At 40.5% G+C, this 61,764-nt stretch overlaps 3 protein-coding genes across 4 annotated transcripts; 2 read left to right on the top strand and 1 right to left on the bottom strand.

Annotated features, from left to right (window-relative positions):
• Window positions 1-2,437: 2,437 nt before the first annotated feature.
• Window positions 2,438-17,055, top strand: slc24a2b (solute carrier family 24 member 2b). The gene is made up of 9 exons (XM_087785539.1): window positions 2,438-3,343; window positions 9,893-9,925; window positions 11,407-11,518; window positions 11,611-11,694; window positions 13,070-13,149; window positions 13,226-13,357; window positions 13,422-13,511; window positions 15,186-15,352; window positions 16,806-17,055. Exons 1-9 carry the CDS (start codon window positions 2,438-2,440, stop codon window positions 17,053-17,055), a joined length of 1,854 nt encoding a protein of 617 aa, XP_087641665.1.
• Window positions 17,056-20,007: 2,952 nt separating this feature from the next.
• xpa (xeroderma pigmentosum, complementation group A) lies at window positions 20,008-27,680 on the top strand. Its single transcript, XM_087785528.1, has 6 exons — window positions 20,008-20,132; window positions 21,188-21,579; window positions 22,868-22,973; window positions 23,921-24,086; window positions 27,050-27,167; window positions 27,232-27,680. Exons 2-6 carry the CDS (start codon window positions 21,285-21,287, stop codon window positions 27,384-27,386), a joined length of 840 nt encoding a protein of 279 aa, XP_087641654.1. The 5' UTR covers window positions 20,008-20,132; window positions 21,188-21,284; the 3' UTR covers window positions 27,387-27,680.
• A 1,145-nt stretch (window positions 27,681-28,825) lies between these two features.
• kpna7 (karyopherin alpha 7 (importin alpha 8)) lies at window positions 28,826-35,966 on the bottom strand. 2 transcript variants are annotated; one of them, XM_087785510.1, is made up of 12 exons: window positions 35,901-35,966; window positions 35,658-35,825; window positions 35,536-35,615; window positions 34,302-34,470; window positions 33,189-33,288; window positions 32,960-33,042; window positions 32,804-32,890; window positions 30,751-30,927; window positions 30,461-30,694; window positions 30,220-30,402; window positions 28,960-29,106; window positions 28,826-28,906 (listed from the first exon to the last, which is right to left on the bottom strand). In XM_087785510.1, exons 1-12 carry the CDS (start codon window positions 35,964-35,966, stop codon window positions 28,826-28,828), a joined length of 1,575 nt encoding a protein of 524 aa, XP_087641636.1. The 2 variants fall into 2 exon arrangements, with proteins under 2 accessions (XP_087641636.1, XP_087641643.1); XM_087785517.1 differs by having other exon boundaries at window positions 35,694-35,825.
• Between the last annotated feature and the right edge of the window lie 25,798 nt (window positions 35,967-61,764).

Raw genomic sequence — 61,764 nt, 5'->3', positions numbered from 1 at the left:
GCAGATGTTAAATGATCGAAGCCTCCTCAGAAAGTACTTCTACTCTGAACTTTCTTATACACATGGTCTGTGTTGCAGGACCAGTTTACTGTCGGAAATACTTATAGTTGTCAACTATCTCCGTCGCCTCTGACGGACGCTGGACGTGGCTTTGACCTGGACCTCCCGAAGTCCAAGACCAGCTCCTTCGGTCCTCGAGGTGTTCAAGTGGTTCCTCTTTAAAAACTTTAAAAATGCTGAGCAAGGAAAATTGATGGTCTCTACACAACGTAAAAAAAAAAAGAATGAAAACAACATACCATCATTTTTAATGAAGTACACTAAAGTAATATAAAATAAGTTACTCGTTAATTAAAATGGTCTAAAGTGAAACATTAAGATTGTAAAAACTTCTAATTTGACATTAAACACTAAAAACATTAAAAAATATATATAATTTGTTTTTTTTACATAAATAACCTTTAGTTATGGATGCATTTGTTGCAGAATTCTTATAATAAGAACAATATATTTATTATTATATTTTTAATAGTTGCTGAGTAACAGTAGAGATTGATTGTGATAATTAAAGTGAGATGTAAGAATCAATGAAATCATAAAGTATTTATATTTTATTATGATGTAATGAGTGTTTTTATCAATGAATTACATTCAAGAAACAAAAGTATAGTGTGTTATGTATGCGGTGAAAGAGGGGAGGACGGAGGGAGAGAGGATGGAGGGAGGGGAGTCAGAAGAAAGGGGGAGGAGCCTCAGAGGAGCCTCAGACCTGGACTGGCATCTCAGCTCTTCACACGGCTCTCTGAGGATCTACCTGCAGGACTTACAGACCGTCCACCTGGACCAGGAAATATTTGAAAAAGTTTTCTCAATGACTTCCTCTTGAAGCACATGTTTGGAGTTTCCTCTTCTAAACTGGACATTTGTGGTGAGATCTTCGTCACAGTGTGTGTGTACATTTGTTGTGTTGTTTATCTGCATCAAAACAACATGTCGTTGTGTATTAAACAGTCTGTTTTAAAACTCTTGCAAAGTGCAACAGATTTGACTTTTCTCGAGGAAAATCCAACCGATTTTAAAAACTACTTTTGATGGCTTTTGTTTTGACCTCTTGATTTTGTCTCTGCAGCATCAGTGGCCTCTGAGGCTAATCTAAGAATATCTTCTCAGGGATTAAATAACCTCCTAATGAGCTTCCACTAATGCAGGAGCTTCTCGCCACAGGTTCTCAGCACAAAGTCAAGGAGCCACTTCTGCAGAAGCAGACAATTTATAGCTAATGAAGGCAGTTAGAGCAACAGTAAATAATGTGTGGGCGCAAAAAACAACTGGTCGTCCGAAGAAACAATGGACGAATAATAACTCAATACAATCTTCATTGAAAATATTTAATTAAAGTCTCACGCATGAAAAAAAACGTCTCCAGATTATGTTAAACTATAGATTATTTTTCATGCATTTTCATGCATTTTTTAAATAATATTTAAATAATACAAAATAATGAATTAGTCTTTAAATACATTCGTATCTGTGATTCGTGCCTTTTATAGTTTTTCTACTTCTAGTTGTTTTTATCATTTAAATTAATCGTTTTTTATTATTATTATTTTATTCAAAACACAGTCACTTTAACACCGGATTTTGTCTAATAATTTTTTTTTTATGTCGTCATCTGGCTCATTGACAATAATTTTACATTGTATTTGTTGTGCTTTTAAGTGTATCCGTCTCGAAGGTTTGAAAACAAATGTTTGTTTTAAAAACAAATAAAAAAATGTTTTAATACGAGATATGAAGGAGAATCTCGAGGGTAGAACTAAACGTTTGACTCGAAAACGAATGTCTTTACTCCCTGGTTTCGTGTGAAGCCTCAGTCGATTGTTGTGTTTTTAACTCATTATATATTTAATATCACTGTAAACGTTCACGTCATTTAACATTTTATTTGTTGTGCTTTTAAGTTTAGCCGTCTCAAAGGGCTGCACGTTTAAAAAAAACACAAAAAAACACTTTTATACGAGATATGAAGGAGAATCTCGAGGGTAGAACTAAACGTTTGACCCGAAAACTAATGTCTTTACTCCCTGGTTTTGTGTGAACCGTCAGTCGATTTGTTGTGTTATTAATATCATTATATATTTAATATCACTTTAATATCATTAAACTGGAGACGTTTTAGTCAATATTGAATATTTGTGATAGATAGTGAGGTCATCCAGAAGGACAAAGTGAGATAAATGTGCATCAATATTGAATATTTTGTTCAGGAATTGAAAGATTCTGTGACTTCTGCTCCTCCAGGGTGTAATATGGGGAAACCTTTCAACGGACTGGATCCTGGAATCAGACTTCCTTGTAGGGTTTAGCTCGGGGAGCATCATGCAAACCAAGCGGTGAAACCTTCTTCTTGGGATCTGTTGTTCATGAGCTAGCGACCATGGAGTTCCTGCACGCCAGAAGAAGCGCGAGTGACACGGCGTCCTCCGCCGACGCGCCTCTCCTGGGCCCGCACAGCAACAGGCGCCGCTTCCAATGTGCCAGGAGGAAGCTGCGACCGGGTCGGGTCCTGGGCTTCGTGGTCAGCCTGGCGGCGGTCTGCGTGGTCTGCGCCTGGAGTGCCTTGTCCCTGGCGTCCACCGAGGTGGGCGAGGGGTCCACAACGGAGGAGGGCTCGGCGGTGCCCCGGAGAACTCTTTTGCATCACGGCAACGTCTCCAGCGCCGAGGAGACCCCGAGGCCCGCCAAGAAGATCCAGGAGATCGAGATGAACCACGGAGACTACCCGACGGACTACTTCAGCGTGGACGACCGGCGCCAGGGCTACGTCCTGCTCCACATGTTCGGCATGTTGTACATGTTCATCGCCTTAGCCATCGTCTGCGACGAGTTCTTCGTGCCGGCGCTCACCGTCATCACGGAGAAGCTGCAGATCTCCGACGACGTGGCCGGCGCCACCTTCATGGCGGCGGGCGGCTCCGCCCCCGAGCTCTTCACCTCCGTCATCGGGGTCTTCGTGTCGCACAGCAACGTGGGCATCGGCACCATCGTGGGCTCGGCCGTCTTCAACATCCTGTTCGTGATCGGGATGTGCGCCCTCTTCTCCAAGGAGGTGCTGAACCTCACCTGGTGGCCTCTGTTCCGGGACGTCTCCTTCTACATCGTGGGCCTCCTCATGCTCATCTACTTCTTCCTGGACAACGAGATCACCACCGGCGAGAGCCTGAGTCTGCTCATGTGCTACACCTGCTACGTCACCTTCATGAAGTTCAACGCCCGCGTGGAGCTGGTCATCAAGAGCATCCTGGGCAGCAACAGAGTGGACGACCTGGAGAAGGCCCCCAAGGTACCAACAACCTTCTAGACTCCTTTAGGTGTTCTGGCTCAGCTCACTTCTGCGGGTCTCTTAACGGTCTACACCCATGCTAGCTAGAGGCGTAAGATAATATCGATAACACACTTAAATCTTTAAGCGTATTATCGCTATAGGAATTTTACCTTTGCAAATATTCATGGTGTTTGTTCATTTTAGTGTCGCAATTAAACAAACAACCTCTAGATGGCAGCAGCCGATATGTTCTACACAGCCAAAGGGAGCTCCCGGCGACGACTGGGGACGAGAGGATACAGTCGTCGCTTTGGTTTAAGCCAAAGATGAGTGGAACGATCACGAGATGTCGCTTGAATTCATCGTCCCCTCAAATATTTTCAGTGTATCGAAATATATCGTATCGTGGGATTAGTGTTTCGCTGAAGTAAGTTAGTAATACTAGTTACAGGTGAAAAGTCACGATGATACAATAAAAACATGTTAGGAAAGGAGTCAAGAAAAGGCAAAAAAAGTACATTTTACTTTGTGTGTTTCATATTTTTATGAATCCAGAACAATAACTTGACCAGGTTAAGTACTTGTGTACTAAAGTACTCAAATCTCATTTGTAAAGTTAAAAAATTGAAGGGTCTTAAACATCATTGGTCATTTTTTTTCAATTGATTTCAACTTTTATACTTTGGCGAATAAAATAAATAAAGGTAATGTATATGTTTACAACAAGTTACATCTTCAATCCAGTCAGTTTTCATGCAAACGTTCACCTTCTTCGCTGATTAGGAAGAAAAAAAAAAAGATCTAAATCTGTACAATGTTTGGAAACACAAACGATTCTCTCGTTGCCAGGCAACGACCTGATGACAGAAGTGGTTTTGAGGAGAACCTCTTGAGAACCAATCAGCTTTAAGGACCATCGAGCTCTGACTATTTTTTCATGAATTCTTGTTACGTTTGGACTGAATTGATTGTGTCGACAAACATTTAGAGACTTTTCACCGACGGAGATTTGATTTGTGCTCATTAAAGTCAACTCGACGTACGTGGGTTTCTCTGCCTTCGCTCTTGAGCAAAGATGACGACGAATCATCTGATGAAGTTCTGACGGAGCAGACGCTGAGAAAACTACCAACATTTTTTGATTTTTATTTAATTTAAGAATTCATCAGCAATCATTTAAGTAAAATAAACAAAATAATTCAATTATAATGTAATAACATGATAATAATGACGAGATTATACTTTTTTATTTTTACATTTAACTCAAACAAAAAAAAGGCAGTGAGTAGAAATGTTTTATGGCTGTTTTGTGTACATTTAAGTAAAAGATTCATGAGGTCAAATCAGAAAATATTGAGAAAGAAAATCTCAAATCAATTGATCTACGTTCTACGAGGAACTAAAGTCGTGATTCTAGACGATGCATGAATTTAATTTAATTTAATCATTTAAGAAAAATAAACTAAACAATTCTATTAAAATGTAATAACATGATAATAATGATGTCACTTGTAATAATGACGAGGTTATACTTTTTTCTTTTTACATTTAACTTAAACTTAAAAAAAGGGAGTGACTATAAATGTTTTATGGAACATTTAAGATAAAGATTTATGAGGTTGAATCAGAAAATATCGAGAAAGAAAATCTTAAATCAGTTGAGATCATGATGTTCTACGAGGAACTAAAGTCTGTAGAAATAATGTTATATTTTCAAGGATCGGTTCGAGTCGTGATTCTAGACGATGCATGAATTTAATTTAATTTAATCATTTAAGAAAAATAAACAAAACAATTCAGTTAAAATGTAATAACACGATAATAATGACGAGATTATACTTTTTTATTTTTACATTTAACTCAAACAAAAAAAAGGCAGTGACTAGAAATGTTTTATGGCTGTTTTGTGTACATTTAAGTAAAAGATTCATCAGAAAATATCGAGAAAGAAAATCTTAAAATCAATTGAGATCATGATGTTCTACGAGGAACTAAAGTCTGTAGAAATAATGTTATATTTTCAAGGATCGGTTCGAGTCGTGATTCTAGACGATGCATGTTTTGACTTTCGTCAGGCGTGAGGACGACGACGATCTCGTCTGCATCTCGCTCTAATCTCAAGGTTTCGACTCGTGTTGCCCTTCAGGACGTCAGCTGGACCTCATGCTGCCACACCTTCAGAACAGCTTTGCCCTTTTTTCTTCTTCTTCTTGTCGTCCGGCACTTGATGTCCAGCTCCCTTGTCCTCATGTGTCAGTAGCGGTTAAATAATCCGTTAGGTTAATTCTCCTCAATCTCATTAGAGCGGCTAAAATTAGTCGGACACGAGCGAGAATCAGCCCATGACTGAGAGAAATGACTTGAAGAGTTTTTGATGGTTTTTCATTGAAGTAAATGTTTATTGATACTTTTTTTCTTACGGTCGATCCTTTGATCCCACGATCAACTGTTGACGACATCAATCCTGCAGGCACTTCTCCCTCTTCCTACTAAAATGAAGCCAGAATGAAACGACCCTTTGTTAACTGATCACACGACGACCACGTTTATAAATGTATCTTTATTTTCGACACCTTTTCCTGGTGACCATTATAACCCTGGGATTATTTCATGCTGCATGGGTTCTGTCTCCACGGTGACCTCTTACGAGACTTCACACGCAGAAATTAGCATTCCAAAAGTAGCGTTGCTAATCCAAGCTAAGTCCTGCGGTCGCTGCAGCGCGTCGTGATGGACGGAGATGTATTGAAGCTTTTTATTGTTGTTAACACAACTGGAGGAATTAAATGATCACACACACACACACACACACACACACACACACACGAAAAAACACAAAAAAAACATCTTTTTGTTGATTTTTAGAAACTAAACATAGATAAATATTATTCAAGAGCTAAATTAATTTATGGTTTTGTTCAAGTTTGTCATCTGAGTAGAACTTTAAATGATATTGAACTACATAAATACTGATAGTAAATGAGCAGCACAGTACTTCAGATACTCAGGGTCCATATATATATATATGTATATAACAAAAGTTAAAAAATGCTGCTTTTAAATTAAACACATTTTCATGAAACCTGACCATTAAATGCTCATTTCTAAGTAATTATTGATTTTAAAATGATTTATGTGTCAAAGCTAAACTCCTATAATGAACAAATAAAATACTTTTTTATCCAAATGTTGTAACTTAATCTGGTAAATGATTGATATTTTAAATCAATCTCTAGTAGAAAGTCTGAGAAACTTACAGAATCCAACATCAGGTGTGAAACAAACTTTCAATGAAACTCAGCAACATAAAGCCTGTGAGCGGGTTTGAGTCGTCATGACGACGGCAGGTGTCTTGACGACAGTTAAGCTCAAAAGATTATCTTCTCAACTCTGAGGTTTCTTTCATAACAAGATGTCCACGCAAAACCTTTTGACTTTTGTTTGTGTTTACATTGTGTCGGTTGATGATTGTTTCGGTTGATGTTTGTGTTTACATTGTGTCGGTTGATGATTGTTTCGGTTGATGTTTGTGTTTACATTGTGTCGGTTGATGTTTGTGTTTGCATTGAGTCGGTTGATGATTTTGTCAGTTGATGTTTGTGTTTACATTGTGTCGGTTGATGTTTGTGTTTGCATTGTGTCGGTTGATGATTTTGTCAGTTGATGTTTGTGTTTACATTGTGTCGGTTGATGATTGTGTCGGTTGATGTTTGTGTTTGCATTGTGTCGGTTGATGATTGTGTCGGTTGATGTTTGTGTTTACATTGTGTCGGTTGATGTTTGTGTTTACATTGTGTTGGTTGATGATTGTGTCGGTTGATGTTTGTGTTTGCATTGTGTCGGTTGATGATTGTGTCGGTTGATGTTTGTGTTTACATTGAGTCGGTTGATGATTGTGTCGGTTGATGTTTGTGTTTACATTGAGTCGGTTGATGTTTGTGTTTACATTGTGTGGGTTGATGGTTGTGTTTACATTGTGTCGGTTGATGATTGTGTGGGTTGATGTTTGTGTTTACATTGTGTCGGTTGATGATTGTGTCGGTTGATGTTTTTGTTTACATTGTGTTGGTTGATGATTGTGTCGGTTGATGTTTGTATTTACATTGTGTCGGTTGATGATTGTGTCGGTTGATGTTTTTGTTTACATTGTGTTGGTTGATGATTTTGTCAGTTGATGTTTGTGTTTAGATTGAGTCAGTTGATGTTTGTGTTTACATTGTGTCGGTTGATGATTGTGTCGGTTGATGTTTTTGTTTACATTGTGTTGGTTGATGATTGTGTCGGTTGATGTTTGTATTTACATTGTGTCGGTTGATGATTGTGTCGGTTTATGTTTGTATTTACATTGTGTCGGTTGATGATTGTGTCGGTTGATGTTTTTGTTTACATTGTGTTGGTTGATGATTTTGTCAGTTGATGTTTGTGTTTAGATTGAGTCAGTTGATGTTTGTGTTTACATTGTGTCGGTGGATGTTTGTGTTTACATTGTGTTGGTTGATGATTGTGTCGGTTGATGTTTGTATTTACATTGTGTCGGTTGATGATTGTGTCGGTTGATGTTTTTGTTTACATTGTGTTGGTTGATGATTTTGTCAGTTGATGTTTGTGTTTAGATTGAGTCAGTTGATGTTTGTGTTTACATTGTGTCGGTGGATGTTTGTGTTTACATTGTGTCGGTTGATGATTGTGTGGGTTGATGTTTGTGTTTACATTGTGTTGGTTGATGATTGTGTCGGTTGATGTTTTTGTTTACATTGTGTTGGTTGATGATTGTGTCGGTTGATGTTTGTATTTACATTGTGTCGGTTGATGATTGTGTTAGTTGATGTTTGTGTTTACATTGTGTCGGTTGATGATTGTGTCAGTTGATGTTTGTGGTTACATTGTGTCGGTTGATGGTTGTGTCGGTTGATGTTTGTGTTTACATTGTTTCGGTTGAGGATTGTGTTAGTTGATGTTTGTGTTTACATTGTGTCGGTTGATGATTGTGTCAGTTGATGTTTGTGTTTACATTGTGTCGGTTGATGGTTGTGTCGGTTGATGTTTGTGTTTACATTGTTTCGGTTGATGATTGTGTCGGTGGATGTTTGTGTTTAAATTGTGTTGGTTGATGTTTGTGTTTACACTGTGTCGGTTGATGTTTGTGTTTACACTGTGTCGGTTGACGTTTGTGTTTACATTGTGTCGGTTGATATTTGTGTTTACACTTTGTCGGTTGATGTTTGTGTTTACATTGTGTCGGTTGAATTTTGTGTTTACACTGTGTCGGCTGATGTTTGTGTTTACATTGTGTCGGTTGATGTTTGTGTTTGCATTGTGTCGGTTGAATTTTGTGTTTACACTGTGTCGGCTGATGTTTGTGTTTACATTGTGTCGGTTGATGTTTGTGTTTACATTGTGTTGGTTGATGTTTGTGTTTACATTGTTTCGGTTGATGATTGAGTCGGTTGATGTTTGTGTTTACATTGTTTCGGTTGATGATTGAGTCGGTTGATGTTTGTGTTTACATTGTGTTAGTTGATGTTTGTGTTTACATTGCGTGGGTTGATGATTGTGTTTACATTGTGTCGGTTGATGGTTGTGTCGGTTGATGTTTGTGTTAACATTGTTTCGGTTGATGATTGTGTCGGTGGATGTTTGTGTTTAAATTGTGTCGGTTGATGTTTGTGTTTACACTGTGTTGGTTGATGTTTGTGTTTACGTTGTGTCGGTTGATGTTTGTGTTTACATTGTGTCGGTTGATGTTTGTGTTTACACTTTATCGGTTGATGTTTGTGTTTGCATTGTGTAAGTTGATGTTCGTGTTTACATTGTTTCGGTTGATGATTTTGTCGGTTGATGTTTGTGTTTACATTGTGCTGGTTGATGTTTGTGTTTTCATAGTGTCGGTTGATTTTTTTGTATACACTTTTTCGGTTGATGTTTGAGTTTTCATTGTGTCGGTTGATGATTGTGTCCGTTGATGTTTGTATTTAAATTGTGTGGGTTGATGTTTGTGTTTACATTGTGTGGGTTGATGATTGTGTCAGTTGATGTTTGTGTTTACATTGTTTCGGTTGATGATTGTGTCGGTGGATATTTGTGTTTAAATTGTGTTGGTTGATGTCTGTGTTTACACTGTGTTGGTTGATGTTTGTGTTTACATTGTGTCGGTTGATGATTGTGTCAGTTGATGTTTGTGTTTACGTTGTGTCGGTTGATGATTGTGTCGGTTGACGTTTGTGTTTACATTGTGTCGGTTGATGTTTGTATATACACTTTGTCAGTTGATGTTTGTGTTTACATTGTGTCGGTTGATGATTGTGTCGGTTGATGTTTGTGTTTACGTTGTGTCGGTTGATGATTTTGTCGGTTGATGTTTGTGTTTACATTGTGTCGGTTGATGTTTTTGTTTACACTTTTTCGGTTGATGTTTGTGTTTACATTGTGTCGGTTAATGTTTGTGTTTACATTGTGTCGGTTGATGTTTGTGTTTACGTTGTGTCGGTTGATGTTTGTGTTTACAAACACACGTCGATCATGTGTCACTTCTCTCTCTGATTTAAACTTGTGTTCATCTTCCCACAGCTCAACACACCTGGAGACGAGAACAAACTGATGGTGAGTTTGTTTTTGTTTTGATTTTGACTCAAACACACCATGGATGAGATGATGATCATCAATGGTGAAAGAAAATATCGCAATATTATTTTTCATGATTCAACAGCAATTTTGTGGAGTTACAACCCTTTGTATGAACAAAGTTGTTTTAAGTATATAATTTGATTTTGTTTATTTACAATTAACGAGAATGATTACTGAGGACGAGAGGATACAGTGAGTCCAGCAGCTTCTGAAGCTGATGTTTGGACATATTTGGGTTTGAAAACAAATTAAAGAAGTTACGACTTCGTCAAGAGTCATGTGGTCTGTAAATACTACAACACCAGAGTCAAGTACTGGACAATACTACACATATATACTTGTTACTACAGTATCACAACACCAGAGTCAAGTACTGGACAATACTACACATATATACTTGTTACTACAGTATCACAACACCAGAGTCAAGTACTAGACAATACTACACATATATACTTCTTACTACACTATCACAACACCAGAGTCAAGTACTGGACAATACTACAATACTACATATATATATATATACTTGTTACTACAGTATCACAACACCAGAGTCATGTACTGGACAACACTACAATACTACATATATATATACTTGTTACTACAGTATCACAACACCAGAGTCAAGTACTCGACAATACTACACATATATACTTCTTACTACACTATCACAACACCAGAGTCATGTACTGGACAATACTACAATACTACATATATATATATACTTGTTACTACAGTATCACAACACCAGAGTCAAGTACTCGACAATACTACACATATATACTTCTTACTACACTATCACAACACCAGAGTCATGTACTGGACAATACTACAATACTACATATATATATATACTTGTTACTACAGTATCACAACACCAGAGTCAAGTACTGGACAATACTACACATATATACTTGTTACTACACTATCACAACACCAGAGTCAAGTACTGGACAATACTACACATATATACTTGTTACTACACTATCACAACACCAGAGTCAAGTACTGGACAATACTACACATATATACTTGTTACTACACTATCACAACACCAGAGTCAAGTACTGGACAATACTACACATATATACTTGTTACTACACTATCACAACACCAGAGTCAAGTACTGGACAATACTACACATATATACTCGTTACTACACTATCACAACACCAGAGTCAAGTACTGGACAATACTACACATATATACTTGTTACTACACTATCACAACACCAGAGTCAAGTACTGGACAATACTACACATATATACTTGTTACTACACTATCACAACACCAGAGTCAAGTACTGGACAATACTACACATATATACTTGTTACTACACTATCACAACACCAGAGTCAAGTACTGGACAATACTACACATATATACTTGTTACTACACTATCACTATATATCCTTGTATGGTGATACTTATGGATACACTCTTGAATCTTTCAGGCCAAACCCCGTCTGCAGCGAGAAGGCAGTTGTGCGTCGCTTCACAACTCTCTGATGAGGAACAGCATCTTCCAGCTCATGATCCACACCCTGGACCCGATGAGCGGTGAAGGTACAGACAAGCAACGAGAGCCGGAGACCAGATCCTTCTGGTTCCAGGTTTTTTATGCGGAGTGTGTTTTTGTGTGTGCGCATGTGCTGCAGGACAATTCAAAGAGAAGGCTTCCATCCTGCACAAGATGGCGAAGAAGAAGTGTAAGGAAGAGGCCGTCACTGCCAACGGTGCTGGTACTACTCCATACGTCTGAAGCATTTCGTTTTACTGTGTGTGGCTCGACGTTGTAGAAGTGGATCAGTGTTGTCACCATATTGAATGGTTGATTTCAAAGGTTTTTTTGTATTGAAAAGTTGTTTTTACAACACAATTGTTTGTTAGTTTGTGTCGTGAATGGTTTTTATCTTAATCTTTCATTGAATGTTTCAATTCAATCATTTCTGCATTAAAACGTTATATATATATTTATCATTGAAACGTTTTTTTCTGTACACATAACATTTGACTTTCTAATTCCAATAATACAAAATATTTTTTTCTTAATTCAATATTTTTTATTCATAGTGTTTTGAATTCATGTTGCTATATTAGAGCCGACAGACTATACCAACAGAGCACCGAGCTCTATTGTGAGAACAGACACACACATGATAGAACAGACACACACATGATAGAACAGACACACACATGATAGAACAGACACTCACACGATAGAACAGACACACACATGATAGAACAGACACACACATGATAGAACAGACACACACATGATAGAACAGACATAGACAGATGATAGAACAGACACACACATGATAGAACAGACACACACATGATAGAACAGACACACACATGATAGAACAGACACACACATGATAGAACAGACACACACATGATAGAACAGACACACACATGATAGAACAGACATAGACAGATGATAGAACAGACACACACATGATAGAACAGACACACACATGATAGAACAGACACACACATGTGAGAACAGACACTCACACGATAGAACAGACACTCACACGATAGAACAGACACTCACACATGATAGAACAGACACACACATGATAGAACAGACACACACATGATAGATGCTCAGTAGTTTAGTGTTCTGTTAGTAATGTCTGGCGACACTTTTATACCAAAATTTTGAAAATAAATTGGACTTAGTTTTTTAAAGCAAAAGAAAAATGTTTAAATTTTACGTTATTTGTTGTATTTATATAATTAATCAATAGAATCTAAATTCAATATTTCAATACAGAAATTATTGAATTAAATTATTTTTGAACGTATTAAGTTCTTGAAAAAACATTTCATAAAAGAAAATTCAAATGTTAAATCCAACCATTCAATATTCTGATTAAAACTAGATTTAAAAGTATTTTTTGTTTCATATCAGGATCTTTTTGTACGTTTTTTATGTTTTTCTTTTGTTTTGTTTTTTTGTGTTTTCCACCTAAAATGAACCTCAACGATTTGTGTCTCGATCCAGGGACCAACGTGATGACTCCAAGAAACGGTAAACGTTTAATGTTGAATTTTCCTTGTTAATAAAAACGCTCAAAAGTGTCTCACTTCCTGTCTGGTTGTGTGCAGCGGACAAAAAGATCCCCAACAGTTCCAACGTGGCCGTGGAAGTCACTCCGCCCATGAACGGCGTCATCGAGGGCGAGGAGGTGAGAGACTCTCCGATGGTCGTGGAGACCACAGGGTTCTGAGCAGAACGTTGTCGTTCCTCAGATGATCATGGAGGAGGAGGAGGAGGAGGAGGACCAGCCCCTCAGCCTGGCCTGGCCCGACACCAACAGGAAGAGGATCACCTACCTGGTCATCCTGCCCATCATCATCCCGCTCTGGCTCACTCTGCCGGACGTCAGGAGAGAGGTGAGCCACGGTCAGAACCTGTGGATCCACGAGGACGAGAACCCTAACCATTGTTTCCGTTCAGACCTCGGAGAGATTCTTTCCCGTCACCTTCCTCGGATCCATCTCCTGGATCGCTTTCTTCTCCTACCTGATGGTGTGGTGGGCGCACCAGGTACTGCAAGTTCACCAGTCAATGATCCTCAGAAAGTTCACCTCACAAATGATCTGGTCCCTCTGGACCGTCTATGAAAGTGAATCAGAATATTGAATATTGACCATTGAATATTGAATGATGAAAATTGAAAACCGAATATTGAATACTAAATATTGAATACTTAACACTGAATATGGAATACTGAATATAGATAACCGAATATTTAATACAGAATATTGAATGCTGAATACTAAATATGTAATTCTGAATATTGAATATTGAATACCGAATATTTAATACCAGATATTGAATACTGAATGTTTAATATTGAATACTTAATATTGAATACTGAATGTTAAATATTGAATACTTAATATTGAATACGAATGTTTAATGTTGAATATTGAATACCAAATACTGAATAATAAATATTTAATACTGAATGTTGAATATCGAATGCTAAATATTGAATATTGGATACTGAATACCGGATATCTAATATTGAATACCAAATACTGAATAATAAATATTTAATACTGAATGTTGAATATCGAATACTAAATATTGAATATTGGATACTGAATACCGGATATCTAATATTGAATACCAAATACTGAATAATAAATATTTAATACTGAATGTTGTATATCGAATACTAAATATTGAATATTGGACACTGAATACCGGATATCTAATATTGAATACCAAATACTGAATATTAAATACCCAATATTGAATATTGAATACTGAACAGTTATAACATTATTAGTTATAACACACTATTGTTTTTAATTGTTATAATAAAAGGTTGATACTGTCACCAGACAATACTGTCACTTTAGAACATGATGCCATGATCGTGTGATTTTGTGACGACGTAGATTGAAGTGGCTGAAAATTTTGATCCGTGCTCTGTTGGTGATATTTTATACTGAATTTTAAAGACTGCGATTGGAAAAATATTGAATTTATAACGATCATTTTGGAATTATTGGAATTAGAAAATCAAACTCTATGTGTAAAAGTAAATGTATTAAAAAAAACAACCTGTTATTATTTCAATTATTAAAATAAACAAATTAAACATATTTAACATTTTGACTCAATTATTAAAAAAAAAAAATGAATTCAATGTTTAGGCTGGAGTCTAGCCCAGTTTCTTGGGACGGGTGGTAGAGGACACCCTGGACAGAATCCTGTGCAGGTGGACGTTGGTTCCTCGGCAGAAGTCCGGGTGTTAAATATGTGACTACAGAAGCTAATCCATGTTAATCTGCTCTGATCCACTTGCCAACACACTCGTAATACTCTATTTTAGCGTCGCACACACTCATGAAACACAAGGTGAACGCACACAAACGTTCGTTCCACTTCTGTGACATACCTCTGCCAAGGAGCTCAGTTCGCATGCTTTAAAAAGAGAATAAATCGATTCATTAAATATCATAATCCAAGATCACAGCAAAAGAAGGTTTCCAGGCTGGGAATTGAACCCGCAACTCAAGTGGGGTCTAACCGCTCAGCGTGGATTCCACAAGGGCAGCAGCAGCAGTTCGAGGCCATACAAGTGAAGCACACATTAAATCAAAGTTGTTTGAAAACTAAACAACACGCAGCAGTGATGAGTCGATGAAGTGTGTGATGCTTGTGTGAGGTTTCGAAGGTGATTAATTTACCCATAATTCCTCTCAGGTGGGCGAGACCTTCTGGATCACGGAGGAGATCATGGGACTCACCATCCTTGCAGCAGGAACCTCCATCCCAGACCTGATCACCAGCGTGATCGTGGCACGAAAAGGTCTCGGAGACATGGCTGTGTCCAGCTCTGTGGGCTCCAACATCTTCGACATCACTGTGGGGTCAGTACATACATGATAGAACAGACACACATGATAGAACAGACACACATGATAGAACAGACACACACATGATAGAACAGACACACACATGATAGAACAGACACACACATGATAGAACAGACACACATGATAGAACAGACACACACACATGATAGAACAGTCACACTCATGAGAGAACAGACACACACATGATAGAACAGTCACACTCATGAGAGAACAGACACGCACACATGATAGAACAGACACACACATGGTAGAACAGACACACATGATAGAACAGACACACATGATAGAACAGACACACATGATAGAACAGACACACACACACATGATAGAACAGACACACACATGATAGAACAGTCACACTCATGAGAGAACAGACACGCACACATGATAGAACAGACACACACATGATAGAACAGACACACATGATAGGACACACACATGATAGAACAGAAACACACATAAGAGAACAGACACACACATGAGAGAACAGACACACATGATAGAACAGAAACACACATGATAGAACAGACACACACGTGAGAACAGACACACACACGATAGAACAGACACACTGATGATAGAACAGATACACTCATGATAGAACAGACACACTTATGATAGAACAGACACACACATACACACATGTGAGAACAGTGACACACGTGAGAACAGACACACACACATGATAGAACAGACACACACATGATAGAACAGACACACACACATGATAGAACAGAAACACATGATAGAACAGAAACACACATGATAGAACAGAAACACATGATAGAACAGAAACACATGATAGAACAGACACACACATGATAGAACAGAAACACATGATAGAACAGACACACACATGATAGAACAGACACACACATGATAGAACAGAAACACATGATAGAACAGACACACACATGATAGAACAGACACACACACATGATAGAACAGAAACACGTGATAGAACACACACACACATGATAGAACAGAAACACATGATAGAACAGACACACACATGATAGAACAGACACACACACATGATAGAACAGAAACACGTGATAGAACACACACACACATGATAGAACAGAAACACATGATAGAACAGACACACACATGATAGAACAGACACACACACATGATAGAACAGAAACACGTGATAGAACACACACACACATGATAGAACAGAAACACATGATAGAACAGACACACACATGATAGAACAGACACACACACATGATAGAACAGAAACACGTGATAGAACACACACACACATGATAGAACAGAAACACATGATAGAACAGACACACACATGATAGAACAGACACACACACATGATAGAACAGAAACACGTGATAGAACACACACACACATGATAGAACAGAAACACATGATAGAACACACACACACATGATAGAACACACTAACCCTAAGTCTCCTCCGTGTACTCCAGGCTTCCGTTCCCGTGGCTGGTCTACCACATCCTCAACGACTTCAAGCCGGTGCAGGTGAGCAGCAACGGCCTCTTCTGCGCCATCGTGCTGCTGTTCCTGATGCTGCTGTTCGTCATCATCTCCATCGGCGCCTGCAAGTGGAAGATGAGCAAACTTCTGGGCTTCTTCATGTTCCTGCTCTACTTCGTCTTCCTCATCGTCAGCGTCATGCTGGAGGACAAGATCATCGTGTGTCCCGTCTCAGTATGAGAAGGCCCGGCTCGGACCCGTGTGCTCCACCCTTGGCCTTCGCCACGGCTTCTCTTTCAAAACCACGTGACTCAGCGGGAGAAGAGAGGGATTGTGGGAAACAGAAGCATGAGCGACGAGACTTTGGTCTTCTCTCACGAGGACAGTGTTAGAAGTTAGTTCCGAACTGTGTCCATCAAACTGTTTGTATTCTTGTCCGAGATGTTTTGGGTTTTTAAAAACTGCACCCGCGAGCGACGACAGGAAGTTCCTTATATGGAGGACCCTGATCACATGGTCGTCCACATCCTGTTTTTGTTTTTTTTGTGATGATCCTTTCAAAATAAGAGTACGGAAGTAAATCAGAGTCGTGGGAATGTTTGGTTTGACATTTTAAATGTTGGAACGTGTTATTGAGATTATTATTTTTTTTTAATAACATTGAATTTAAAACTAGAAAATTAGGAAATAATTATTTACATTTTTACACAGTTTGATGTTCTAATGCACATAATAAAAAAAAAAAAAAAAGATTTTTCTAAATTCAATATGATTTAATTATTCGTCTCTTAAATTCAATATACACATTTTGGTACGATAGTGTCTCAAGACATTAGCAACAGAGCACCGATCTGCCTGATCATCTGCTTCTGCATCATCACGTGACCGTCCTATGATTGGCTGAAAGTTTGATGCAGTAGCTCGGTGCTCTATTGGTAATGTCTGACGCTATTATACCATTGTTTATATATTGAATTTAAAAGACTCCAATTTTGAAAAATATTGAATTCAAAACAGGTATTTTTGAATCAGAATAGCAAACTTTATGTGTAAAAATAAAGTACATTCATTTTGAAAATAATCAAATTTTCAGATTCAATTAAAAAAAAAAAACAACCATAGAAATAATTGAATTAATTCAATCCAGTGGTTTTAAAAAAAAACAATCTCAATAAAAATTCAAAAGTTTCAACATTTAAAATCTTCAACCACACGATCCTTACGACGCGGATTTAGTTCCGTACAAGAGAAGCTTCTTCTCCGACGGCGCTCGTCTTCCAGGGGTCGCGTCTTTGCTCAAGGGCAGGGTTTTGTTCCAGAGAATCGTCCTCACGACTCTGTACGACTGTACTGTATGTTCGCTTCGCTCGTCGAGAGGATCTCGCTGGGAAACGAGGACGAAGGATTCTCCGTCGAACCAAGAGATTATAACCAGGACTTGTTTCTTTCTTTAAGCCACAGATGAAGTAGAAATCCTGCCGTAGGAAGTGCAGGCGTGTTTTTAGGCTCTAGAACAATGAATGAATCGAACGGTTTCATGTTCATTTTGACTTCTTGGCCTAATAATATTACCCCCCCCTCCCCCCTATATATATATAATCCATCCATCGCTCCCGTCCACAGGTGAGTCCAGTGATAAACGAGATTTTTATTTTTCTTCTTTGTACATTATTGTTGTTTCACTATGTTGGATCAGGATGAAGAAATGATCAATAAAAAACCCTGTAGATACTTTTTCCTTCTTTTCTTTTTTTTCTGATCGATTCTTGGAATATTTCAAATGATGTTATTGGTCCAACATACTGTGCTTGTTTTAATATGGTCAATAAAGGTATAATCTGTAGGGTTTTAAACGTGTTTTTGGCTCCCCCTAGTGTCCGAATAGTGCAACAGCAACGACGGTTGTGTTCTATGGCAAACGTTTCCTTCTGATATTTTTCCTTTTTATCTTGTGGTCAGTGTCAAAAGTATCCCAGTACTTCAGTACTATGTAAATAGTTTGGTCGTCACATGACACTCAGACTTTTTTTTTCTTCATTTGTTACAATGTAATTACTTTTTTTTATTATATATTATCATTTTGAAGGTTGAATTGTATGAAGAAAGTTTCTTCATTATTCCATTTTTTAAACAGTTGCCTCAACTTAAAAAAAGATTTTATATATATATATATATATATATATATATATATATATATATAGCAGTGAGGTGAGTCAGGTTCATGGTCGTTGAGGCGCCGACTCCTTTAGATTTACAAGTATATAAACACAAAAAGAGAAACTTATTCAATTGGCTTCTGGTTATTTAATATCTCGTAAACATTTAATGAATCATTTCTCAACAAGTCTATGTTGAATTGTTGTGATATGTTGTGGGATGTTAGTCTACGTCCTCTAGATCTATGGCAGACATCGACTGTGGATCAATATTGATCGAGCGACGGCGTTAGACAAGTGACGCCATAAAGACGGATTTAGTTGCTTCTGATATTGATAATATTGCGTCAGGCCTTCTGTGATTGGCTAGAATCAAGCAATGGGACGAAAGCTTTATATTCATGAAAAGATAAATATTCAGTATTAAATGGGTCGTTATAAATGTGAGAAAAACAAAGAATATTTTAACATGAAGCCATAATGTAATATTTAAATATGCTATTTTTTTTTCTTAGTCTTATCTCTTTTTTATACGTTTAAAATAAAAAAAACATTTCTTAATTCTATCTGCAGATAAAGTCCTTCACCTCACAAACCTCTGTTACTTTGTTGTAAAACTTTTATTGCTTTATTTTTAAAAGTCTCTCCGCCTCAGTGGAGATGTGACGTAGTTTGATGAGGCACATTAGTTTGTGCCTCAATCTTTGTCTTTTCACTGCGGTTGAATTTACGATCAGCGAAACGATGTAAGACCCGTTCAAACATTAAACTTTGATGCTTAAAAACATGAGCCAGACTGTGGAAAATCAAATAAACGTATCTTTGAGGATTATATTGTCATTCAGAGATACAGCAACAGGCGCTCGTCAATTGCATGTTTGTGATGGACTGCGCATTGAGAGGTGAGGCACTGCCTCACCTGCCTCCCCCGGCCGCACGTTTCTTTGCCACTTCCAGCTGTATATATCCCAGCATGCACCGGGGCAGCAGATCTGCAGTGTCATGGGTCACATATGTTGTGTTCGAGCGTCTCAAGCCTCTTAAGAGCCACAGAACTGGACCAGAGCCACTGCTGCTGTGATGCAACATCTCAGAGGACACGCTCACCTGGAGGTTTATTTACGGCCAACAGTTTAATTTAATCCTGATGTTGAAGATCAGGTGAGAAACTAAACCACCAGATAAACTGAATCATTTATAACTGACCTTTTTGGATCAAAATAAGACTTGCATTCATTTTTTTTATTAACTAATATTAATATACATTTTATTTATTTATGTCTTTGATTTGACATTTTTATAAAACTACAATGGCACAAATATCAACATGTATCTTGAACACAAAGTAACATAATAATGTATATTTAAAGTCATTAAATGTAATTAGAAACACCTTCGTGTCATCTTTGCTACAAAGACTTATTTATACTTATGTTGTGGAAGTAAATGTGAGACGTCGTACTTCAAACGTTTATTAAAATCAGACTTTAGTGTTTTTAAAAAACACTCGTTTTTTGTTGTTTTTAAAAGTGTAAAAAAATTACACTTTCAAAATGAGACGTACTTACATTCAGTTTTAAACTAAATGAAAATTAAATGTGTAAAAATAAATAAGGAAAAAAAAGTATTCAGTCAAAAAGAAAAGATTCTGTGTTGACCTCCAGGCAACCAGGGAGAAGCAATCAATCCCTGATGAACTGATATTTTTACATTGAAATGTATAAATAGATTTTATTTATATTTTTTTCAATAAATTGTTTACGTTGATTGTTTATCACGATAAATAGTTTACACTGAATTTTTTTTTGAATTTACACTGAATGTATTAATTGAAGGAAAATAAATAAATGGCAAACACATATATATTTTAAAAAAAATTAGAAGTGTGTAAAGAATGTTTAGAAACGAATACTCCAAGTATAATGGCACACATTTACATATTATATACAGTATATAATATGTATTTTATTATGATGTGATACATAATCCTCACTGAATTTAGTTATTATTATATTATTCATTTTCCAACAGAAATATATAAATATTTAGGATTAACAACATCATCAAAGCCAACACAAATTAATAAAATACAATAAATATTTAACTCAATTATCAAATTTTACTTTGTAATACGTTATTATGTCGTTTAATAAGTGTAAACATCATTGTTTTTAAACTGGGTTATTTTTCTGGCTGTGATTATTTCTCACCACTAGATGGTGCTAAACAAACCGCTCACGAAGAAGAGACCCCGGAAGTGTCGCTCGTCTAACAAACAACAACAAAAGAGACTCTTTCTCTCCGGATCCACTGATGGGTCCTTCAGAGTCAGACCCGGGAGACCCTGGAGCTCCGGGCGCAGATGGATCCTCCGAACCCGAACCAGAACCCGAACCCGAACTGTCCGCCGCCATGCGGGCGAAGATCGAGCGGAACCGGCAGCAGGCGCTGATGCTGCGTCAGGCCCGCCTGGCGAGCCGCTCCGGGTCCCTGCAGAGCTGCTGCTCCAACAAGACCCTCAAGACCCTGGACTCTGGAGCAGGATTCTTCATCGAGGAGGAGGAGGACGAGGAGGAGCAGAGGAGCAGACCCGTGGTGCAGCAGCCAGGTGTGTTTGATGTGTATAAATATAGGAATAAACTGTACTTATGTGACAATAAATCTATATAAATACTAATAAATGTATGAAAAATACATGTTAGATCTTTTGAAAATGAAGATAAAGTCAGATTTGTGTCGATTATTAAGTTTTTCTTTTTACATGTATATTAAAAAATAATTTGCAATATTAACAGTAACATTAATACAATGTACTTGTATGACAATAAATCTATATAAACACAGTAAAAATACACAAAACTTCGTTCACGTGTAGTTTTAAAACTGCTGAACATGAAGATAAAGTCAGATTTCTGTGAATTGTTAAGGTTTGTTATCTGTGAATTAAAATGTATTTTTTAAATATTAACATCAATACAATGAACAATAAAATAATATCTTCACCGGAAAAATGCAAAACAAACCTTTTCTCACATAAATGTGTGAAAAAATACACATAAATGTATGAAAATACATGTTAGACCTTCTGAACATGAAGATAAAGTCAGATTTGTATCGATTATTCCTTTTTTTATGAATTAAAATAGAATTTGCAATATTAACAGAAACATTAATACAATGTACTTGTATTACAATAAATCTATATAAACACAGTAAAAATACATGAAACTTTGTTCACTTGTAGTTTTAAAACCTACTGAACATGAAGATAAAGTTAGATTTCTTTCAATTATTAAGGGTTTTTATCTGTGAATAAAATGTATTTTTGCAATATTAAAATGACATAAATACAACGAGCAATAAAATAATATCTTCACCTGAAAAAATGCTAAACAAAAACTTTATTCTCTATTATATTAAAAAGATATTAAGATTGACATCAATAAACTGTACTTATATGACAATAAATCTATATAAACACAGTAAAAATACATGAAACGTCGTTCACTTATAGTTTTAAAACCTACTGAACATGAAGATAAAGTCAGATTTCTATCAATTATTAAGTTATTTGTTGCTTTATTAATAGTGACACTAATAAACCGGACAATAAATCAATATTCTAGATCAAGATCATTATAAATGAAATAATACAATATTGAAGTTTTATAGCAAATAAAAATGTATATTTTAATACGTTATTCATGTCAATAAAAGAATGATGTGTGTGTGTGTGTGTGTGTGTGTGTGTGTGTGCGCGCGTGTGTGTGTGTGTGTGCGTGTGTGTGCGTGTGTGTGCGTGTGTGCGTGTGTGTGCGTGCGTGCGTGTGTGTGTGTGTGCGCGCGTGTGCGCGCGTGTGTGTGTGTGTGTGTGTGTGTGTGTGTGTGTGTGTCAGCTCCTGTCATCGAACAAGACTACCTGGTGTGTGACGACTGTCAGAAGACGTTCATGGACTCGTACCTGAGCAACAGCTTCGACCTCTCAGTCTGTGACGCCTGCAGGTGAATATGAGAGGGTTTGACCTTTGACCCACTTTGATGCTAATTGTGTCGTTAATGTTTTTAAACATTTGACTAATATTTCCACATCAACACAGATGTAACAAGTTACATCACATCAGTATATTTAATCTTTTTGTTTTTTAAATATAACGTATTAGATTAAATTAAGTATAATTAAGTCTTATAGGAAACATTTTTAAATATTTTATTTATTTTATGAAGCAATTTTATTTTTGATTAAAGCAAGTTTTTTTTGACGAAAACATTTGGATTTAAAATATTTTTTGTCATTTTTTTTTTCTTCATTTAAGCGTTTTTTGGATTTAATTTTTTATTTTTATTTTAAATGGTTTTTTTTATTTTAAATTATTAAAAACAACAAAAAAACATTTTAGTGTTTCATTTCATTTTTTTTTTTTTTATGTAATTTAATTTTTTATTTAAAATGTTTTTTTTTAGTTTATTTTAATTTAAGTGTTTTTTTAATTTAATGCTTTTTTAATTTTAAATGATTAAAAACAACAAAAATGTAAGTTTCATTTAATTTATTTTTTTTAATTTTTTTTAATTTTTTTTTTGGATTTAATTTAATTTTTTATTTAAAATGTTTTTTTGTTTTTTTAATTTAAAAAAAGAAATTAAATAAAACACTTAAATAAACAAAATAAAGAACATTTTAAATAGAAGATAAAATTAAATCCAAAAAACATTTAATTATTATTATTTTTATTTAAGTGTTTTATTTAATTAATACAAATTGTATTTAAAATGATTTTTTTCATTTGAAATAAACACAACACGTACGAAAAGTAACATCACACACTTTCCCCCAAAAGAAACGTATGAAACAACAAAACAATAAATTAATAATGAATAATAAAAAATAAATGACGAGGCAAAAACAAAATATTACAATAAGATCATAAATAAAACACTTTGACCTCCAGAGACAACGCGGACAAACACAAGCTGATCTCCAGAACCGAAGCCAAGAACACTTTCCTGCTGAAGGACTGTGACCTTGACCTGAGAGAACCTGAGCTCAAGTTCGTCTTGAGGAAGAATCCTCACAACGCTCGCTGGGGCGACATGAAGCTCTACCTCCGACTGCAGGTTCAATGATTTACGTTCATGATTCACATCCGTACGTTGGTAACTTTCTCAAGGACATGTCGTCCACGTCACTAGTTCCATATTTATTTATCGACTGGTTTTTAACGTTTTTTTCCTTCAGGAAATCAAAAGTATGTTTATATTTTCCCCTGATTTCCTTCAGAGAAAAGACACTCAAAGTGAAGTTGACACGTTTTCAAAGTTGTAGTTTTAAACTCAATGTCAATTTTAATGATTAGATTTAAACATTTCATAAGTTAAAACTTTGATTTTCGTGATTATAATGATTGAATTCAGTTATTTTTATATCAGTTTTTGTTGGATTCGTGCGAGTGAATCGAGTCATTGATCTAAAGATTGACATTTTTATACTTAATTTAAAAGACTATGAATAAAAAACTATTGAATTTTGAAAGTTTACATTGGAATTTGAAAATCAAACTGTTTAAAGAAAGATTCATTTTGTTGTTTTTTTTAGATTTTTATCATTTTTAATTATTTTGTAAATAATTTAATCCAAAAAGCCCCCTACAAATAAGATTAATCTTTTAATATAGTAATAATAGTGTTTAATTTTAACGAGTAATTAAATGATTAAAGTGCAACATTTTAATAAAAGGAAAGTATCTTGTTCTCAGTCATTACTGTATCCTCTTGTCCTCAGTCATTACTGTATCCTCTCGTCCTCAGTCATCACTGTATCCTCTCATCCTCAGTCATCACTGTATCCTCTCGTCCTCAGTCATCGCTGTATCCTCTCGTCCTCAATCATCACTGTATCCTCTCGTCCTCAATCATCACTGTATCCTCTCGTCCTCAATCATCACTGTATCCTCTCGTCCTCAGTCATCACTGTATCGTCTCGTCCTCAGTCATCAATGTATCCTCTCGTCCTCAGTCATCAATGTATCCTCTCGTCCTCAGTCATCACTGTATCCTCTCGTCCTCTGTCATCAATGTATCCTCTCGTCCTCAATCATCACTGTATCCTCTCGTCCTCAGTCATCACTGTATCGTCTCGTCCTCAGTCATCACTGTATCCTCTCGTCCTCAGTCATCACTGTATCCTCTCGTCCTCAGTCATCACTGTATCCTCTCGTCCTCAGTCATCACTGTATCCTCTCGTCCTCAGTCATCACTGTATCCTCTCGTCCTCAGTCATCACTGTATCCTCTTGTCCTCAGTCATCACTGTATCCTCTCGTCCTCAGTCATCACTGTATCCTCTCGTCCTCAGTCATCACTGTATCCTCTCGTCCTCAGTCATCACTGTATCCTCTCGTCCTCAGTCATCACTGTATCCTCTCGTCCTCAGTCATCACTGTATCCTCTCGTCCTCAGTCATCACTGTATCCTCTCGTCCTCAGTCATCACTGTATCGTCTCGTCCTCAGTCATCACTGTATCGTCTCGTCCTCAGTCATCACTGTATCCTCTCGTCCTCAGTCATCACTGTATCCTCTCGTCCTCCATCATCACTGTATCCTCTCGTCCTCAGTCATCACTGTATCCTCTCGTCCTCAGTCATCACTGTATCCTCTCGTCCTCCATCATCACTGTATCCTCTCGTCCTCAGTCATCACTGTATCCTCTCGTCCTCAGTCATCACTGTATCCTCTCGTCCTCAATCATCACTGTATCCTCTCGTCCTCAGTCATCACTGTATCCTCTCGTCCTCCATCATCACTGTATCCTCTCGTCCTCAGTCATCACTGTATCCTCTCGTCCTCAGTCATCACTGTATCCTCTCGTCCTCAATCATCACTGTATCCTCTCGTCCTCAGTCATCACTGTATCGTCTCGTCCTCAGTCATCACTGTATCCTCTCGTCCTCAGTCATCACTGTATCCTCTCGTCCTCCATCATCACTGTATCCTCTCGTCCTCAGTCATCACTGTATCCTCTCGTCCTCAGTCATCACTGTATCCTCTCGTCCTCCATCATCGCTGTATCCTCTCATTTTCAGTCATCACTGTATCCTCTCATCCTCAGTCATCACTGTATCCTCTCGTCCTCAGTCATCACTGTATCCTCTCGCCCTCAGTCATCACTGTATCCTCTCATCCTCAGTCATCACTGTATCCTCTCGTTTTCAGTCATCACTGTATCCTCTCATCCTCAGTCATCACTGTATCCTCTCGTCCTCCATCATCGCTGTATCCTCTCGTCCTCAGTCATCACTGTATCGTCTCGTCCTCAGTCATCGCTGTATCCTCTCGTCCTCAGTCATCGCTGTATCCTCTCGTCCTCAGTCATCGTTGTATCCTCTCGTCCTCAGTCATCACTGTATCCTCTCGTCCTCAGTCATCACTGTATCCTCTCGTCCTCAGTCATCGCTGTATCCTCTCGTCCTCAGTCATCGCTGTATCCTCTCGTCCTCAGTCATCGCTGTATCCTCTCGTCCTCAGTCATCGCTGTATCCTCTCGTCCTCAGTCATCGCTGTATCCTCTCGTCCTCAGTCATCGTTGTATCCTCTCGTCCTCAGTCATCACTGTATCCTCTCGTCCTCAGTCATCACTGTATCCTCTCATCCTCAGTGTATCATCTCGTCCTCAGTCATCACTGTATCCTCTCATCCTCAGTGTATCATCTCGTCCTCAGTCATTGCTGTATCCTCTTAATTTTGAATTATTTTGTAAATCATTTAATCCAAAAAAAAAACAAATAAGATGAATCTTTTAATATAGAAATAATACTATTTAATTGTTACGAGTAATTAAATGATTAAAATGCTACATTTTAATAAAAAAGATGAAAACATTGAAAATATAAAATTCATTCATTAAATATTCTGATGACACAGATTTACTTCCATTAATGTGTGTTTTTAGAGAAAATAAGAGCTTGTACTTGATTCCTGGAGGAAAGTTGTGTAACATTTAAGTTTGTGATTAAATATGATTGTTTTCTTGAGATTTATGGGGGAAAAAAGATGATTTAAATAAAGATTTATCATTAATTCAGGTGGAGAAGAGGAGTCTGGAGGTGTGGGGTTCGGAGGAGGCTCTGGAGGAGGCCAAGGACACGAGGGAGGAGAACAAGGAGGTGCAGAAACAAAAGCGCTTCAACAAGAAGGTCAAAGGTTAGTTTCAAGAGAGTTTGGCGCCCTCTGGCGACGGTTCGTTAACATTACACGTGCGCGTCAGAGCTGCGCAAGACCGTGAGGAGCAGTTTGTGGACCAGAACCTCCAGCGCTCACCAGCACCAGTACGGCGCCGAGGAACTGGTCGACCCGGACGAGGACCTGTTCAAGAAGACCTGCGGCACCTGCGGACACGAGCTGACGTACGAGAAGATGTGATGACGACGAGTGACTTCCCTTCGTGGACCTGGATTTACTTGAACACGTTTGATTTAAGAGATTATTTGTGTCGACTGTCGTTTCATGAACTCACCTCATCATTTTATACGACCCTCTGCCTCGTTCATGAACGCATCGTCGAGAAACTGTCATATCTTTATTTAAAAGAATTTATTGCATCACTTTTGTCAAGATACTTGTGTAATGTTGTGTACTTTACAAATGACCCAGTACTTTTTTTCCACGAGACTCCATGTAAAATATCGTCTTTAAGAGCTTTTGAGCGTCGCTTTTGTCAACATACTTTCAAAATAAAGTTGATAAATAACATCGGTTCCTGTTGAAAAATATTTTGCCATTTTTAAAAGAGCGATGATTTTCAAAAGTGTGTAGTATTTTACTCGTTGTGTACTTTCCAAAGAGTTAATTTGAATGAAGACAGAACTTTTACAACCGGTTTGGTTTTCTTAAAATTAGAAAAGAAACGGTGTATCCTCTTGTCCTCAGTCGTCGCTGTAGCCTCTTCACGGTATCCTCTCGTCCTCAGTCATCACTGTATCCTCTCCTCACTGTAGCCTCTTTTTACGGTATCCTCTTTTTACGGTATCCTCTCCTGATTCGTCGCTGTATCCTCTCGTCCTCAGTAATCACTGTATCCTTTTTACGGTATCCTCTCGTCCTCAGTCATCACTGTATCCTCTTTTTACGGTTAACTCTCGTCCTGATTCGTCGCTGTATCCTCTCGTCCTCAGTAATCACTGTATCCTCTTTTTACGGTATCCTCTCGTCCTCAGTAATCACTGTATCCTCTCCTCACTGTATCCTCTTTTTACGGTATCCTCTTGTCCTCAGTCGTCGCTGTAGCCTCTTCACGGTATCCTCTCGTCCTCAGTCATCACTGTATCCTCTCCTCACTGTATCCTCTTTTTACGGTATCCTCTCCTGATTCGTCGCTGTATCCTCTCGTCCTCAGTAATCACTGTATCCTCGTCCTCACTGTATCCTTTTTACGGTATCCTCTCGTCCTCAGTCATCACTGTATCCTCTTTTTACGGTATCCTCTCGTCCTCAGTCGAGGATACAGCGATGACCGAGTCGTCACAATCGAGTTCTGAATCGCCTCATTGAGAAAACGATGCGTTCACAGACACTTTTCAAATGTTTAAACAGTTGAGGATCATTTAACTTTTGATCATCAGGACCTGATTCTAAACTCAAAGGTTCACATTATGATAATCTGGTGAAACTAAATCTATTCAATATTTTGTCTTTTTTTCTTAAAACGAGTCACGCCAATGTTGTCAGTACACGCGCGCGGCCTCTGGAGGGCGCAAGAGAGCCGCAGCATTATATTAAAATGATGGTAAATAAAACTACAACTAAAGTGAAGTCAGTTTGTTAGATTCTGAAGTTTATTATCCAATAATATCCACATTTATTTAAAATTCAAACGTCTGAGTCTCCGGCGTCTTGAACACAAAGGCGTCTTTCGTGGCCTCGACCTCCAGACCCTCGTTGTCCTGCAGAGACAAACGTCGTCATTCTAAGTTTAAAAACATCATAAAATACTTACTTCGCTGAAGTACTTCTCGATGAGGCTGTGGGCCGCCTGGTACACCAGCTCGTTGTCGTGGCTCTGGAGCAGCTCGATCCGGTCCAGACCCCCGAGCTCCTCCACCAGCAGACTCAGCTTCTCCAGCTCGCCCAACTTCTCCGCCGCCTGGTGGCGAGGTGTGGAAGTGTCAGAAGATTAAGAAAAATGTAACGTCTCCAACGTTACAAACCTTAAGCTTTGACATGCATTTAAAGAATCTTATTCAAAGAAATACAAATTTAATCTCATGAAAATATTCCTTTAATATGAAAACATTTGTTAAACATAAATAATTAAAAAGTATATTTTCTAAGCTATTTGATCGTGTTTTTCCACGTCGTCGCATGATTGTCTGAAAGTTGATCCAGTAGCTCGGTGCTCTGTTGGTAATGTCTGGTGACTCTTTCGCTTTTAAAGTGAATATAATATTGGTGTAAGAATCATCGTTGAATTCAAAAATAAATAAATAGTTAAGGAAACGTAGTTGTGTATATTGAAAGGTTGACATCCAGAGGCTGAATAAATAAGATTAATTTCTAATATTCTTCAAACACTTTTTGACTTTTTAATTTGTCTAATATTTATGATGGAATAAGAAAATCGTACTATGTAAAGAAATTAATCGTTTTTCCTTTTAAAAATGAAAGATTGAATTCAATAGTTTATACATTTTATTTAATTATTCAAAAAGAAAATGTATTAAAATGTTTGATGTTAAATGCGTTTTTGATTTAACATCAAATACCCTTTAAAGAACGTATGAACCACTCATTTCGTTTTCAAATATACACTTTTAACGTACGTTTAACATTAATTAAAATTAATGTTTGAATTTAACGCTTCAAATGTAGAACATTTTATTTTAAGGTTTTAGTTTTGAGCTTTAAAACTAATTATTCAACAACTTCTACATTTAAAATGTGTGAATTTTCTCTGAGGACAGAACTTCTAAATTCTGATTCAATTTTATTTGAATTAAAAAAATATATAATTTTAAGTATAAATATCAAGATATACATTTTAAATAGTTTGATATTTGAATTCCAAACTTTATGAAAAGAAATATTGAATTTAAATTTTGTAATTCAACATATAAATGTTGGTATAGTCGCGTCAGACTCTACCAGCAGATCCCAGAGCTACTGGATCAAACTTGTAAAAGTGCAATAAATGTTTACTTTGGAAGTAAATCTTCAGAAATTGAACTTTTACTTGTTTTCTAAAGTACGTGGATCTCACCAGGAATATGTTGTTGATGGCGTCCAGGATCACCAGGATGACCTTGGCGTCCTTCACCTGCAGCAGGTTGACGATGGCCTCCAGGGCGCCCGACTGCACCAGCTGGACCACCTGCTCGACGGTGCCCCCGCTGGTGATGTTGGTCACTGCCCAGGCCGCCTCCCTCTGGGTCTTGAAGTCTCCCTGAAAAAACAAGAACGCCGTCCATAAAAGGTCCGAGACACTCGGTCCAGAACCTCACGTTTCTCAGCAGGTCCACCAGGGGGGGCAGCAGGCCGCAGGTGATCAGCTGCTGGATCTGCTTGCAGGGCCCGGCGGCCACGTTGGACAGAGCCCAGGTCGCCTCCTTCTGGACGCTCGCCTTCTTGTGGCGCATCAGCTGCGGCAGCACGTCCAGGATCCCGGCGTCGATGGCGGCCTGGGTCTGCGGGTTGGAGCCGCTCACGATGTTCCCCATGGAGCGCAGCGCCGGGGTCTGGAGGGGGGAGGCTTGTAAGACGGGGGTCAAGGGTCAGGGGGCGGCGGCGGTACCAGCACGCTGAGCTCCTTGTGGGTCATCAGCTCCACCAGGCGAGGCACGATCCCGGTCCGGACCACGATCTCAATGCGGTCGTTGTCTCCGTCCGTGAGGTAGGAGACGGCCCAGCAGGCGTCGGACAAAACGTCTTTGTCGCTCAAGTGGAGCAGTTGGGTCAGCGAGGGCAGAACCTGCAAGAGTTTTTGTTCGATTTTCCTTTCAAATGCCAACATTTTTGACGTTTAAAAATTGTTTTAAAATAATTTTTGGAATTAAAATGTCAAACTTCATATTAAAAAAAAATTATGTTTTACACAATTATTAAATGTTTAAAAAAAAATTAGCATTTAAAAAGGAAAATCCAACATAAATTAACTAATACAATTTTTAGGATGCTTGTGAAAACAATATTTTAAATCTGTATTTTTACTAAAACGTGATTTTTAAAAAAAAATTTAGTTTATTACAATAATTGAAATTAAAATCTAAATTCTGTATAAAAATGTTGTATAACTATATTTCATTAAAAACAAAAGTTGGAATTAAAATGTCAAACTTCTTATTTAAAAATTATGTTTTTAATTATTGTAATAAATAACTTTTAAAAGATTCCATTTTTTTGTAATTTATTTAAAAATAAATTACAGTCGAGTAAAAATACGGATTTAAAATATTGTTTTTACAAGCATCAGCATATTTACATTTTGTTTATTACAATATAAAAAATAAATAAAAAGGTCATTTGATTATTCAAAAATTAAATCACATTTAAAAATAGATCTAATGCTTAAAAATACTTTCAATTCAAGTGTCAACGATGCTGCTCTAAACTGGTTCGATCAACTTGATTTAACCTTTAAATCTTTTATCTCAACATCTTCACATTTTATTGTGAAAGTTGATTTTAAACGAGACATTTTCAACGTCAACACCGCGTCATGCGACACCGCGTCATGAGACACCGCGTCATGAGACACCGCGTCATGAGACACCGCGTCATGAGACACCGCGTCATGAGACACCGCGTCATGAGACACCGCGTCATGAGACACCGCGTCATGAGACACCGCGTCATGAGACACCGCGTCATGAGACACCGCGTCATGAGACACCGCGTCATGCGACACCGCGTCATGCGACACCGCGTCATGCGACACCGCGTCATGCGACACCGCGTCATGAGACACCGCGTCATGAGACACCGCGTCATGAGACACCGCGTCATGAGACACCGCGTCATGAGACACCGCGTCATGAGACACCGCGTCATGAGACACCGCGTCATGCGACACCGCGTCATGCGACACCGCGTCATGCGACACCGCGTCATGCGACACCGCGTCATGCGACACCGCGTCATGCGACACCGCGTCATGCGACACCGCGTCATGCGACACCGCGTCATGCGACACCGCGTCATGCGACACCGCGTCATGCGACACCGCGTCATGCGACACCGCGTCATGCGACACCGCGTCATGAGACACCGCGTCATGAGACACCGCGTCATGAGACACCGCGTCATGAGACACCGCGTCATGAGACACCGCGTCATGAGACACCGCGTCATGAGACACCGCGTCATGAGACACCGCGTCATGAGACACCGCGTCATGAGACACCGCGTCATGAGACACCGCGTCATGAGACACCGCGTCATGAGACACCGCGTCATGAGACACCGCGTCATGAGACACCGCGTCATGAGACACCGCGTCATGAGACACCGCGTCATGAGACACCGCGTCATGAGACACCGCGTCATGAGACACCGCGTCATGAGACACCGCGTCATGAGACACCGCGTCATGAGACACCGCGTCATGAGACACCGCGTCATGAGACACCGCGTCATGAGACACCGCGTCATGAGACACCGCGTCATGAGACACCGCGTCATGAGACACCGCGTCATGCGACACCGCGTCATGCGACACCGCGTCACGCGACACCGCGTCACGCGACACCGCGTCATCGCGTCATGCGACACCGCGTCATGCGACACCGCGTCATGCGACACCGCGTCATGCGACACCGCGTCATGCGACACCGCGTCATGCGACTCACCTGCTGCACGGCCGACAGCGGCGGCGACGGGTTCTTGTTCCTGCACAGGTTGGACAGAGTCCACGTCAGGTTCCTCAGGTACCCGATCTAAGGAGCACACGAGACTCGGATCATCTCACGGGAACCGGTTCTGGTCCTGGTGGGTCTGGTACCTACAGGAGTGTCCGGGGAGATGCGGGTCAGCAGCGCCGGGATCACGTTACACTCGATCAGGACGTCCCTGTAGACCGGACCATCACCTGTTCAAGGACATGAAGGTGAACCAGACTCTCAGGAAGGAGGAGAGGGATAGAGGAGAGGAGAAGGGAGTAAGATGGATGAGGAGAAGAATGGAGGGAGGGAGGATGGATGGAGGGAGAAGGAGGAGAAGGATCAGTTTCTTCACCTGCGATGTTCCCAAGAGCCCACACAGCCTGCTCACTGATGTGCAGCAGAGGAGACGAGAGCAACGAGATGAAGCTCGGAACAGCTCCGTGTTCAACCACCTGAACATGGAGTTTATTGTATCAACACTTTGTTGTTGTGATGCGTGTCTAGAACAAAGTTCAACACACATAGTGTACTCACAAATAGTAAATCTACAGAAGTCTAAGTCAACAAAATAGAATTAACTTTATTGTTCTTACCTTTTGTCCAATCTGATAAATCCCAGCATCCAAACATGCACTAAAAGTTACCTTCCCTGGTAACTAGTTACTTTGAAAGTTACTTAAATAATCTAACGACATTACTACTTTAGAGTAAGAATCAGAATCCTTTATTGTCCCGCGAGGGGAAATTCGGTTTAACAGCAGCATAATGCCAAAAAATAAAACACCCAGAAATAAATTAAAAAGAAAAAAAAAAATCTAAATGGAATAGAAAATAAATCTGCACTATATTATATACACAATCATATTTACAAAAATAACAAGAAAGGTGCAGTTAAATAATTATCTTGGTGTGTTCTTGTTGTTGAGTCTGATGGCAGCAGGGAGGAAGGACCTGCGGTACCTCTCCCTCACACACCTGGGATGGAGCATCCTATCACTGATGGAGCTCCTCAATGCCCTCAGTGTGTGCTGGAGAGGGTGAGATAAGTTCTTCCTCATGGAGGCCAGCTTGCTCCGTATCCTCCTCCCAGACACTTCCTCCACAGGATCCAGGGGGCGCCCTAGGACGTAACCGGCCTTCTTAATAAGGCTGTCCAGTTTAGCCCTATCCTTTGCTGTCATGCTGCTCCCCCAGCAGACCACACTGTTGAAGATGGCAGAGGCCACTACTGAGTCATAGAATGACTTCAGGAGTGACCCCCGGACACCAAACGACCTCAACCTCCGGAGCAGGTAGAGTCTACTCCGCCCTTTTTTATAAAGAGCAGCAGTGTTATCCACCCAGTCCAGGCGGTTGTTGAGGTGAACACCCAGGAACTTGTAAGACGTGACAATCTCAATTTCCTTACCCAGCACTGCCGTCAAAGCTCAGGTTAACTAAACTAAACCACACTAACTAGCTTCACCTGCTGTGTGTGCCACGAGGTTCCGGACGCGATGTTGGTCAGAGCCCAGGCGGCCTCGAACTGGAGCGCCGGCTCGTGGTCCATGTTCAGGAAGAGGACGAAGCGGGTCAGGAGTCCGGCCTCGATGATCTCCTTCAGGGGAGGGTTGCGCTCCAGAGACAGCAGCTTCCTGGACGTCAACATGACTTTTACAACGTACAGAACCACGAAAATATGACTTTTGTTGGCGTTTGAAGGAAAATGTAAGCGCAGAATACGACGTGAAATGTAAACGTAGAATACGCCGTAACATTTAAGCGCAGAATAAGACGTAAAATACGACGTAACATTTAATTGCAGAATACGTCGTGAAATACGACGTAAAATTTAAGCGCAGAATACGACGTGAAATACGACGTAGAATTTAAGTGCAGAATACGCCGTAAAATGTAAACGTAGAATCCGCCGTAACATTTAAGTGCAGAATAAGACGCAACATTTAATCGCAGAATACGACGTAACATTTAATCGCAAAATACGACGTAGAATTTAAGTGCAGAATACGCCGTAAAATGTAAACGTAGAATACGCCGTAACATTTAAGAACAGAATACGACGTAGAATTTAAGTGCAGAATACGCCGTAAAATGTAAACGTAGAATACGCCGTAACATTTAAGAACAGAATACGACGTACAATTTAAGCGCAGAATACGACGTGAAATACGACGTAACATTTAAGCGCAGAACAAGACGTAAAATGTAAACGTAGAATACGCCGTAACATTTAAGAACAGAATACGACGTACAATTTAAGCGCAGAATACGACGTGAAATACGACGCAACATTTAAGCGCAGAATACGACGGGAAATACGACGTAACATTTATGCGCAAAAGACGTACAATTTAAGCGCAGAATACGACGTAAAATACCACGTAGAATTTAAGTGCAGAATACGCCGTAAAATGTAAACGTAGAATCCGCCGTAACATTTAAGCGCAGAATAAGACGTGGAATTTAATCGCAGAATACGACGTAACATTTAATCGCAAAATACGACGTAGAATTTAAGTGCAGAATACGCCATAAAATGTAAACGTAGAATACGCCGTAACATTTAAGAACAGAATACGACGTACAATTTAAGCGCAGAATACGATGTGAAATACGACGTAACATTTAAGCGCAGAACAAGACGTAAAATGTAAACGTAGAATAAGACGTAAAAATGATTCAAGCATTAAAAATAAAACCTCGCAGCTTGACATCCTCTCGTCTGAGCTTCTCTGTCGTCGCTGTTCACGCTCTCGATGATCTCGTCGATGGACGCGACCTGAGAAGGTCAAGCCAGAGAAGGTCACGACGCACCTGTAACCTCGAGGGGACCCCCGAGGGGCCCCCGTGAACTCACCGCAGACTCGGGCGACAGGACCTCCTCGTCCGGGAACGACGACAGCCGAAGGTTCCTCCTCTTCATAAAGTTCTCATCCTTGCTCGCCTTCCTGAGCTCCACGCACTGCGTGATCCTCTTCTCGCGCAGCTTCTGCGGACGCACAGGTGAGCGTGAGAAAATGGCGCGAGAATAAAGAAGAGATGAAGGTGTGTTTGAGCAACTGACGGACGGGTCTTTGCCCTTGTTCTTGAACCTCAGGACGCGCTCCTTGGTGACGTTCTTGGTGGGCATGATGGCGGCGGACCGGACTCACCTGTGCGGCTTCACCTTTAACAGGTGCTGCAGGTGAGTCTCATTAGCCGTGATTGACAGGTTGACGGCCCAACGACTCGTCAATTGTAACACAAGCTATAACTAGTGATGTTTCCCAGACATTAAAAGTTTTATCAACATAGTCTTTTAACGAACTTTTTTTTTTATCCACGGACTCGATTATGTTTCTCTCAGTTGTTGTGGCGCTTCCCCGTCGATAGAGGGCAGCATAGCAATACATTTGGACTCAGAACCCTTCGACGAAATCATTTTGAAATGGAAGCAATTGAAACAATAATATTAATGTAATTACAATTATAATGGCGGGTGTATTTATACATCCATTAAAAGTCTGAATATTTAAGATAAAAAAAGAGTTTTGTTGATAGAAAGAGGACGTTATTGAAAGGTGACAGTGATGGAAAACGTCTCTTCCTCTCCAGCACCAGGAAGGGAGGAACAATAGTGGCTCAAGTACACGTTTCCCTTCAAGCAAAAATACAATCTCACGATACATCGAAAGGTATTTTCCGTCTATGTTAAAGTACTTCTTTCAAGTTTCATCTCACTGTCTCACGAATATTGCTACAATAACATCCTATAACGATGACTGATGCCGTACAAATAAAAAATTCTTAAAATAATAATAATTAACACTGTAGACACTAATCCGCAGATACATTATGACCACCTGGCTTGTAACGTGTCAAAACTGTTTGTATAGATTTAATGGTCTATTGAAAATATACAGAAATCTTACAATATAAATAGTTTTTATCACCTTTTCATCGTTCCAATTTTCTTTTTGGTTTAATTAATAGAACCGGAAGCCAAAGTACGTCCAAACGTTGGTGTTAAAAGATGCAGGAGTCGACTGTATCCTCTCGTCCCCAGTCGTCGCCGGAATCTGGCGGGATTCTTGCGATGTTTCAAGCAACCACACAACTATACAACTATATAACCACACAACCACACAACTCTACAACTAAATAACCACACTACTATAGAACTAAGCAACCACACAACTATAGAACTAAACAACCACACAACTATACAACTATACAACTATATAACCACATGACTATAGAACTAAACAACCACACAACTATACAACTATATAACCACACAACTATAGAACTAATCAACCACACAACTATAGAGCTAAACAACCACACAACTATACAACTATATAACCACATAACTATAGAACTAAACAACCACACAACTATACAACTATATAACCACACAACTATAGAACTAAACAACCACACAACTATACAACTATATAACCACACAACTATAGAACTAAACAACCACACAACTATACAACTATATAACCACACAACTATAGAACTAAACAACCACACAACTATAGAACTAAACAACCACACAACTATATAACTAAACAACCACACAACTATACAACTATATAACCACACAACTATATAACTAAACAACCACACAACTATACAACTATATAACCACACAACTATATAACTAAACAACCACACAACTAAACAACTATATAACCACCAGTGGATAAATGATGTGAGCAACGGTCGTGAAAGTCTCTCAGAAAAGGATCATCACGGTCGGATCATCTTAAATGCTTTGACTCTCTAGGAAGAGGAACATGAGATCCAGACGGTTCTCATGCCCTCCTGCTGCTCCATGATGTCACCACCGAGGTCAGGACGTTCCTCACAAAGAGGGAGTTCTTACGTGTCCTGAGACAACACGATGTTCCTCTCTGTAAACAGGTCGACGGTTCAAAGACGGAGCGAAGCCATTACCTGCCGACACTGATCATCCTGCTGCCCTTTTGACCCGGAAGTCCTCGCGGCTCCTCTGAGACACGACCCAAGGAGGCGTGTCTTCTGTCCCACGACCACGTCTCCGACTCGCTCGTCCAAACAATGATTGAAGGAAGCTGCAGGTTCAAAGCTGTTTACACAGACCGTGGTGTCCACCATCCATCACTGACGTCTGTCTCGTCCACAGCTGCTTCATGAAAGTGTCTCTTCGGGCTCGGACCTCAAAATGAAAGTTAGTAAGTAAGTCATATTTATACAGCGCTTTTCTAGACCAGGGTCACAAAACGCTTAAACAATGAAACAATACTCAATAAAGGATATACTTTAAAAGATCACGACACATAAGACAAACACAAGAGTCTCTGGGAATCAAGGAAAAAGCTCAAATAAAAGTGTCTTGAGATGTTTCTTGAAGGAGTCAGTAGATCATCAAACACAGATGTTTCTTGAAGGAGTCAGTAGATCATCAAACACAGATGTTTCTTGAAGGAGTCAGTAGATCATCAAACACAGATGTTTCTTAAAGGAGTCAGTAGATCATCAAACACAGATGTTTCTTGAAGGAGTCAGTAGATCATCAAACACAGATGTTTCTTGAAGGAGTCAGTAGATCATCAAACACAGATGTTTCTTGAAGGAGTCAGTAGATCATCAAACACAGATGTTTCTTGAAGGAGTCAGTAGATCATCAAACACAGATGTTTCTTGAAGGAGTCAGTAGATCATCAAACACAGATGTTTCTTGAAGGAGTCAGTAGATCATCAAACACAGATGTTTCTTGAAGGAGTCAGTAGATCATCAAACACAGATGTTTCTTGAAGGAGTCAGTAGATCATCAAACACAGATGTTTCTTGAAGGAGTCAGTAGATCATCAAACACAGATGTTTCTTGAAGGAGTCAGTAGATCATCAAACACAGATGTTACTTGAAGGAGTCAGTAGATCATCAAACACAGAGATGTTTCTTAAAGGAGTCAGTAGATCATCAAACACAGATGTTACTTGAAGGAGTCAGTAGATCATCAAACACAGATGTTTCTTGAAGGAGTCAGTAGATCATCAAACACAGATGTTTCTTGAAGGAGTCAGTAGATCATCAAACACAGATGTTTCTTGAAGGAGTCAGTAGATCATCAAACACAGATGTTTCTTGAAGGAGTCAGTAGATCATCAAACACAGATGTTTCTTGAAGGAGTCAGTAGATCATCAAACACAGATGTTTCTTGAAGGAGTCAGTAGATCATCAAACACAGAGATGGTTCCAAAGCTTAGGAGCAACAGTCTGGAAGGATTTCTCTCCTCTGGTCCTGAAGTTCAGGAACCATCAGTAGATTCTGATCCACAGACCTCAGAGCCCGAGCTGGGGTGTAAGTCTGGATCAGATCACTGATGGAAGGTCTGACCATGAATAGATCTGAAAGTAAGAACCAGAATTTTAAAGTTGATCCTGAAAGAAACTGGCAGCCAGTGAAGAGTTTGAAGGAGAAATGTGAGTTCTTCTACTAGAGCGGCTCAGAATTCTGGCTGCAGAGTTTTGTATGAACTGCAGGCGAGACACATCCTTCTTGTTTAGACACAAAATAAACTGTTACAATAGTGTAAACGACAAAAACACATGGATTATAAGATCCAGATCGTGTTGTGACAACATTTTCTTAAGTTTAAAGATACTCTACTGTGGCAGTAGTTGTTATTTCAGCCGTTAACACAACACACTAGGGTCATAGTTCATCCATACATCAGACATTTTGACCATTAAATAATGCTATTTTTTATTTTGCTATGGACTCTTTGTCAATTTAAAGGTTGTAGATCTACGGAAAAGAGCGAAGGTGTCGTAGAGTTTGATCAAGTCCAGATCATTCGAGGTTTGTGTGAGGGTAGCGACGAATACTGAGTTTCAAAGCCATGATAGGAACGGGTCATTTCACGAGGCCCACCAGGATCGTCGGTCAATTTACACAAATGGACGTTATTGTAAAGTGGAGTGTGTACGTTCTCCCCGTGTCGCTTGGGTTTACTCCGGGAACTTCGGTTTCCTCCCACAGTCCAACAAAAATACAGAGGTTGATTGACAACTTGGGGAAATTGTCCGTAGGTATGAGTGTGTGTGTGAATGGTTGTGTGTCTTTGTGTGTCCTGCCAACCGATTGGCTTCCTGTCCAGGGTGTCCCCCCCCTTTTGTAACACCCCTGGTCTATGACATGTACAATTAAATTACATTTATGGAACCAAAAATGGCAAAATCCCTTCATAAAATTTGAAACCGTCTATTTATTTACGTGTAAATATCATTCAAACTGTCTCCACCAAAGACTTAAATGAGCCAAAGCTTCAGTGGAAGCTCGTGGAGTCCTCACATGAATTAAATCGCACTTAAACAATCATGTTAATTGTTAATTGTCTACACACAAGTGCGTATATTTCAGATCGATCTCTGTCATAGTATGTTCCTCATCTAAGCTCCGCCCCTTCTTCCCATCCTCCCCTGGTTCCCAGATCAACTTGAGGTGTCTATAGGAAATCATTAGTATAGATCGTGCTGCAGTGCTGCGTCAATACACACACTCGCACACACACACACACACACACACACACACTCGCACACACACACTCGCACACACACACACACACACCCCCCTACACACACACACACACACACCCACACACACACGCACACATACACACACACACACACACACACACACACACACACACACACACACACACACACACACACACACACACACACATACAGACCCTGCTGCGGCAGAGAACGACTCTCATGTCAGGTGAGTCCTGAAGCATTACATCATCATCTGATGCTCCACCTGTTCATTTTGTCCCCGAAAGATTATGGAGTGTGTTACAGTCGCACACGTGTAGGATGTAAAGTACACTTTTTTTCTAACCTCTATAAATATGTCATGATGCCACTTCAATACCAGAGAGAAGCAGGAGTCCAATCCATCGAAGTGTGACGTCGACAAACTCACTGGAGACTTTGAAATAGATCTTCTTCCAGTTTCTGCTGAGCAGGGCTGAAGCAACAACACAATCAACAGCATGAGAGTGTAACACTGTTGTCGTGCTTTGTGAGTCGATCTTCAACGTCCCGTAGTAACACACTTAAAAAAATGGACCAAATAATCAACAAATAAAATAATTATATTTAAAACTAAAAGAGAAAACTTATTTAACTTCAAATGTATTTCTTCAAAAAAAGATAAGTGCAGTCATTTAATATGAAACATACCAGCTCGTAACAATTACACACTTCATCATTCGCTTTATCTATTATGAGAAATAAAGTGTATTTTTACTACTGAATCGTTTACTTGCTAGCTTAGCAAGTCTAAAACCGTTGCTAGCCAGAGGTGAGGTTCACAACACGTTAAAATGTATTTATTTATTTAAGTGAATTTTAAATTGAAGCATATATTTGTTAGCTCAGCAAGTCAACAAAAGACGTCATTCCTGTTGTGCTATATTGGTGGAAAAACTGTTCAAAAAGTAGCAAAAAAAATTGATTGTGAAGTGAATTTTAAACTGAATTGTTTACTTGCTAACTTGCTAGCAAGTTGACAACAGCAGTTTTCTGAGGTGAAACGTACCACCCCGTAACACTTTTATTAATGGGGAAAATGTCTAGTATAGCAGGTTTGCAATGTTGCTAGCTGTATACGTGGAAACTAACCACTCCTTAACACTTTATTAATAGAGAAACTGTACATATGTATTTATAAATAAACAAAAAAAAATAGAACATGAACTTTAAATTCAATAATTTACTCGCGATCTTAGCAATTCAACAACAGCTAGCTTACCAAGTGGACAATAGCTAGCTTAGCATTTGACAACAGCTAGCTTAGCATTTCGACAACAGCTATCTTAGCAATTCGACAACAGCTAGTTTAGCATTCCGCCAATTCTAGCTTAGCAATTCGATAACAGCTAGTTTAGAAATTCACCAATTCTAGCTTAGCAAATTGAAAACAGCTAGCTAACTAGTTGCAGGTTTACCACCTTGTAACACTCGGTATCTTTGTATATTTACAAGATTAGAATACAAACTTTGTAATTATATGCAAAAAAACGACAAAACTTGAATTCTCAATAAACTGAAGACATTTTTTACACAACAGAGAATCATACGAATAAATATGTGGTTCTCAAACTGAATGAATCTCGTGGTAACGATGTATATTTTTGACCAGGAATTGACGCACAAAGGTTGTGTATCTTCAGGTTCGCATGTGTGTTTGTGTTGAATGACTGTTGCTTCAGATCAATGGATTTATCCTGTGTCGCGTCAAACCGTGAGCTCATGGGTCCACCTTCAATACGCCATTAAAACTCACACAAAAGTAAAAAGAATTCCAGAGAGCGGAGGCCAGTGTGTGTCGGACCAACACCGTGACGGTAACTGCTGTTTGTGGCTGCAGTAAAGAAGGCAATGAAACCGTCCTCGGTCTTCAAACTCATCCGAGACTTTCATTGATCCAGATGTGAGTCTCGGCACGTCGGTGACACGTGGTAAATGTTCTGTCGCGTGAGTCCCGGACCCTCTGGATCTCCCCATCGCCGACTTGAAAACCACCGACGTTATCAGTCCGATCGGGCCTCTGACGATGAAAGAGGCGAGATGGTCCACCATGATGGCCGGGCGGGGGGGCGGGTGTGTGAAGTGGGAAACTTCAAACAAGTTCACACAGATACGAGAGAACAGTTGCAAGAGCCCCCATAGTCCGTGGTGGTCTCCGACAATAGAGCAGAATCTTTGAGGAAGCTTCGGTCTCGATCTAAGGAGACCAAAGACAACGAAGGTGCTTCTGGGGGGGTGTCATCGTGGAGGCTTTGAGTCAGGTATCAGGTGTTTGACCGGACCGAGAGAGACCCCCCCCCGCCCCCCTCGCACGGGCATCCCATTCACCTGGCTCCGGACAATAGCTGGGGCCTCTGCCGGGCCCGGGTAACACTAGAAGGTCTTAATGGCTACAAGATGAAGGGAAGATGGTTGGAAGATTACAACATGAGGGGAAAAAAAGAGAAGCTTTTTGATGATCTGAGCCGCCGCAGGTTCCCACACGAGTATTTAGAGCTTAGCGTTGATTCTTAGCGACTAATCGCTTCACAATAACACATTGTTTACAAACATGGAGCCGCTCGGGTTTCTTTATCTGTGCTCACAACAAAACTAACATGTGAACAGTTTGTGTCGACTTACTTACTTACCTTTTCATCACGTGACAACAAAACTAGACAATGAACTTTAAATTTAGTAATTTACTCGCTATCTTAGCAATTCGACAACAGCTATCTTAGCAATTCGACAACAGCTATCTTAGCAATTCGACAACAGCTAGCTTAGCAATTCGACAACAGCTATCTTAGCAATTTTGACAACAGCTAGCTTAGCAATTTGATAACAGTTAGTTTAGCATTTGGCCAATTCTAGCTTAGCAATTCGACAACAGGTGTATTTTCAGCAGCAGTACGAGGATCACACGTCTTCACTGCTGATACCAGCGTAAATATTTTGCCAATATTTCTCATATTTCTTGATCCAAACCAAACTGTCGGGCCAGCAGGTGGCGATAGAGTTCAAACAGCTGGTTGAAATCATGGTTAAATAGTAGTAGAAGAAGAAGCTGTCACATCATTTCCTGTTAGTGTGTAGCAGCAGAGTTTGATTTGAGACAAACTATCTGTGGAGGATTAGTTACTAGTTAGTACACTATCCTGATGATACTAACCAGTGCACTCAGGGAAGTATGTGAGACACAGCATGAGTCATTTGACTCAATTGACTCCTTGAATCAATGATCCAATCAGATCTTTTATCAATGGGCGGAGCTTATGACACAGGAAGCGTCCTATTGGTGGATGTTCTAACCTGTGGGGGGGGGGTGTTGACTGATCATTTTTGCATTTTTTTTTGTAAGATTTGGCGGCAAACACATACCTACAGGTGTCTGAATCTAAACAGTAATTAGCATACCTGACTGACAGGTGTGTGTGTATGTGTGTGTGTGTGTGTGCATGAGTGCAGTTGTGGGTTTGTCTGCAACTTGAGACTTTTTTTTCTTTTTTAAACAAAACATCATCAGATGATGGACAAAGACTTGTGGTGTTTCCCAAGTCGTGCACTTACACTTAATATTTCAAGGGAAAAAGTGCGTTTACACTGAGCAGTGTGCGAGAATGCAGTGCGCAATTTGGTGCACTTAAATGGCCAGAAAATTGAGTGTGAATCGATGGACACTTTCCACCCTCAACGACCTCCATCTTAGTGACGCAAATGAAGCTAAACTGAAGCTAAACTGAAGCTGTACTGAAGCTAAACTGAAGCCAAACTGAAGCTAAACTGAAGCTAAAATGAAACCAAACTGAAGCTAAACTGAAGCTAAACTGAAGCTAAACTGAAGCCAAACTGAAGCTATACTGAAGCTAAACTGAAGCTAAACTGAAGCTAAACTGAAGCCAAACTGAAGCTATACTGAAGCTAAACTGAAGCTATACTGAAGCTAAACTGAAGCCAAACTGAAGCTAAACTGAAGCTAAACTGAAGCTAAAATTAAACCAAACTGAAGCTAAACTGAAGCTAAACTGAAGCCAAACTGAAGCTAAACTGAAGCTAATCTGAAGCTAAACTGAAGCTAAACTGAAGCGACGTCACTGACGACACGTCCTCAGAGCAGGTACCGACGTAAATGTCTTGAGAAAACAATAATTTTTACCAAAAAACAACTTGTTTACAATTGGAGAAAAGTGCCTTCAAGTTTTCGGCGATATAGTTCCAATGGCAATCGGTGTTAAAAAGTAGTAGAAGAAGAAGCTGTCGAGTCATTTCTGCTGTGTCTCAAATCACACACTTCTCTTAGTATACTAGAAGTTAGTATCATCAGGATAGTGTACGTACTAACTAGTAACTAATTCTCCACAGATAGTATGTCTCAAATCACATACTTCTCTTAGTATACTAGAAGTTAGTATCATCAGGATAGTGTACGTACTAACTAGTAACTAATCCTCCACAGATAGTATGTCTCAAATCAAACTCTGCTGCTACACACTAACAGGAAATGACGCGACAGCTTCTTCTTCTACTACTATTTAAGGATGATTTCAAGCAGCTGTAGGAACACTATCGCCACCTGCTGGCAGCACGTTTGGTTTCAAGAAATATCAGAAATATTGACGACATATTTACGCTGGTATCAGCAGCGAAGACGTGTCGTCCTCCTACTGCTGCTGAAAATACACTTGTAAGTATATATATAAATATATATATGTAACTTCCGTTTACAACGTCAACGTCACTAAGATGGAGCCGTTTGGTGTAGAAAGTGTCCATCGATCCATACTCAGTTCTGTGTGTCTTTTAGTGACAATTTAGTGTGTATGGAGCACTACATTTACATACTAAGAATTGAGACGCACTTGAAGTACACAAGTGTGCGATTTGAGACACAGCTCTTGTTTCTATTGGAGTGAAGTGTTGTCAAGTGTCAGTGATAGTGTTTCAACGACACAATAAGTGTTAAAAAGTAGTATAAGAAGAAGCTGTCGAGTCACTTCCTGTAAGTGTGTAGCAGCAGAGTTTGATTTGAGACAGTACTACACTGTAAGTGTGTAGCAGCAGAGTTTGATTTGAGACAGTACTACACTGTAAGTGTGTAGCAGCAGAGTTTGATTTGAGACAGTACTACACTGTAAGTGTGTAGCAGCAGAGTTTGATTTGAGACAGAACTACACTGTAAGTGTGTAGCAGCAGAGTTTGATTTGAGACAGAACTACACTGTAAGTGTGTAGCAGCAGAGTTTGATTTGAGACAGAACTACACTGTAAGTGTGTAGCAGCAGAGTTTGATTTGAGACAGAACTACACTGTAAGTGTGTAGCAGCAGAGTTTGATTTGAGACAGAACTACACTGTAAGTGTGAAGCAGCAGAGTTTGATTTGAGACAGAACTACACTGTAAGTGTGTAGCAGCAGAGTTTGATTTGAGACAGTACTACACTGTAAGTGTGTAGCAATAGAGTTTGATTTGAGACAGAACTACACTGTAAGTGTGTAGCAGCAGAGTTTGATTTGAGACAGAACTACACTGTAAGTGTGAAGCAGCAGAGTTTGATTTGAGACAGTACTACACTGTAAGTGTGTAGCAGCAGAGTTTGATTTGAGACAGTACTACACTGTAAGTGTGTAGCAGCAGAGTTTGATTTGAGACAGTACTACACTGTAAGTGTGTAGCAACAGAGTTTGATTTGAGACAGAACTACACTGTAAGTGTGTAGCAGCAGAGTTTGATTTGAGACAGAACTACACTGTAAGTGTGTAGCAACAGAGTTTGATTTGAGACAGAACTACACTGTAAGTGTGTAGCAGCAGAGTTTGATTTGAGACAGAACTACACTGTAAGTGTGAAGCAGCAGAGTTTGATTTGAGACAGAACTACACTGTAAGTGTGTAGCAGCAGAGTTTGATTTGAGACAGAACTACACTGTAAGTGTGTAGCAGCAGAGTTTGATTTGAGACAGTACTACACTGTAAGTGTGTAGCAATAGAGTTTGATTTGAGACAGAACTACACTGTAAGTGTGTAGCAGCAGAGTTTGATTTGAGACAGAACTACACTGTAAGTGTGTAGCAGCAGAGTTTGATTTGAGACAGAACTACACTGTAAGTGTGTAGCAGCAGAGTTTGATTTGAGACAGAACTACACTGTAAGTGTGTAGCAGCAGAGTTTGATTTGAGACAGTACTACACTGTAAGTGTGTAGCAGCAGAGTTTGATTTGAGACAGAACTACACTGTAAGTGTGAAGCAGCAGAGTTTGATTTGAGACAGAACTACACTGTAAGTGTGAAGCAGCAGAGTTTGATTTGAGACAGAACTACACTGTAAGTGTGTAGCAGCAGAGTTTGATTTGAGACAGAACTACACTGTAAGTGTGTAGCAGCAGAGTTTGATTTGAGACAGTACTACACTGTAAGTGTGTAGCAGCAGAGTTTGATTTGAGACAGAACTACACTGTAAGTGTGTAGCAGCAGAGTTTGATTTGAGACAGTACTACACTGTAAGTGTGTAGCAGCAGAGTTTGATTTGAGACAGTACTACACTGTAAGTGTGTAGCAGCAGAGTTTGATTTGAGACAGAACTACACTGTAAGTGTGTAGCAGCAGAGTTTGATTTGAGACAGAACTACACTGTAAGTGTGTAGCAGCAGAGTTTGATTTGAGACAGAACTACACTGTAAGTGTGTAGCAGCAGAGTTTGATTTGAGACAGAACTACACTGTAAGTGTGTAGCAGCAGAGTTTGATTTGAGACAGAACTACACTGTAAGTGTGTAGCAGCAGAGTTTGATTTGAGACAGAACTACACTGTAAGTGTGTAGCAGCAGAGTTTGATTTGAGACAGTACTACACTGTAAGTGTGTAGCAGCAGAGTTTGATTTGAGACAGAACTACACTGTAAGTGTGTAGCAGCAGAGTTTGATTTGAGACAGAACTACACTGTAAGTGTGTAGCAGCAGAGTTTGATTTGAGACAGAACTACACTGTAAGTGTGTAGCAGCAGAGTTTGATTTGAGACAGAACTACACTGTAAGTGTGTAGCAGCAGAGTTTGATTTGAGACAGAACTACACTGTAAGTGTGTAGCAGCAGAGTTTGATTTGAGACAGAACTACACTGTAAGTGTGTAGCAGCAGAGTTTGATTTGAGACAGTACTACACTGTAAGTGTGTAGCAGCAGAGTTTGATTTGAGACAGTACTACACTGTAAGTGTGTAGCAGCAGAGTTTGATTTGAGACAGAACTACACTGTAAGTGTGTAGCAGCAGAGTTTGATTTGAGACAGAACTACACTGTAAGTGTGTAGCAACAGAGTTTGATTTGAGACAGAACTACACTGTAAGTGTGTAGCAGCAGAGTTTGATTTGAGACAGAACTACACTGTAAGTGTGTAGCAGCAGAGTTTGATTTGAGACAGAACTACACTGTAAGTGTGTAGCAGCAGAGTTTGATTTGAGACAGAACTACACTGTAAGTGTGTAGCAGCAGAGTTTGATTTGAGACAGAACTACACTGTAAGTGTGTAGCAGCAGAGTTTGATTTGAGACAGAACTACACTGTAAGTGTGTAGCAGCAGAGTTTGATTTGAGACAGAACTACACTGTAAGTGTGTAGCAGCAGAGTTTGATTTGAGACAGAACTACACTGTCATAATTTGTCGTCGGATGAAGCCAGACCTGAGGAGCGAGCGGGGGGGCATCAGGATAGTGAAGGTGGAAAAAGGTACATCAAAGAGCAGCAGAAAAGAGAAACAGCTGGTCAGTCGGTGCATGTGTGTGCGCATGTTGGTGTGTGTCCATAAACACACCTTCAAAGCGGGACCTAGATGTGCCAAACCCACCTGACTTTAAGCTCCAGGATGCGACGCACACACACTTGGACACACACACACACACACACACACACACCGTACGTATGCGAAACAACACCCACCTGTGCATGTGTGTGTTAGCGTGTGTGTGTTAGCGTGTGTGTGTTAGCGTGTGTTCCGTGTCGGCAATTAAAGTCCACAAAAGTCACACTCAGATAAATCACAGGTTCTCCGGGCGCTCCGTGGACGAGCACGTCCCGGCATGTCGGGGCTCAGCGCAGCACAGCTGGGCAAGACAGGCCCGGTGTCAGACTCCAGATAGTACTCGCACAGATGATACTCCTCGGAGTATAAGGTGCACTTAACTTCCTTAAAACGTAAAATGTATTCATTCTGGTACCTGGTGCTCAAAAATGTGTCAAAATGTTTTAAGATGAGCTATGAAGCCGCACTATGACACTCGTAGTATTACTCCTTGAGGCTACTTTGTGTTACCCTAGATGGCTGCCAGAATACATTGTATTACTCCACAGGACTCTGTATTATTACCCATCAAGGCACCATGATATTACCTGGCAAGGCTACATTGTATTACTCCGCTTGGCTTCGTAGTATTACCCAACAAGGCTGCGTATTATTATAACTTGAGACTCTGTAGTATTACCTGACAAGGCTACATTGTATTACTCCGCTTGGCTTCGTAGTATTACCCAACAAGGCTGCGTATTATTATAACTTGAGACTCTGTAGTATTACCTGACAAGGCTACATTGTATTACTCCGCTTGGCTTCGTAGTATTACCCAACAAGGCTGCGTATTATTATTACTTGAGACACTGTAGTAGTACTCGACGAGGCTACATAGTATCCCTCTGCAGGGTTGTGTAATATGACTCCGTGAGGCTCTATAGTACTACTATAGTAATACTCTGTGAGCATACATCTCACAGGATCCTTATTATTACTCCTCGATACTCCGTAGTATTACTCCAAAAGGCTTCATAGTAGTACTCCATGAGACTAAGTAGTATAACTCTGCATGCCTCTGTAGTGTTACTGCAGGAGTGTTGGTAGTATTACTCTGCAAGGCTCTGTAGAATTACTCCCAGAGGCTAACTAGTAAGTAAGTAAGTAAGTAATATTTATTTATATAGCGCTTTTCGAGACCAGGATGTGCTTTAAGCATTTAAGGTACTGCGTTTAAACATAATATTATGGTGTGTACTGACCCGAAAAATAGTACCTGTGTAGAGACTCAAGGCTGTGATTCATATAGTAGAAGAAAATGCGAGTAATAATCCAAAAAAACACAAAGGTTACTCTTTAAATGAAGCAGGTCTTGAGGAAAGACACGTCCAGGTTCCCTGTAGACACCGATCCAAACATCTCGAACTCAGGATGCGTCTCGTGTCCTGAACAAGGTTTGAGTTGCAAACACAACACTGCGGTTACAGAGTCAGACCATGAGGTCATACCTGAGGCGTCACAAGTTACTCGGGTTTTTGTTTGATTTGTTTACACCTTCTTGTGTTGACACGACTCCCGACACAAGTTGTGAACGAGGATCTTATGAAACATTCTTTGATTTGATCTTTTCTCCAAGACAAATACGATACTCTGTTGTGTGTGTGTACACACCTGTTTGTGTTGCTGAGATATTTACAATGACACAGGCGTACACAGTTTTTTTTTTTTTTTTTACCAGAATCCTTTTTTTTTGCTTCAGTTTCATACACTTATTTATACACAAATATCTATATCTGCTCATCTTCATCTCACTTTCTTTGGGAAAGTTTGTATTTGTCTGAGCTGTGTCTGAACTTTTCTCAGGAAATATTAGAGTTGAACTTCTCAAGACTGGTCTCAAGACTGGTCTCAAGGCTAGTCTCAAGACAGGTCTCAAGGCTGGTCTCAAGACTTGTCTTGAGACTGGTCTCAAGACTGGTCTCAAGGCTGGTCTCAAGGCTGGTCTCGAGACTGGTCTTAAGGCTGGTCTGAAGGCTGGTCTCAGGGCTGGTCTCAAGGCTGGTCTCAAGACTGGTCTGAAGGCTGGTCTCAAGGCTGGTCTCAGGGCTGGTCTCAAGGCTGGTCTCAAGACTGATCTCAAGGCTTGTCTCAAGACTGGTCTTAAGGCTGGTCTGAAGGCTGGTCTCAGGGCTGGTCTCAAGGCTGGTCTCAAGACTGGTCTGAAGGCTGGTCTCAAGGCTGGTCTCAGGGCTGGTCTCAAGGCTGGTCTCAAGACTGATCTCAAGGCTTGTCTCAAGACTGGTCTTAAGGCTGGTCTGAAGGCTGGTCTCAGGGCTGGTCTCAAGGCTGGTCTCAAGACTGGTCTGAAGGCTGGTCTCAAGGCTGGTCTCAAGACTGATCTCAAGACTGATCTCAAGGCTTGTCTCAAGACTGGTCTTAAGGCTGGTCTGAAGGCTGGTCTGAAGGCTGGTCTCAAGACTGATCTGAAGGCTGGTCTCAAGACTGGTCTCAAGGCTGGTCTCAAGGCTGGTCTCAAGACTGATCTCAAGACTGAGCTCAAGACTGAGCTCAAGGCCGGTCCCAAGGCCGGTCCCAAGGTAGGTCTCAAGAAAGGTCTCAAGACCGGGGCTTGCATCGGTTTCCAGCCAAACTGAGCGACATCAGAGAGGAGCCGCCGGCGCGTCGTGATATCACCAAATCAATAATAAATCCACCTCCTTGTACACGCACACATAACACTTTATAAATGACGCTAACAACTTAGCTCGTTAGCATACGGTGAAGACGGACAGGTTTACACTTGTTTGGAAGTTCACGATCTTATAAGAAAACAACTGAGAGGAGATGAAAAGTACTGTCATTATGTTGCTTTGACTCGCGTTTGAGTAGCACTCATAAGTTAGTACTTACTTGTAAATACTGATCCGCGCTAAGTCAACGTGCCACCAAAATACATCGCCATAGCAACCGAGCCTAACAAGCTGCGCCGCACAGTTCACAGACGGACGGAGACGTAAACGACAACGAGACATAGAAGTACAAATTGATAACTTTACAGAACGTGACACTGATTGGTTGAAGTTTTCATTTAGGAAATGCTTGATTTATACAATAAAAATTGTTTTCAATGCATATCGCACGTGACAATATCACGATAAAGATATTTTTTCGATACATCGTGCAGCCCTAGTTTGCCTATTTTGCCGAGAACAAGTGAGCTCTGGCTGCTAACTATCATTTTAAATGCAGAACAAAGGCATAAACTAAAACATCGTTCAAGATCCTCTTCAGTGTAAAACTCTCAAATGTAGGAACTATTACCCATCTATTAAATAGATAAATACATTTACAGTATATAGATGAAATATCCTTGTAGTTCATGTGATAAAATTATTTCTTTACTTTCAAATATCTATAACTCTGCATAAGTGGATTTCATAAAATGAAAAAAACATAAAACATAAAAAACATGGACTCAACGTTTATCAATTCAGTGATTTTTTAAATCCAGTCTTTCATCGACGTACGTTTATGGAATTGTCACATTTGTCGGGAGTCAAAACAACATCTGTATACGGGCGTCAGGAATGTCAATCTGCCCTTTGATGATGTTCTGAGGGTTTCCCCCATGACTCGACCACACACCCTCCATCGGGCGCCTCGACACATAGAGTGGATGGTTCAATACCCACAGACACAAACTGCCAAAACAGAGGTGGATTTATCAATAAAGATGGTCGACCTACTGGCATTTGTACTTGTTTTACTTCTGTCCAAGCTTACGACTTCCCTGATCTTATCCTCGTTTTAGTTTTGGTTTGTTGTGTATTCTAGGAATTGTTGCAGAGCATTTTGAGAACAACAAACAATTGGTCGTTAGCATCATCTGGAATTGGGCGACGTTAGCTTGAAATATACTGTCTCGAAGGCGACGTTGACAGCTTATGTCTAACTTGACTTCTTTTGAGCATTTTCGGTTGAAAAAAAACCCCAATATTAATTAAAATGAAAAATATATGTTGAGTGTTCTGAGAGTCGTGAGACTCCCGCATCACCAGTTACTGATTCTTGTATAAATATTATATTTTAGTCTGTTGACCTTTGATATTTTGTCCTGTTACTATCAGTCCATGTAAAACTTTATTGACACGACACACACACGTTAGTTAAGGTCCATCTGATTGGACCAGCAAGAAATCAACCAATTGGACGCTTTTCTTTGTCAAATTTGTATTAATTAGTTATGATATACAGTACATGTCACATATGATCTAATTAAGTTTTTAAAATGCAGTTTTCTAGCTAGCTAGTAAATATTAGGGCTGCAGGATGTTGGAAATAAGTGGGATATTCGTGCCTTGAATTGCGATATCTATATTAATGCAATGTTTTTTTTCTTTCACCTAAAAATGTAGCCGCGAATCCGCGCTAGCGCAAGTACTGTAGTGTAGGTCCAGGGGTTAAGAGAAGGAAAATTATGCGATATTTCCCTTTCGTTTATTTCCGCGCTTCTGTGTCGACATGATGGTAGAAATATATCTCTTATAACGCTCAGTCTCGCGGGACTTGCATCGGTTTCCCGCCAAACTGAGCTACATCAGAGAGGAGCCGCCGGCGCGTCGTGATATCACCAAATCAATAATAAATCCACCTCCTTGTACACGCACACATAACACTTTTAAATGACGCTAACAACTTAGCTCGTTAGCATACGGTGAAGACGGACAGGTTTGTTTGGAAGTTCACGATCTTCTAAGAAAACAACTGAGACGAGATAAAAAGTTCTTACAATATGTTGCTTTAACAAAGGAGGTTGAAAGAGACGAGTGACTGGATCACTAGTGTTTGACTAGATCATAAGTTAGTATTACTTCACTGGATCACTAGTGTTTGACTAGATCATAAGTTAGTATTACTTCACTGGATCACTAGTGTTTGACTAGATCATAAGTTAGTATTACTTCACTGGATCACTAGTGTTTGACTAGATCATAAGTTAGTATTACTTCACTGGATCACTAGTGTTTGACTAGATCATAAGTTAGTATTACTTCACTGGATCACTAGTGTTTGACTAGATCATAAGTTAGTATTACTTCACTGGATCACTAGTGTTTGACTAGATCATAAGTTAGTATTACTTCACTGGATCACTAGTGTTTGACTAGATCATAAGTTAGTATTACTTCCGTGTAGATACTGAGCCAAGTCGCGTCGCCATAGCAACCGAGCCTAGCAAGCTGTGCCGCACAGTTTACAGACAGACGTAAACAACAACGAGACATAGAAGTACAAATTGACAACTTTACAGAACGTGACACTGATTGGTCGAAGTGCGCGTTTAAGAAATCTTTGATTTATACAAAAAAAATGATCGCACATGTTTTCAATATGTATATCGCACGTGCCAATATTGCGATATCAATTTCGATATATCGTGCAGCCCTAGTAAAAATGCAATCAAGAAACATGTTTGCAGTCGAAAGGTGTAAGATTCATTTTATAAGAGGAACGTTTTTGTCAACATCGTTTGATTGACATTCATCCAGAGTATTCCTCTGAATCTTCACCACGGATCCGAGTCGGTCCATCCAAACACTCGCCTTCCCTTCATCTTGTTCCGCGCCGTTGTCGTTGCTGCAGTGCAGAGTCACTCGTGTGTTTGTGCGTTTTATGATGACTCCACAGTCCGTGCGAGTCCAGACGCACAACCGTCCGCCCGAAGGGAAACACAAACGCTGTTTTTTTTATTGATTCCTTTTTTTAATCTGCCGGTGCTGGAGAAAGTGCAAGAGTCGTGAACGTAGAAGCGTTTTACAAATAGAGCTCATGCACTGCTGTGTGTCGTTTCTGCGTCTCGCACACAATCGCTGCAGAGACGAGCGTTTTGCAGAGAAAGTCTTTAGAGCGATCGATGGAGCTCGAGCGAGTGATCTATCGACAGAGCGGGAGTCAAGAGAGATGAGTTCAATATTCTTCAATTTGTCTCCACTTGCTTTAATTACGTCCACACTTCCTTTGTGTGTACAGGAAGTGTGTGTCTGTTTCTCAGTGTGTGCACTGTGTGTCTCTGTGGCTACACTTGAGGTGGATTATAAGAAATGTTGTGTATTATAAGGTCGACTGAGTCTCTGCAAAGTTATTTCATGGTGTTCGAAAAAGATTTAGTTGAAGCTAAATACAACATTAAATTTCTTAAAAAAGAAAAATGCATGTTGCAGCATGAACTACACACGTTACAATTTGATCTTTTATCCGCCAGAAAATGTCAACAAATATTATTTAAACTTATTCGCACGGATATTTTCTTGTGTTCGAGGTAAAAATGCTAGTTTTCTGCTTTACTGTCCATCTTCGACTTCAACAACGTTTTCCAAACCCAGAATTCCCTGGTGTCGTTGCACCCGCTCGCTCGTTTGATCGAGTCTTTAATTCCGTGTGCGATTAAGTCAAAACGGTTTCTGGAAAACCACTAATTGCATCACGGCGTCAATTACAAACGGTAATGTTTACACGAGTAAAACTGCTGAATAATCATCTTTTAAGTGCCAGTGCCTCAGGTACTTCAGGTATTTCAGGTACTTCAGGTATTTCAGGTACTTCAGGTACTTCAGGTACTTCAGGTACTTCAGGTACTTCTGGTATTTCAGGTACTTCTGGTACTTCAGGTACTTCACCTCAGCACGTCAGCTTCAGAAAACAGTGTTTTCCCGCTTTAATTCTGAGAAGAAGGAACTCTGCCCACTTTAATGTTGTGAATAATTGTCGAGTACTTGTCTCTGGTGTTAAGTAAGTAATAGTGTAGTAACAAGTATATATGTGTAGTATCCTCTCGTCCTCAGTCATCACTGTATCCTCTCATCCCCAGTCATCACTGTATCCTCTCATCCTCAGTCATCACTGTATTCTCTCATCCTCAGTCATCACTGTATTCTCTCGTCCTTAGTCATCACTGTATCCTCTCATCCTCAGTCATCACTGTATTCTCTCATCCTCAGTCATCACTGTATTCTCTTGTCCTTAGTCATCACTGTATCCTCTCATCCTCAGTCATCACTGTATTCTCTCATCCTTAGTCATCACCGTATTCTCTCGTCCTCAGTCATCACTGTATCCTCTCGTCCTCAGTCATCACTGTATTCTCTCATCCTCAGTCATCACTGTATTCTCTCGTCCTTAGTCATCACTGTATCCTCTCATCCTCAGTCATCACTGTATTCTCTCATCCTCAGTCATCACTGTATTCTCTTGTCCTTAGTCATCACTGTATTCTCTCGTCCTCAGTCATCACTGTATCCTCTCGTCCTCAGTCATCACTGTATCCTCTCGTCCTCAGTCATCACTGTATTCTCTCATCCTTAGTCATCACTGTATTCTCTCGTCCTCAGTCATCACTGTATCCTCTCGTCCTCAGTCATCACTGTATCCTCTCATCCTCAGTCATCACTGTATCCTCTCATCCTTAGTCATCACTGTATTCTCTCGTCCTCAGTCATCACTGTATCCTCTCATCCTCAGTCATCACTGTATCCTCTCATCCTCAGTCATCACTGTATTCTCTCGTCCTCAGTCATCACTGTATCCTCTCATCCTTAGTCATCACTGTATTCTCTCGTCCTCAGTCATCACTGTATCCTCTCATCCTCAGTCATCACTGTATCCTCTCATCCTCAGTCATCACTGTATTCTCTCATCCTTAGTCATCACTGTATTCTCTCGTCCTCAGTCATTACTGTATCCTCTCATCCTCAGTCATCACTGTATCCTCTCATCCTCAGTCATCACTGTATCCTCTCATCCTCAGTCATCACTGTATTCTCTCGTCCTTAGTCATCACTGTATTCTCTCGTCCTCAGTCATCACTGTATCCTCTCGTCCTTAGTCATCACTGTATCCTCTCGTCCTCAGTCATCACTGTATTCTCTCGTCCTCAGTCATCACTGTATCCTCTCGTCCTCAGTCATCACTGTATTCTCTCGTCCTTAGTCATCACTGTATTCTCTCGTCCTCAGTCATCACTGTATTCTCTCGTCCTCAGTCATCACTGTATCCTCTCGTCCTTAGTCATCACTGTATCCTCTCGTCCTCAGTCATTACTGTATCCTCTCGTCCTTAGTCATCACTGTATTCTCTCGTCCTCAGTCATCACTGTATCCTCTCGTCCTTAGTCATCACTGTATTCTCTCGTCCTCAGTCATCACTGTATTCTCTCGTCTTCAGTCATCACTGTATCCTCTCATCCTCAGTCATCACTGTATTCTCTCGTCCTTAGTCATCACTGTATCCTCTCATCCTCAGTCATCACTGTATTCTCTCGTCTTCAGTCATCACTGTATCCTCTCATCCTCAGTCATCACTGTATTCTCTCGTCCTCAGTCATCACTGTATTCTCTCGTCCTCAGTCATCACTGTATCCTCTCATCCTCAGTCATCACTGTATTCTCTCGTCCTTAGTCATCACTGTATCCTCTCGTCCTCAGTCATCACTGTATCTGTCTTTTAAGTGCCAGTGAAGCACCTCGGATACTTCAGGTACTTCATGTCAGCTTCAGAATACAGTATTTTCCTGCTTTAATTCAGAGAAGAAGGAACTCCGCCCACTTTAATGTTGTGAATAATGTGGGGTTCTAGGGTTCGTCACTATCATCTAAGGACAGTGGTTAGTTGGGTATTTGACTCGCATCTGCATCACTGCTTCGAGATGTTCCTGATGACAGGTCTGGGAGCTCGAGCTGCAAAATACCTGCGAGAAAACGTCTTTAAAAGAAGCCGACGGAGAGAAAAATGCATTGGTTAGCGTTGATATTTCTTAAGGTGAGATATTGTTGAGTCACAGAAGTACAGTGTCTCCTGAAGAGAAGGTTTGTCTTACAATCATCTGTTTATAAAGACTAAATATTGACTCTTTTCTTATTTGTTGAATTCCTGTTCGGTATTTGGCCGTCTTTTCCTCAAAAAACATTTTAATCAAATGAATTCCATTTTTTAGTTGGCAACATATTCAGTATAAAACACTGAAGTAGTAACTGGGACGTCAGCTAGTGCTGAGTCATGGTTTTATAGCATCTGTGCAGTCCTGGAAACACAGTCGTCTTCAGCCGAACCACAACAAAAATATTATTGTGTGTTGAACTCACATCCATTTGGTTTATGTCGACACGATTCAGTGTCAACAATCAATATATACTGATATATAGTGATAGTGTAGTAAGAAGTATATATGTGTAGTATTGTCCAGTACTTGATTCTGGTGTTGTAGTATTTACAGACCACATGACTCTTGACGAAGTCGTAACTGCTTTCATTTGTTTTTCAAACCAAAATATGTCCAAACATCAGCTTTAAAAGCTGCTGGAGTCACTGTATCCTCTCGTCCTCAGTCATCACAGTATCCTCTAGTCCTCAGTCATCACAGTATCCTCTAGTCCTCAGTCATCACTGTATCCTCTCGTCCTCAGTCATCACTGTATCCTCTCGTCCTCAGTCATCACTGTATCCTCTCGTCCTCAGTCATCACTGTATCCTCTCGTCCTCAGTCATCACTGTATCCTCTCGTCCTCAGTCATCACTGTATCCTCTCGTCCTCAGTCATCACTGTATCCTCTCGTCCTCAGTCATCACTGTATCCTCTCGTCCTCAGTTATCGCTGTATCCTCTCGTCCTCTATCATCATAGTATCCTCTCGTCCTCAGTCATCACTGTACCCTCTCGTCCTCTGTCATCACTGTACCCTCTCGTCCTCAGTCATCACTGTATCCTCTCGTCCTCAGTCATCACTGTATCCTCTCGTCCTCAGTCATCACTGTATCCTCTCGTCCTCAGTTATCGCTGTATCCTCTCGTCCTCTATCATCATAGTATCCTCTCGTCCTCAGTCATCACTGTACCCTCTCGTCCTCAGTTATCGCTGCATCCTCTCGTCCTCTATCATCATAGTATCCTCTCGTCCTCAGTCATCACTGTACCCTCTCGTCCTCAGTCATCACTGTATCCTCACTTCCTCAGTCATCACTGTATCCTCTCGTCCTCAGTCATCACTGTATCCTCTCGTCCTCAGTCATCACTGTATCCTCTCGTCCTCAGTCATCACTGTATCCTCTCGTCCTCAGTCATCACTGTATCCTCTCGTCCTCAGTCATCACTGTATCCTCTCGTCCTCAGTTATCGCTGTATCCTCTCGTCCTCTATCATCATAGTATCCTCTCATCCTCAGTCATCACTGTATCCTCTCGTCCTCAGTCATCACTGTATCCTCTCGTCTTCAGTCATCACTGTATCCTCTCGTCCTCAGTCATCACTGTATCCTCTCGTCCTCCTTCATCACTGTATCCTCTCGTCCTCAGTCATCACTGTATCCTCTCGTCCTCAGTCATCACTGTATCGTCTTGTCCTCAGTCATCACTGTATCCTCTCGTCCTCTGTCATCACTGTATCCTCTCGTCCTCAGTCATCACTGTATCCTCTCGTCCTCTGTCATCACTGTATCCTCTCGTCCTCTGTCATCACTGTATCCTCTCGTCCTCTGTCATCACTGTATCCTCTCGTCCTCTGTCATCACTGTATCCTCTCGTCCTCAGTCATCACTGTATCCTCTCGTCCTCCTTCATCACTGTATCCTCTCGTCCTCAGTCATCACTGTATCCTCTCGTCCTCCTTCATCACTGTATCCTCTCGTCCTCCTTCATCACTGTATCCCCTCGTCCTCAGTCATCACTGTATCCTCTCGTCCTCCTTCATCACTGTATCCTCTCGTCCTCAGTCATCACTGTATCCTCTCGTCCTCCTTCATCACTGTATCTTCTCGTCCTCAGTCATCACTGTATCCTCTCGTCCTCAGTCATCACTGTATCCTCTCGTCCTCAGTCATCACTGTATCCTCTCGTCCTCAGTCATCACTGTATCCTCTCGTCCTCAGTCATCACTGTATCCTCTCGTCCTCAGTCATCACTGTATCCTCTCGTCCTCAGTCATCACTGTATCCTCTCGTCCTCAGTCATCACTGTATCCTCTCGTCCTCAGTCATCACTGTATCCTCTCGTCCTCCTTCATCACTGTATCCTCTCGTCCTCAGTCATCACTGTATCCTCTCGTCCTCCTTCATCACTGTATCCTCTCGTCCTCAGTCATCACTGTATCCTCTCGTCCTCCTTCATCACTGTATCCTCTCGTCCTCAGTCATCACTGTATCCTCGTCCTCAGTCATCACTGTATCGTCTTGTCCTCAGTCATCACTGTATCCTCTCGTCCTCCTTCATCACTGTATCCTCTTGTCCTCAGTCATCACTGTATCCTCGCGTCCTCAGTCATCACTGTATCCTCTCGTCCTCAGTCATCACTGTATCCTCTCGTCCTCCTTCATCACTGTATCCTCTCGTCCTCAGTCATCACTGTATCCTCTCGTCCTCCTTCATCACTGTATCCTCTCGTCCTCAGTCATCACTGTATCCTCTCGTCCTCAGTCATCACTGTATCCTCTCGTCCTCAGTCATCACTGTATCCTCTCGTCCTCAGTCATCACTGTATCCTCTCGTCCTCCTTCATCACTGTATCCTCTCGTCCTCAGTCATCACTGTATCCTCTCGTCCTCCTTCATCACTGTATCCTCTCGTCCTCAGTCATCACTGTATCCTCTCGTCCTCCTTCATCACTGTATCCTCTCGTCCTCAGTCATCACTGTATCCTCTCGTCCTCAGTCATCACTGTATCGTCTTGTCCTCAGTCATCACTGTATCCTCTCGTCCTCCTTCATCACTGTATCCTCTCGTCCTCAGTCATCACTGTATCCTCTCGTCCTCAGTCATCACTGTATCCTCTCGTCCTCAGTCATCACTGTATCCTCTCGTCCTCAGTCATCACTGTATCCTCTCGTCCTCAGTCATCACTGTATCCTCTCGTCCTCCTTCATCACTGTATCCTCTCGTCCTCAGTCATCACTGTATCCTCTCGTCCTCAGTCATCACTGTATCCTCTCGTCCTCCTTCATCACTGTATCCTCTCGTCCTCAGTCATCACTGTATCCTCTCGTCCTCCTTCATCACTGTATCCTCTCGTCCTCAGTCATCACTGTATCCTCTCGTCCTCAGTCATCACTGTATCCTCTCGTCCTCAGTCATCACTGTATCCTCTCGTCCTCAGTCATCACTGTATCCTCTCGTCCTCTATCATCACTGTATCCTCTCGTCCTCAGTCATCACTGTATCCTCTCGTCCTCAGTCATCACTGTATCCTCTCGTCCTCCTTCATCACTGTATCCTCTCGTCCTCAGTCATCACTGTATCCTCTCGTCCTCCTTCGTCACTGTATCCTCTCGTCCTCAGTCATCACTGTATCCTCTCGTCCTCTATCATCACTGTATCCTCTCGTCCTCAGTCATCACTGTATCCTCTCGTCCTCAGTCATCACTGTATCCTCTCGTCCTCCTTCATCACTGTATCCTCTCGTCCTCAGTCATCACTGTATCCTCTCGTCCTCAGTCATCACTGTATCCTCTCGTCCTCAGTCATCACTGTATCCTCTCGTCCTCAGTCATCACTGTATCCTCTCGTCCTCAGTCATCACTGTATCCTCTCGTCCTCCTTCATCACTGTATCCTCTCGTCCTCAGTCATCACTGTATCCTCTCGTCCTCAGTCATCACTGTATCCTCTCGTCCTCAGTTATCGCTGTATCCTCTCGTCCTCTATCATCATAGTATCCTCTCATCCTCAGTCATCACTGTATCCTCTCGTCCTCAGTCATCACTGTATCCTCTCGTCTTCAGTCATCACTGTATCCTCTCGTCCTCAGTCATCACTGTATCCTCTCGTCCTCCTTCATCACTGTATCCTCTCGTCCTCAGTCATCACTGTATCCTCTCGTCCTCAGTCATCACTGTATCGTCTTGTCCTCAGTCATCACTGTATCCTCTCGTCCTCCTTCATCACTGTATCCTCTCGTCCTCAGTCATCACTGTATCCTCTCGTCCTCAGTCATCACTGTATCCTCTCGTCCTCCTTCATCACTGTATCCTCTCGTCCTCAGTCATCACTGTATCCTCTCGTCCTCCTTCATTACTGTATCCTCTCGTCCTCAGTCATCACTGTATCCTCTCGTCCTCCTTCATCACTGTATCCTCTCGTCCTCAGTCATCACTGTATCCTCTCGTCCTCAGTCATCACTGTATCCTCTCGTCCTCCTTCATCACTGTATCCTCTCGTCCTCAGTCATCACTGTATCCTCTCGTCCTCAGTCATCACTGTATCCTCTCGTCCTCAGTCATCACTGTATCCTCTCGTCCTCAGTCATCACTGTATCCTCTCGTCCTCCTTCGTCACTGTATCCTCTCGTCCTCAGTCATCACTGTATCCTCTCGTCCTCAGTCATCACTGTATCCTCTCGTCCTCAGTCATCGCTGTATCCTCTCGTCCTCTATCATCATAGTATCCTCTCGTCCTCAGTCATCACTGTATCCTCTCGTCCTCAGTCATCACTGTATGTCACTGTTTCATCTAGACTTGAACGCACAGCAAAGTTCATATGAATCGAGAATAAAAAGAGCAAAACGTGCGACAGTCATTTTACGCAATTCAGAAAAACGATATAGAATTATAAGCTTGTTTTTTTAAATAAT

The sequence above is a fragment of the Callionymus lyra genome, chromosome 1 (assembly GCF_982586985.1).
Source record: "Callionymus lyra chromosome 1, fCalLyr1.hap1.1, whole genome shotgun sequence".
In the NCBI taxonomy this organism is placed as follows: domain Eukaryota; kingdom Metazoa; phylum Chordata; class Actinopteri; order Syngnathiformes; family Callionymidae; genus Callionymus; species Callionymus lyra.
This window is presented reverse-complemented; position numbering and strand designations above follow the sequence as displayed.

Bases quoted from the DNA above. Each gene is read 5' to 3' on its own strand.
- slc24a2b (XM_087785539.1), top strand. From the start codon at position 2,438: ATGGAGTTCCTGCACGCCAGAAGAAGCGCGAGTGACACGGCGTCCTCC. The intron at 3,344-9,892 runs GTACCAACAACC...ATCTTCCCACAG, and splicing joins ACCTGGAGAAGGCCCCCAAG to CTCAACACACCTGGAGACGA. The intron at 13,150-13,225 runs GTGAGAGACTCT...ATGATCATGGAG, and splicing joins GCGTCATCGAGGGCGAGGAG to GAGGAGGAGGAGGAGGAGGA.
- xpa (XM_087785528.1), top strand. From the start codon at position 21,285: ATGGGTCCTTCAGAGTCAGACCCGGGAGACCCTGGAGCTCCGGGCGCA. The intron at 21,580-22,867 runs GTGTGTTTGATG...TGTGTGTGTCAG, and splicing joins ACCCGTGGTGCAGCAGCCAG to CTCCTGTCATCGAACAAGAC. The intron at 27,168-27,231 runs GTTAGTTTCAAG...CGTGCGCGTCAG, and splicing joins CTTCAACAAGAAGGTCAAAG to AGCTGCGCAAGACCGTGAGG.
- kpna7 (XM_087785510.1), bottom strand. From the start codon at position 35,966: ATGCCCACCAAGAACGTCACCAAGGAGCGCGTCCTGAGGTTCAAGAAC. The intron at 33,043-33,188 runs GTGAAGAAACTG...GTCCTTGAACAG, and splicing joins GGCTCTTGGGAACATCGCAG to GTGATGGTCCGGTCTACAGG. The intron at 32,891-32,959 runs GTAGGTACCAGA...TGTGCTCCTTAG, and splicing joins GCATCTCCCCGGACACTCCT to ATCGGGTACCTGAGGAACCT.